Genomic DNA, 72,089 nt, shown 5'->3' on the forward strand with positions numbered 1-72,089 from the left:
TTTATTCAGTAAGGAAGCAGGAGGATGTTCAACTGATAATTGCTGAAGAAGTCTTACAGGCTCATAGAGGGATCAAATTTAGTGATGACCACCAAGCCCTTTTTTTGTGGTCCATAGATAAGAGAGAAAGTACCAAGATGCATGAGTTTCCCACTGCAGAACATACTGGTACATTGACAGTATATAGGGCTGGTGAGGTAAGTAGTAAACAAGTAATGGGAATGGCTTCAAAAATGCTAAAATTGGGTGGTGTTGTATCTGGACAAGAAGAATATAAATTTTCCCAACTCAATGCTAGGTTTGAAGAAGTTTTGAAGGCATATGAGGAAAGGGGTATACGGATACAATGATTGGAAAAAAAAATGTCTCAAATGGAGAGGATACTGGGGAAAAGAAAAATGGGAGAATCCAGTGCACCTACAATTGCATACCCTTCACAACCATTGGTTGGATCTGGATCAACCCCTATTATTGAAATACCTAACACCCCTGAAAGGCCCCAATTCTATACTGTAGAGGAATTTGAAGAAGAAAAAACAAAATTGCATGAGTTACAGATAGAGTTGAGAAATCAATATGAAGAAAAATTAAAGTAGGGTGTAATATATCTGAGGGATAAAATTCAATGGTCAAATTTTTTTGATCAGTTGACAAGAATTGCAGCCCTCATGGATGAGTTGAATAGGGATAAGGATAAACTGACTCTTCTTGCATAGAAATGGAGGGAGAGAAATAATGATATTACAATCATATGTATATCTGTAGTCCAAATGCCTTATCATCAAGTTGAGAAGATTTTTGATTTATTAAATAAGCTAGAGAATTTTGATGATGAAAGAGATTCTTTACAGAGAAGATTAACACTCTATTTTTCCCAATACATTGCTGAAAAATTCACCCTATTTCCTTGTGCTTTAGAATCTGTTGATACAATAAAAGAAAAAGAAAAGTGGAAAAGGGAGATGGATGAGTTATTAAATGAAAGAATAATAAACATCATAAGTGAAACTAGCCACTGGTTCTGGGAAAATACAAATGAAGAGCTAGTAAAAATATAGTTGTTTTATATTGCTATGAGGAAAGAATTTGATGTTTTAGAAGAAAATGCAAATTCTTTAATAATGATACAAAGAGAAGCTCTGAGCTTTGATTGGCCAAATGATGATGCTTTTAATAAATGAAAAAATCAGTTTCTAGAACAAATGTCAGAAGATGATGAGGAGGAAAATGTAGAAGTAAAAGTCACCCCCAAAGTTAATAATGAGGACATGGAAAATCTCCAGGTTGAAGTAAATTTATAGGTAACTGAAGGCGATACATCACTTTCAAAACTCATGGCTACTTACTCTGAGGATGAAGAATAATTGGAGAATCAGATCCTATCTTCTTGTTAAAACAAGTGAGAAGTATAACAGAAAGGGACGCACCCAGGATGGTTTGATGTGTTAGCTTTTCAGTTATTTATTTTTGTCTTTTACTATAGACATTTGTCAGTATCTTTTAAGGGGAAACGTGTCACTCTCTTTAGCCCAAAGCTTGTTGCATCTCACATTATTTAAGTGAGATTCCAAGGCTAAAGAAGGGTCCGAATTCTATTTCTTCTAAGTATTGTGCTTAGTCTAGTTTTTGGTCCAAATTTTGAAAGCAAGTTTGTAATGTATTTTGCTATCAAATTCTCTGAGAATACATGAATATAGAATGACCTGTGTTTCTTTCTGAAGGCCATTTCGAGTCTACTGTAAAGGATATACCATTTTCAAATGAAATGAATACAAATTATGAACTTTCCCCATATCAGTTCTTTCTGAATTTTGTCTCCTTTTAAATACTTAGCTACCTTGATGTTGTATTAGTAAAAGCTTATGCAATTGAATGCAATCAAATCAGGTTGTATATCCATTTATCATTGTTGTTAATTCAATGGATTAAATAAAAGCTTTGATGAATGTGATAAGAGTCCTTAAGTATTGAAAAGGATTTTTGAATGATAAGTTCTGATAAGAATTGCTGATAGAATTTGTTGTAAGGCAACAAATTAGATCTAAGAATTTGCTATAGACTCTAAACCCCAATGGATTAGGCACTGATCAAGTTATTTTAGCTGAAGGTGAAATATCTTACAAATGGTTTTTCAAATGCATCATCAAATCAAATTTTACTTTTATTCCCTATAGATCTTCAAAGTTGGCCAGCACTTGTCTGCATGGAATGTTTTAGCTTCAGTTAGCCATTGTTGTTGAAAACATCTGCAGATCTATAGAAGAATTCTTGGCCATATCTGTTTATGGGATGTGTTTTATCAAGTTAGTAAGAATTATGTATATGTTCAAGGATCTTGAAATGAGAATCAAAATGAAACTAAGAATAATCCTCATACATTTGTTTCAATTTTGAACCATCCCTGGGTACACCCACCCAGGTTTTGTAGAGCCAAAAGAGTAGAAAATCATCTGTGGTTTTGTTGAAGTTGGGTCCAAATATCTTACATATGCAATTGTTAATAAGAATAGGCTAGTCTTTAGATTTTGTATGTACTATCATTTTGGTATTAAGCATTTTGTCGCTTAGTAGTTTTAGCACTTCTTAAAACACCAAAAAAATGGCGACTCTGCTGGGGAGTTTTTCAACACCTCTGTGAAAAGTACTGTAGTTTCTTTGGTCCTGCTGTGTATGTGTGTGTCATGTGATCTATGTTTTTCCCATGGTTATAAGGGAATATTTTAGTGTCAAACCTTAAGAATTTAAAGAAGATAGAGCCCAAGTACCATTGCTACACATTGACATATCTAGCCTATCCAAGTGTCTTATCTAACAAGCAAGAGTTGCAGTCTTACGACATCAGTGATTGGTCTATCTGTGCCATTTATTTTTTTTCCTACTTGTGTATTATTTTCTTTTGGTCAGCTAAAAGTGTCATTATATATTTTTCCAAAATAGGGTGGCGACTCAGTCAAGGTTTTGAAGCTAGTGCTTATTGTAACAAAAGGTGAATATGGCTGACAAAAGAAAAAAAACAAGATCTTACATGAGAGCTAATCTCGATGTATCAATGTATACTTATTTTCCCCAAGGTGGTAGGAAGAACCAAAATAAAAAAAGGATAGATCAAAATCCCACTTGGAAACCCAGAGGTAATGCATCCGTCAATTCCCATTATCAACTAGTAATAGGAAGAGAGTCTTCTTTGCTTACCTCTGAATCCGAAACTACAAGAATCTTAGGAGGCATTTTCAGTACCCCATTACTAGATGAGAGATTTTTTCAAGACAAGGACGTGTCTACTATGGGAATTGCTTCATTAAGACCAGATCTTGTAGCAGATATGAATTATAGGCTAGGATTTAGGAGTTTATCTGATAATCCTTTTAATCCCAGAGTAGCCCCATATGTAGAACCAAACCTTATAGATCTAGATGACCCTACTGATTTCGAGGCAAATTTTGTAGATCCTAAAGAAGTGCACTCTGAGATAGAATTTTTGAAGAAATGGATTGCTGAGGAAGAAGCTAAACGCATTCATCTTGAAAAAGAGAAGGAGCAAGCCACCTTAGATGCCATAATAGAAAGAGATGCTCTGCTAAGAAGGATGGCTGCTTTGAAAGAGCAAAATAAAAAATTAGAAGAGAATACCACAACTCTCCATAAGGATGTTTTTGGAGATGTTGATAATCTGAGAGCTAAAGTGCAAGAACAGGAGAAACACCTAAACCAAAGGCAAGAACCAGTTATTGCTCAAGTTCAAGCCTATAAACCTATTCAAGTTCATCTTGTAGAGCCCACTGCAAAAGCTCCAAATAAAGGGAAATGCAAGGCTATAGGAATCCAAATAAATGAGCCTCAAGCTATACCAAGAAAACCTATACAACCCTCCATGTCGAAGTTAGATCTAGATCTTGAGAAGGCTCGAAAAGAGAGGGAAGATCTTGCAAAAGAGCTTGAGAAGGTTGAGAATGAAGCTCAAGCTGCAGAAACTAGAAGGAAAATCCAATTCATAAAGTCTAATTCTGCATTGGCTTCGTGGCCCAATTTGTCTACCCCACCTACAAATACTGCACCAGTTAGTGCTCCCACAATTTCAACTCAGGGAATACCTCAATTTGCCCCTACCTCATCTTCCAATATTGGCACCCAAGTCCCATTTGTCCCACCACAACAGTCCCAAGCCACTCCACTGAGTCAAGCTAATATAGCTAGTACCTCAAATGTTTCTGGTTTCCAGAAGAAACCTATATACCTAGAAAAGTATAGACAGATATCATTTGCTGGTATTCCTGGTGCCCCCCATCCCATATCTTTTGATTTAAGGGATAAATTGGTTAAGTTTTGTCATGTCCCATTTTCAAATAATTAAAAAATAATAATCTTTGCTAAGGCAGGCAGGCCCAAGAAAGTGAAGTTTCAGAAAAAGGGGGTTAATCTTTGGAAACCGTTGGACTAATAAATGAAAATTATTATTAAAATATGTTTTATTAACCTCTCTTGGATGTGAGTTATATTTATACCCTCTTTTAAGGGGTTTGGAGGAATTTTGGGCAAATGAAAGAACTTGATTTTTGCTCATTCTTTGTTATTCTTCAGAGGCTGCCAAACCTGTGGAGAAGGAGACCCAAGAACGGGAGTTTGCAGGTTTCCAAGGAGACCCAAGAATGGGATTTTGTAGGTTTCTAGGAAGGCTAAGGATGGGAGTTTGAAGCCATTCCATGTGCATGCTCATACAGAGTTTGCCTTTGTGCTGAACAGTGCAGATTTGTGGGTTTTCGGGTGTGTGTTTTGTATGAGTTTGGTGTTTTCAGTTGAGTATTTCATATCAGTTTGGGTTGCTGTTGTATTTTAGAATTTAAGATTTTAAAATAGATCTGAATATATGTATTGGGACGTGATTAAAATTCTGAGATAGATTATTAGTGTTTTTGTGGTGTTTCCGGGCATTTTTGTGTTAATTTCGGGAGCCCGATGAGCATAGTTTTTGTCTTACATTTGAGAACTATTGTGTAAAGGCTATATAGATCTGGAAATATCATTTTGTAGGATTTTATACTACTGAAATTTCTGTAAAAATTTCCACTTCCAGATTTATTAATAATAGGTGAAGCTGTGAAGCTTTTGGCACAATTTCTGGCATACCCGATTTGGGGTTTCTTGAGAAATTTGGTGGATCTTTGTGATATTAGTTGTTTGATCTTGAAAATCTGATTAGAGGTTGGAAATATCATAAAAAACCAGTAAAGGGACATTTTAGTGGTATCAGAGCCATGATCTTTCCATCCTGAGGGTTTGTAGAAGTTTTCATGTCAGTTTTGACAACTACCCAGATCGTGCATGTCAGTTTTGACAACTACCCAGATCTTGCATGTCATAATTTATGGTTGCATGTTGCTTCTAATCACCTATTTGTCAAAATTTATGGTTTCATTCTAATTCTAATCATTTTCATGTTAGTTCTTGGTGAATTTGGTGGTTGTAGAAGTTTGCATGTCAGTTTTGACAACTACCCAAATCTTGCATGTCAATTTTGATAACTACCCAGATCTTGCATGTTAGTTTTGACAACTACCCAGATCTTGCATGTCAGTTTGATAGCTACCCAAATCTTGCATGTCAAAATTTATGGTTGTATTCTACTTCTAATCATTTGCATGTTAGTTCTTGGTGAATTTGGTGGTTGCATGTTGCTTCTAATCAGCTGCATGTCAAAATTTATGGTTGCATGCAACTAAGTGAAAGAGAAAAAAGATATTTGCAGCGAGAAAAGAATAAAGAAATTTTGATCAAACCTTCAGTTGAAAGTAAAAGTACAAAATACAAGGAAGGAAAAGTATGGCTGATCCAGATGAGATGGCAAAGAAATTCTTCCAAGACATCCAAAATACTCAGAAGCAAACAGTGGATAGTTTGGCAGAAACTAGAGAGGCTTTGCGAATATTGACAGAAAATCTACAAGTAGTTGCATCTATTAATGAGAAAGGGAGCACTTTAGAGGAGCCAATAAATATGAAATCCACACCATCTAAATCAACCAAAACTATTTTCTTGCCTGCAGATGAGCCACCAGTACCAAATCCAGCCATTAATCCTGTGGAAGAGGTTACAGGTAACTTGATTACATTAAGAGCTACTTACAATGGCTTAGATGATGACTTTCATAGTTCGATTCCTTTTAGAGAATATGTGGATATGATGAACACTTTAATGCCCAAGAAAGAGTACAGAAGGGAGCATGACATAAGTGGAAGAAAGCTCAAAAATAAAATAAGCAAGTTTATAGCACCTACTTTTGATAGAACAAATAAAATTTCAGCTAGAGCATGGCTACAAAAATTACAGACCTTCTTCACACTTAACCCCATGAAGGAGAGTGATGCTGTTCAAATTGCAAGTCTACACTTGGAAGATGCAACCTATGATTGGTGGTATCATGGAATGAGTACTCAAGGTCATGATCAGGTAACTACATTTGATGATTTTAGTCAAAGAGTGATAGATAGATTTGACCTCAAGGATGATGATTATGAGGATGTTGTTGTGCATGATGGTGAGAGACTTGGTAGAGATGAGCAGACATTGAACATTCATGACTTTTCAGAGAGAGAGTACTAGGCACAGTTAGATGCTTCATCACATGAGGTTGAGGCTAGTAGTACTTCACATGATTTATCCCGCCAGTTGAAGGTGAGTGAAGACAGTATTGTGACTACATTATCTCATCATGACAGGTATGTGAAATTAGTTGGTATTGGTCATATTACTCAAGTGAAGATTTTTCTTGAGTTACCAGCCGATTATAGTTTGTGGATATGGACTCAAGATTGTTATATTGGCATTTGGGATTCAGTTGACTGGAAATCTTTAACACTTTTTGGTAATAGTGATTGTTTGGGTGCTATCATGGATTTGATTAGCAGATTGCACGGTGTTGTCTTTTCTTGTGCCAGGAGCTTATGTGATGTTGGTATTAGTTTTTATACACTGGTGTTGGGCTTTGTTCATATATCCAGTCGACCATACTTGTTGGAATGTGTTGATGATATTTCATATTTGGTAGTGTGTACAGATGAGTCCCAGGATCATATTGGCATTGATGACATCCAGGAGGATGCAGTGGGTAGTTTTTAAGACTTAGTTTCCTTGGGTGTAGAGGAGTTGGACAACAGTTCTAATGTTTTTGATAATCCGTATCTTGATATGAGCTTTAGATTTGATTCACAGGATATGGATGGTAATACTCTAGAGACTAGTAACTTTGAGGATACTCCTTTAGATAGTGCATCAGAGGAGGTTTGTAGGAGACAGTCAAGCCAGTGCCATCATGTGTCTAATCAGTTGAGAGTTAGTGACCGAGACATTGCTGTCACTTGCCAGCATTTCGATGCTACTCGTCAGTTGTTAATAGTTTATGGATGGGGTTCTCCTACTAGTGATGAGCAAGAAGGCAGTTATCTTTCCTTGACAGAGATCCACTCTTTATGGGAGGCTATTCGGATTTTGAGACATAATTATATGCAGTTGGTAGCTGATAGAGATTATCTTATGGAGTGGGGCAGTACAACATATGATGCATTGTTGGACAAGGAAGATAAGGTGAGTGAGCTTACTGAGCAGGTTGAGGTGACTTCTGAGATTCTAGTGAGTACACAGTTGGCTTTCAAGGAGTCACAGTTTCATTTGGCTAAGGTGGCCATGGAGTTATAGTGGCTACAGTCTTTACCTAATTCTATACAGTCACAAGCTATGGTGTTTGGTGATCCGAGGATGTCCATGGCCGAGATTGTCAGAGACAGTGGAGATGGGGATGCATCCATCCTTGATACTAACATTGGCATATTAGGTTTATTCCCACTAGAGTCAAGTTCAGTTGAGTTGGGTGTTGTAGCAGATTGTTGTATGCCTGACATGGTGGTGGCCTCTAGTACTGATGGAACAAAGACTAGAGATGTATCAAAGATCGTGTGTGATGTTGGTGAGTCAACAGTTGGCATGGTTCCTGCTAGTAATACTACTCCCTTGGTGATATCTTCGGAGGTAGTAGTTAGTTCCAACATGGTTAATGATCAATTGCAGTTAGTTTCATTTGGATTATAGTCTGAGCCACTGACTGAGATTGGCGCATTTTATCAGCATTACACTGTGAGGTACGCTCACAATTTACCTTTGATGACTATGTTGATGAGATTATGATACAGAGATGTACTTTGGTTCCTAGTGCTTATCATCAGTTATGGAATAGTTTGATGCCTCGGGATGAGAGTTGTGATGGGCACGACATGGTGATAGGTCCTGTAGTTGATAGCTTGATAATACATGACTTAGAGAAGGAGTTTTGGAGTGATGCTTCAACAAGTGTTGTTATTGATTCTACTCCTTTGGCTATGACATCTCCTGACTTAGCTAGTGATCAGTCACAGTGGGTTGTATCACTTGTTCATGGTGAGCTATTGACTGAGGTTGGTTTTTTTAATCAACATTATATTGCAAGGTATGTACATCAGTTAGCAATTGATCCTTGTGTTGAGGAGTTGATGGCAGAAAAATTTGGTTTGGGTTACATTTCTTGTTGTTTATCTTGTGATGGCTTTTCACCATCAGGGGTGCATGGGAGTTATGGTTATGAGATAGTGGCCAATGATCTACAGAGTTGTGTTGACTGCAAGAGTTGTACAGTGTGTGGATTCTCCATACTTGGTATAGTTTCATTTGAGAGCATTCACCATTGTTGCAGAGTTGGATTGTACATTCCGTATAGGCCAGTAGAATGCATTGATGGTATTTACTGTGTTGGTAGTCCAATTTACTTGGGTTTTGATGTTCTAAGAGTTTGTGTCTCATGGGTTTCTGACTGTGGAAGTTGTGATTTTGGAGTTTGGTTGAGCTATAATTGTCAGTTTGATTATGGATTCCTCTTGGTCATATTGCAGAGGATATTGCAGGAGCCTATGTTAATTGGTAGTAGTATAGTTCATGACTACATTTGGGATCCAGGTGGATTGATTGGTTTATTGTTCAGCCATTGCTTGAGGACAAGCAATGTTTGGAAGGGGAGGACTTGTCATGTCCCCTTTTCAAATAATTAAAAAATAATAATCTTTGCTAAGGCAAGCAGCCCCAAGAAAGTGAAGTTTCAGAAAAAGGGGGTTAATCTTTGGAAACCGTTGGACTAATAAATGAAAATTATTATTAAAATATGTTTCATTAACCTCTCTTGGATGTGAGTTACAGTTATACCCTCTTTTAAGGGGTTTGGAGGCATTTTGGGCAAATGGCAGAACTTGATTTTTGCTCATTCTTTGTTATTCTTCAGAGGCTGCCAAACCTGTGGAGAAGGAGACCCAAGAACGGGAGTTTGTAGGTTTCCAGGGAGACCCAAGAACAGGATTTTGTAGGTTTCTAGGAAGGCTAAGGATGGGATTTTGAAGCCATTCCATGTGCATGCTCATACAGAGTTTGCCTTTGTGCTGAACAGTGCAGATTTGTGGGTTTTCGGGTGTGTATTTTGTATGAGTTTGGTGTTTTCAGTTGAGTATTTCATATCAGTTTGGGTTGCTGTTGTATTTCAGAATTTAAGGTTTTAAAATAGAGCTGAATATATGTATTGGGATGTGATTAAACTTCTGAGATAGATTATTAGTGTTTTTGTGGTGTTTTCGGGCATTTTTGTGTTAATTTCGGGAGCCCGATGAGCATAGCTTTTGTCTTACATTTGAGAACTGTTGTGTAAAGGCTATACAGATCTGGAAATATCATTTTGTAGGCTGTTATGCTGCTTAAATTTTTGTAAAAATTTTCACTTTCAAATTTATTAATAATAGGTGAAGCTGTGAAGCTTTTGGCACAATTTCTGGCATACCCGATTTGGGGTTTCTTGAAAAATTTGGTGGATCTTTGTGATATTAGTTGTTTGATCTTGAAAATATGATTAGAGGTTGAAAATATCATACAAAACCAATAAAGGGACATTTCAATTTTTTTGGAAATAATGTTGTTACTGGTGAAGAGCATTTGAGGATTTTCATCGACATGTTGAATGATTATGAAGTTGAACACGAAGACATGGTAATGAAATTGTTTGTGCATTCACTAACAGAGGATGCAAGGGATTGGTTCAGGAGGTGGCCTGATGATAGTATTACCTCATGGAGTGATCTAAAGAAGTTGTTCAAAGAGCAGTATGAGGACAATACCAATGCAGGATTCATGTTGAATGAGTTCAACAATATCAAGAAGAATCCAAATGAGCCCACATTTTATTTCAATGTGAGATTCCAAAAAGGTATGTACAAACTTTTTCAATTAATGAGGTTAAATGAAGACGTCTGTCTCACAACCTATTTCAATGCTTTTGATAGCAAAATGGCTTATCAATTGAGGGATAAAGATCCTAAAACTTTGAGAGATGCCTATAGAGTTGTAGTAAATATAGAGAATAATAGAAAGGCATCTAGAAAACTAGGTAGGAGGGATGATCCTAAGCTTTTTAATTCTAAAAACAATAATAAAAGGGAGGGTGACAAAACTCCTATAGGAAAAAAGCCTAAAGAACCTACTATAGGCCAGGTTTTAGAAATGCTCAAGAAGATGAATCCCACTAGTTTCAACAAGCCAAATGTTGCTGAAAGACCCCCTGTGAATAAAAACAACTTCAATAGGTTGCCTAGGATGCAGAATTACCCTTATACCACTCAGTGGAAAGATGGTAAACCAGTTCCCAACCAGAACCAAAATGTGAAGGATAAGGGTACTCCAGACCCCCTACAAAGGAATGCTATAAATATGAATGATGATGTACCATGGTGCATTATATGCCAATCACCTCATTCTACTGATTATTGTTCTGTTGCTCAGTCATTTGCCCAAGCACAAGGAGTGCAAGCTGAAGAAGAGACTGAAGAGAAAAGCCATGATGATATAAGCTACAATATGGTGAGCATGTGTGATGATTTGATAGATTTTGATTCAGAAGAGCCTGAAAATGATGTTACTAGCCAGAGAATTTTTTACCAGCTACATCATTAGCAAGTACTTTCAGATGATGAAGGGTATGATACAGATAAGGTATGCAGTACATTTTCTGATGTAGGTCTCACAAGTGTAAGGAAACTTGGCAACAAAGAATATAACCGTTTCCACATAACCCATAATAGATCTAAAAATAAATATGAAATTAAAATCCACATGCAAGAGAATATACAACATACCCACAAAATTGTAACACAAGATATACCTTGGGAAACCCTCATTGAGGGAAAAACCCAGCCTCCAAAAGCATCCATCACCATGTATTATTCAGCAAAAAAATACCATTGCCATACAACCATGGAAGCCTTTATGGCCATAGCCACAACCGAGAAAACTATGTGAACAAGCATGAATCCACACATCCCATGCCATGCTTTCAACTTTCACAAATGCTCCCTTGGCTAACTTGTCAAGCCTTGTCCCGCTCGACTCTTGCCTTTTGTCTTCTCCTTGTCTCTCTCTATACTCTCTACAACAACTACCCTTGTGGCTTCTTATATAGTAGCAAGTCCCACAAAACCACTAAGTGATATTACATAAGCCATGTGCTAAAACCATGTGCTCCCTAACCCACTGACCCCACATTTAATATTGGGCATTTAATTCTTTTCCCCAAATTAAATAATTACATAAAATATTTTCACAATGTTACAATACAACTCATCAAAAATATTCCATGGGAATCTTTACATGTTGCATGTCCATCTAGGTACAACATTACATAATAAAAAAATAAAAAAATCAAATAACAATATTATGCAATGTGTGCAACACCCATTATCTCAACAATCTCCCACTTGTTGTATACATTGCATAGGGTCAATCCGTAGCCACACAAAATGAATAAGGGAACAATCCCTCCCAGCACATCCACCATCATGGATCAAAATACACCAAGTGCTCCATCCTAGTACCCGCAAAAAAATCAAAGTATCCAGCATCTCGAACATGAATGATCTCACCTCCTATTATGCCACTGCCAATGGACATACATAGAAGCCATCCAAAAAGAAAACCACCCAACCTGTCGCATTAGAAGATCATAAAATCCTGTACCAACTAAAATTCCAAGCACAAAAAACCTGATCCAAAGGTAATCACATGTATCCGTAGTTGTCAAAATATCCATAGCTAAAATAGCACCCACAACAAAGTGTCAAACCCATCCAACTATCCATACCTCAAAGGTATAACAAGTGAATCTCATATCACTGACATATCCAATCTGCAACCTACAATCACAAGCCTCAAGAGCAATACCTACCACATATATACCAAGAAGCTCCCACTGCAAAAGATAATGTCAAATCTATAACCAATCCACTCACAACATCTCAAAGAAGTGAATCCATGTAGGATCAAGGACATCCACAATACATAAATGGATATCCTGCAAGAACAACTCTCATAACAAGTTTCCAATAGTCTCCCAAATTCTCCACAACCAACAGAGGAAAGAGAAAGAAATAACCATGCCATCTCTCACATGACATACATGAGCACAAACCAGTGATCACAATCTCTAACCAATCTCAAATCCAATGTAAGAAAAATTGAACATCCAGGAAGATAACCAAGACTAGAGAAACCATGCAAATCATAACCTGTATCATGTCCTTCCACACACACCTCTAGATGTAAACTGTGCAAGTATGATCTCCTCTATAAAACCCCAACAAGAAGCCTCAACAACACCCAAACCATACCATATAGCTCATCATGGATGTAAGCCTCTCGCAAGAAGATCAAACTCATAAACCATTCCTAAACCAAGGAATAACCATTCCTAATCCAAAGAATATGCCCAATATAAAACCATCTCCCAAACTAAACTAGCATAACAACCAATGCTAAATCATCTCTCAAATGAACCCTCTAGAACTAACTCATGTACCATAGCTCAAGATACATATCCATGAAAGACAAGCATAAATATAATGCAATTGAGAGAAACAATGGGCTATACCTCTCAAGTAGCAAACCGTCGAATAGACCAAGAGTGGGGAATGAGAATGCTCATCAAGATACCCAAGTCTCCAACCAAGACTCATCTAAGAACAATCTCCTCTCAAGTCCATATCAGGTGACTGCCCCTCGGACTTCCTGCTGAAACCATCAACCGTCCCAACAAATACTTCTCTAATCCAAGAGAAATCAGCGGCACCACCGTCTCTAAGTATCCATGAGCACCTATAACCAATCAATCCATGCCAACTCCAAATGCAACATAGCAATATCATGAAGTATCTAGCTTATGATCAGTGTACTCAATACCAAGAAACTAAACCAAGATCAATGTCAAAGTTCCAACCATGGCCTCAGGAACATAAACATGACAACATGATCTTACCATCTCAACTAAAGAGATAACATGCTCCATATGAACATACTATAACATGTCACAACTCTGAACGCGTATCAAGAGTATACCATGACATAATAATGAAACCATCCTCACACTAAGGATAACATGCCAAATAAAAGCATAAACCACACCTTTACTAAGAACCCTGTGAGTCCTCAAGATGTAACCATCTCCATACACCATGAAGAAAACCATCTCCACATACCAGGAAGAACCATCTCCACATACCATGAAGATAACCAAGAACTTCATGAGTCCTCAAGATCTAACCATCTTCATACACCATGAAGATAACAAGTGCACCATGCAAATGTCAAAGACGCTTCTGCAGCAACAGGATCTAAGACAAACCTCCAACATCTGCAAACACTCAATAAATATATCAATGCCAACAACTCTCACTCAACCGTGGTACCAAGTCACCAATGGCATCATAAAATCCATCTTCTCCTAACCAAGAAGATATAAACCAAACCAGGAACTAATCCTGCACTGTCACCCCATCACTGTCACAAGCTCTCACTAAACCATGTATCTAAGCTATCCATGACATAATGATGAAAAACCCATCCTCTAACCATGAGAATCAACCAAAGCATCAAACCATCAAAGAACTCAAAGTGAACATCATGAGCTTCTTAAAAGAAACCAAATAACCATGATCCTCAACCAAGAAGATATACCACTATAACTGTATCAGAAAATCCAAGCTAATGAACATCAAGGATGTACCTGTATAACCAATCATGTCATGCCAAAATCTATGACACCATGATCACATCCATGAACCGAGCATCTGGCTCTCAATATGTCCAACCTGTCAGCATAAAATAGTCAACCACAGTCTTCCACCATGACTGTACCTAGTAATGACATCTCATCCCTTCTACATGAAGAAAATAGTAAATCATGTGACTTAGAGCATAGACAACCCAAATCCAAGCCTTCAATCTAAATATGCATCAATAATGAAAGATCAATGGGCAAAGATAACCCATAACCAAGCTATAAATGCAACCTGTAAGTATAGACCGCTTACAACACTGCACAACTTGTAGATCCAACAAGTCATCATGCATATCCAAACAAAACATTGATAACCATATCATCATGAGACCAATCTAAAATATGAACTAAGTATACAATGACATCAAAACTTAAATCTCCAATGCCATAAACTCACAATGTTACCATAGTCAAAATATACCTATAAACTATTTAGATCAATATTTCAACAAATAAATTATGCCAAACCTATACCAAATCTAAACCAATGTGTAGAGCTCTCCAAGAGCTTTCTGTTGACTACTCGAAGTCCAAAATCCAACTCCGTATGCCCAAGTTATGCCCTAATCTGTGCTCAAAATAAATAACATCTAACTTTAGGGCTCTGAAAACCTTAAAAAATTTTAAAATCATAGAACCAAACCTACACCATGTTGTAGTTCTCTGAATTAGCTTTCCAACGCCTATAAGAACTCTAAAATCTGATATTCTGAGAGAAAGTTATGGCCATTTTACTAAAACAGTCTTTTTACCATTTTCAGTACGATTTTTCATTTTTTATTTTTTCAGTAACGAAAATTTCGATGGGATTAAATTTGACGGCCATCATGGACTGAAACCAAAAAACTCTTTCATTTCCTCTGAACATGGCCAAACTAGGGCATATTATATATCAAATTTATGAAAATGTCGACCCAGATCCAATGGTGAGGTCTTTTTTTACTTAGGAGGTCATTTCTACATGCAACCCCCCAAAACCTTCATTTAAAATGAAACATCCAAAAAAATATTTTTGTCCAACAATTTCACATGTCCAAATCTTTTAACATCCCATCATAACAGCAAATCCAAAACCCTCAGATCTGCAATAAATCATTCATATATCTTGCCCTTTCTTTTATCCTCTCATGCATTCCCATGGATTCAATCTAGGGTTACAAACAATAAAACCATAGCTCTGATACCACTTGTAAGGAAACTTGGCAACAAAAAATATAACCATTTCCACATAACCCATAATAGATCTGAAAATAAGAAATTAAAATCCACATGCAAGAGAATAGAAAACATACCCACAAAATTGTGACACAAGATATACCCTAGGAAACCCTCATTGAGGAAAAAACCCAGCCTCCAAAAGCATCCATCACCATGTATTATTCAGAAAAAAAATACCATTGCCATACAACCATGGAAGCCTTCATGGCCATAGCCACAACCGAGAAAACTATGTGAACAAGCATGAATCCACACATCCCATGCCATGCTTTCAACCTTCACAAATGCTCCCTTGGCTAACCTGTCAAGCCTTGTCCCGCTCGACTCTTGCCTTTTGTCTTCTCCTTGTCTCTCTCTATACTCTCTACAACAACTACCCTTATGGCTGCTTATATAGTAGCAAGTCCCACAAAACCACTAAGTGGTATTACATAAGCCATGTGCTAAAACCATGTGCTGCCTAACCCACTGACCCCACATTTAATATTGGGCATTTAATTCTTTTCCCCAAATTAAATAATTACATGAAATATTTTCACAATGTTACAATACAACTCATCAAAAATATTCTATGAGAATCTTTACATGTTGCACGTCCATCTAGGTACAACATTACATAATAAAATAATCAAATAATCAAATAACAATATTATGCAATGTGTGCAACACCCATTATCTCAACAACAAGTTTAAGAATGCCCTCCAAGGAGGAGATTGACAAAATTACGACCAAAATGATTTCACAAGTCCATAGTAATTATAATTTGAGAAATAGAACAATAAATAATGATGCAGGAAGGCCATCTAGTGTCTTCATCAAGGACATTACTCATAAGATGAATGATCAAGATAAGAAAGTCAGTGTAGATGTGCCTAAAATCAAGGAGAACAAGGGTAAGAAATGGGAACCAAAGAAGAAGGTTCAATTTCAGATAAGTGAAGCAACAAAACTAGTTGTGCAACCAAAGAAGTTAGAACTGGATGTTATCAAGCAAAATGTGGTGCCTACTACTCAAAAGACTCTGATTCTAGGTACTATTGTAAAACCTACTGTGGTTGAACCTATTGATATGATATCCATGTTATCTCAAATTACTGTAAAAGTGCCCTTGTCTGAACTTTTTAGAATTGAAGAGCATAAGAATAAGGCTTTGTCATGGTTGGGTGGAATAGCAAACAATAATATTATTATAGATCAAACTATGTCCCAATAGACCCCATTAGTAATAGAGGACAGTGGTATCATAACCCAGATTCCTCAAATGTTTCTAGATGATTCCTCAGTGGCATTCATAGAAGATATTGATCCTTTTTTCCGCAGTCTAATCATAAAGGGGAAGACCTTAAAAAATTGCATGATAGACTCAGGAGCTTCCAACACTATAATGCCTTTCAAGGTAATGGAAGCCTTAGGATTGAAGGTAGATACCAAGCAAGGCAGATGCAGAGGGAAGGATGCTAGAGAAGTCCCAGTCATAGGTACTATAAATGCCCTACCATTCAAATTGGCTGCATATCCTGAAGTAGAATTGACCATGTCTGTCCTTGTGGTAGATATACCTCCACACTATGGAATGTTACTCTCCAAAAAATGGAGTGCTGCCATGGGGGGAAGCCTACAATGTGATATTACTTATGCCACTTTTCATATAGGGGACAAAGCTATCAGGGTAAATAGGGAACCAAGGGTTAACCACATCTTAGGTGAAGAAATTGACAAAGATACCACTTGTTTCCTAGATACTAGGATTAATGCTTTTAGGGCTGAATTAATTATTCAGGAAGTTGAAAATTTACCTACTATCATCGAAAATGAAGTTGAATGTTGCATGAATTCTCCAAAATTATGGAAAATGTTCTTTGATGGGGCTAGTTCTAAAGAGGGTGCAAGGGCAGGTGTAGTCTTTGTGTCCCCTAAGAATAACACTTTTAGGTATTCATTCACCTTGAAGTTTGCGTGCACTAATAATATTGCAGAGTATGAAGCATTGCTGCTAGGGCTCAAAGTTGACATACGTCATAAAATTAAGAAATTATATGTCATAGGGGATTCTGAACTAATTATCTCTCAGATCAAAGGAACCTACTCATCAAAAAATAGGAGATTGAAACAATATAGGAATGCAGTCTAGGATCAGATATAATTCTTTGATGCATTTTGGATCTCATGGAGAGATAGGACCCAAAATAAGATGGATGATCTGTTGGCAAATGTAGCCATCAAGCCAAAAGAAATATCATTTGTAGGAATCTCCCAGATTGAGGTGCAAAATAGGCCTTCCATACCTGACAACATTGAAAATTGGCAAGTTTTTGAAGATGAAAAAGATATTACAAATTTTTTGTTAAATGAAGACAAGTATCACGGTTAGGAGATGGATTGCAGTGGACTGATTGAAACCATAAATGGGAAGGAAACCATTTTTGGTCAAGAAATAATGCAATTAAAAACAAATAAGATGCTGAAGGGGTTAGTAGTCTTGGAAAATATTTTTGATAGCCAAGACAGAGTAAAATCAAGAGTTAACGACCCCAAACCCCAGGAGTTAGAAGAAATAAACTTGGGTATTGATGAAGTTCCTAAAAGGGTTTATATTGGCCAACATCTGCCTGTTGAAATCAAGAAACCATTAATTGACCTACTTAGAAAATACAGACATGTTTTTGCTTGGTCATATGATGACCTTAAGGCTTACAGAGAGGATCTTTTCCAGCATGTCATACCATTGAAGGAAAATGTAAGACCTTTTAGGCAAAAACAGAGACCAATCAATCCTACCCTTGCCCCAAAAATGCAAGATGAACTGACAAAACTGAGAGATGGTGGGATAATCAAACCAATCAGGCATTCCACCTGGGTTTCAAACTTGGTTCCTGTTAGGAAGAAGAATGGAGATATTAGGCTTTGTGTTGATTTTAGAAATTTAAACATTGCATCTCTGAAAGACAATTATGGCTTACCTAATATGGAAGCCATGTTACAACAAGTGACAAGCTCTGAATTGATGTCAATGATGGATGGTTTTTCTAGATATAATCAAGTTCTAGTAAAAGAAAGTGAACAGTTCAAGACAGCCTTCACAACCCCTTGGGGAACATATGTGTATGTGAGGATGCCTTTTGGCTTGATTAATGCAGGAGCTACCTTCCAAAGAGCCATGGATGTAGCATTTCATGAGTATATTGACAAATTTATGGTTGTGTATCAGGATGATCTCACAGCATATTCTAATAAGGCTAAAGATCATTGCAAATATTTGGTAATTTTTTTTATAAAAGCCTTGGAATATGGAGTATCTTTAAACCCAAAGAAATGCACATTCAAGGTCATAGAAGGAAAATTATTAGGACACATAGTGTCTAAGGATGGGGTAAAAATAAATTCTGAAAGGGTAGTAGCTATTGACAAAGTCCCCAAACCAAAAAATGTGAAAGGAATTCAGTCCTTTTTTGGCCAGGTCAATTTTTTGAGGAGATTTGTTACCAATTTTGCTGAAATCGGTAGACCCATCTCAAAGATGCTCAAGAAAGGAGCCGCTATAGATTGGAATGGTGAACCTTCACAAGCATTCCAAGATATAAAAACTACAATAAAGAATGCTCTAGTATTGAGGACCCCAGATTATGCAAAGCCCATGCATATTTTCTCTTTTGCATCATTCCATACTGTAGCTGCAATCTTATTACAGAAAAATCAAGAAGGATATGAGCAACCTATTGCCTTTTTTAGCAAGTCACTACAACCTGCTAAATTGAAGTGAAAATCAAGCATATTCTTTGGTAAAAGCTGTAAAAGCTTTCAGAAGTTACTTGGTAGGTGCTACTGTTATTGCTTTTATACCTAGTGCTGCAGTCAAGGATATATTCTCTCAGCAGGAAGTTTCAGGTAGGAGGTGTAGGTGGATCAATAGAATCCAGGAATTTAACATTGATATACAAATAAAAAAATTAGTAAGAGGTCAAGGTTTGGCCAAACTCATGGCTGAAACTAATCTAGAGGCTAATCAGATAAATCTGGTAAATGACGATCTCAGAATTGACTTATGTGACATGGACCAATGTGATTGGTACACCAATGTCATATATTATTTGCAACATATGGAAGCTCCTCCCCATCTGCCTGACAATGAAAAGAGGAATACTAAATTGCAAGCCATTAGGTATGTAATTGTCTAAAATAACCTATGGTGGAGAAATTTTGAGGGAATTCTGTTAAAGTGTGTTGATAAAGAAAAGGCAAAAGAGGTTTTGAAAAAAATGCATGCTGGAGTATGTGGGGGACACTACATGGTCAAAACTACTACACATAAGACAATGAGAGCTAGATTTTGGTGGCCTTCTCTGTTCAAGGATGCTCAAGTTATGGTTAGGAAATGTGATCCTTGTCAGAGGTTTGTTGGAAAGCTGAAATTCTCAAGAAATACTCCATTGAAGCTAGTTGAGATTCAAGAACCTTTTCAACAATGGGGTCTGGACTTCATAGGAGAGATTTTTCCCAAGTCTAGCACTAGTTATTCTTGGATTCTAGTTGCCGCTGACTAATTTACAAAATGGGTAGAGGCTATCCCAACGAGAAATGTAACAAGTAAAGTGGTAAATAATTTCCTGTTGAATAATATTATTTCTAGATTTGGATGTCCATAGAGAATTGTCACAGATAATACTATGTGCTTTAGATCTGAGGAGTTCATCAAGTTTTGTGATAAATATGGAATGACAAGGTCATCATCTGCTCCATATCATCGACAAGGGAATGGACAAGCTGAGTCCACAAATAAGAGCCTGTTGAAGGTCATTAAAAGAACCTTGGATGATAATAAAAAGGCATGGGATTCCTTATTCCATTTGGCAATATGGGCTGACAGAGTAACTGTAAAGAAAGCAATTGGTGTAGCTCCATTTGATTTAGTGTATGGGATTCAAGCCAGAATGCCTTAGAATAACTTGATGGGACTATACAATTACATCCAGTTATATGATGAAGATACTACAGATGAAATGCAAGAAAGAATGGATGAATTGGTAGGACTGACTGAAACCAGAAGAGAAGCATCTTTAAGGAACCAAAAGTTGCAATTACAAGTCAAGACACTCTATGACAAAAGAATTGTAAGCAAAAAATTTGAAAATGGAGATTTAGTCTTAATGTGGAATGTCAGAATTGAAGATAAAGGAAAACATGGCAAATTTGATCCTATTTGGTTAGGCCCATATCTCATTGAAAATACTTGGGGTGAAGATTCTTATATACTTAAAGATATATTTGACAATATTCTTGAATTGCCAATTCATGGATAATTCTTGAAGAGGTATTTTTCTTGAAAAATACTTATTTTTCTTCCATGAACAGTAGTTTTTTTTTTTCCTGTTGTTTTGTGCTTTTTGTGCTTTCTGTAAATCCTTGTAAATATCCTTGTGCAATCTGGTCCCTTGTTTTTGTGTGTTGCTTTGTGCTCTCTAAAGAAGTTGTCATCTTACCAAATATGTGGTCTGCTCTCCCAGAGATTCTAAATTCTTGCATAGACTCAGGTAGTCTATCATCCCCAAAAAAAGTAACTGTTGGTGTGATTTTTCATAGTATAGGAAAAAAATTTGGTACTTGGGTGAAAAATCAGTTATGTCTTTCTTTTGTGATGCCCTCATTTTCAAATTTTTAAAAGAGGTATTTTCTTCAAATATTCTGGCGGGGTTTTTATCTTAAATATTTTATTTACGTCAAAATGCCTTTTGAAAACCCTTTGTGTACCTTTAATTGTGACATTCTGTTTGAAGGGATGCCAAATTGAAGTGTTTTTCAATCACTGTTGATTTATCATAGATCAAGGGTCGGCGCATCCCTACATTATAGAGTTGTAGGTTTTTTAAATAAAGCGGGGAGGCGCGATGATGACATGTAGCCCCTGATATTTTGTGAGATCTAGTACGTTGCAAAAGCTCCTATATGTCAGATTTGTCAATGCTTTTGCACACGTTTTTTTTTTTTCGTGATATCATTGGTGGATTCATCGGCAGAGCTATGAAGATTACTTACCAAGCCATATCATCGTTGATCCTGTCTTGATCAACGGTTGACGCATCCCTGCATAATAAAGATGCAGGTTATTAAGTAATGTGGGAAGTGTGATGATGACATGTGGCATTTTTCAAAAAAGACCATAAAGCCTTCTTATTTTTAAATCAGGACCATGCGATCTGATAAAATCTACGGATGGATTTCAAATTTGAGTGCAAATTGTAGGCAACGGTTACTGAGAGTAAATGTGATTCAGACCTAGTGCGTGCGGTTTTAATTCATAAAAAGAGCCCACAATTTCACCATTAATGAATCACCAAAGTACAAAAACAAAAGGTCCTTCAAGATTTCAAAGCTAAGGCATGAAATTTCTCGGTTAATATTCCAATAAAATTGCAGAATACATCATATGGTGCAGAAGTGCAATTTCTGGCGGGTAAGTACTCTGTGACTTTCTGAGTAAAGTTTGAAGCATCTGCTGTTGTGAATTTTCCTAAGTTTCATTAGAAATGTCACCCTGAAAAGAGTTTACTGGACAAAAAGATTATCTAAAACGTTCAGTGCATGATGATTTTCTCAAACAATTTCCTTTATCAGTGCATGAAATAACAAAGGGAAGGGAGCTCATTCCAAAAAACCCTAGATTGGTTGTGGCAAAGGGATTTTATGACAAAGCTAATTGGATAAGGGATGCCCAGGTTTCCATGGGAGGTTTGGAGTTGTTTAAAAAATGGTTTTCAGAGCGAAAACTGGACACTCTTATGAGCAATGTATGGGAATTTGACATTGGAAAATTAGTAGTCCCTAGTGTTTTCTTTGATAGTGATTTATTGATGGACCTGGCAAAGAGGTATGATCCTATCACAGGGTGGGTAAAAAATATTTTAGGGGTCAACCTTTTTAGGGTTTTCCCTGAATTGTTCAGTGAGGTTTTCAACCTGAACCCTAACCACGATGTGCATGAAATTATTGATCTGGATGATTTGCAAGCTAGATATGATGCACAACGAGTGTACTTGAGAATAGGGACACTACAGGAGCATGCTACTAGGGTTGGAAACTTGCCTGTGATCATAGCCAGTACTCCAGAACCATTGTTGAGAAGACATTTCAATCTGAGAGCTCAAGCACTATATTTTTCTCTTTGCAAGATCCTGGGGATAGATGAGGGTGATCAAATCCTAGGTTCTGTGGTCCTTATAATTGCTCAAACCCTTCAATTTGGAATGAGTACCATTCTGGATTTTGCCACTTTCCTAGCAAAAGAGATTCACAATGGGCTGGTTGGAATAGCAAAGGGGAAAGTAAACAAACCATTCTATTGGTATTCATTGGTGATGCATGTCTGTTTATACAAAGGATATGCTTTCTTCTCCAAAGGTATGGAGTTAGAAATGACAAAGGATGGAGAAAGAAATCCAATGCAATTATGGAGTGTGGATATGACTTTAGAGGCCACTGATGCTAGTTATGTAAGATTTGACAGGTATTTTGCATCAAAGCTTAGACTGCTTTTAAGAGGAGATAGCCCTAGAATCCCACAAGCATTATTAGAAATAATCAGACCCAAGGATCATGCTAAAGGGTTACTTGTCAGTCACAACTGGGGGGATATAATTCCCTACAATGTTTCAATAGTAATAAGAGTTTATGGTTTCTTAGGAAAACCTCATGTGTTACCTTTTCATGTACCTTTGAAGATAGGGATAGCTGAGCTCTTGTGGCAGATAGGTACTATAGATGAGAGGGAATTGGTCAAGAAGGGCACTTTCTTTCCAATGGTTACTATAGTGCATGATTTTGTTTTTGTTAAAAAGGGATGGAAGCATTTAAATTTATTTTTGAATAAATATAACATGGCAGAATCTCACGCCAGATTCATTGACCCTGAAGGATTCTATGATCTGTTAAGAGAAAGGGTGAGAGCTTCCCATATGGTACATCAGGTTTACTATCCGGAGGATATAATCAGAAATATTTTCACATTGCAGGAGCAAGAATTAAGGAAAGAGAAATGGATAGTTTTCAGTAAAAACCTGGAATTCATTAATGCTTTTGACCCCCAGTACGACCCATTGAAAGATAAGAAATACTGGGGAGATAAAATGCAGGCATTAATGAATAATTTTGCTATAATAATTCAGACTATGAATGAGAAGAAAGATATATTTATTAAGGCACACCCAGACAAGGCAGTAGAAATACAAAGAAGAATGAGTGGTAGAAATGTAGTAACTCCTGGCCAATATACATTGTAGAAAAGGGCAGGTTATGTCATGGTTCAAAGTGTGCAACAGGTACCCACTCATGAGAAGCCAAGGCCAAGAAGTCCATCTGCAGCCAGCTCTCCAAAAAGACAAAAATTGGAGCAGGGGTCTTCTTCTTCTCAAAAAGAACAATACTCCCCAACCCAGTCTCCAATCCAAATAGATGATGAGGTATCTCTAAAGGAACAACTTGGACAAATGGGAGGAGATGGGGATGTGATTGTCACTTCTACAGACCTCAATGTTGGAGAGCCACAAGAACCTCCTACACTTCCTTGGACCTAACCATTCCTGATTACCAAGGTAAGGAAATTGACCCAATTGTTGCCTAGGCTTCTGAAAGATTTATTAATGATGAAAATTTTATAAGATCTAGGGCTTTTGCTCAATTTTTATGGAGATTAAATATAAAGAATTTTGAGAAAGCTTGTGAGAAGATCAAGGCTGACCAACCAAATAAATCTAACCCGGTTATCAAGGAAGAGGTAAAATCAAAGTTTTTGAATGATTTTGCCTAGTTCACTCCTGAAGATGGAAGGAAAATAGTTAGACAATCAGGAGTCCTCCTTCTGCCAGAATGGGATATAGCGAATGCTATTGTTTTTGATTCAGTAAGGAAGCAGAAGGATGTTCAACTAAAAACTGCTGAAGAAGTCTTACAGGCTCATAGAGGGATCAAATTTAATGATGACCACCAAGCCCTTTTTTTTTGGTCCATAGATAAGAGAGAAAGTACCAGGATGCATGAGTTTCCCACTGCAGAACATACTGGTACATTGACAGTATATAGAGCTGGTGAGGTAAGTAGTAAACAAGTAATGGGAATGGCTTCAGAAATGCTAAAATTGGGTGGTGTTGTATCTGGACAAGAAGAAGATAAATTTTCCCAACTCAATGCTAGGTTTGAAGAAGTTTTGAAGGCATATGAGGAAAGGGGTATACGGATACAATGATTGGAAAAAAAAATGTCTCAAATGGAGAGGATACTGGGGAAAAGAAAAATGGGAGAATCCAGTGCACCTACAATTGCATACCCTTCACAGCCATTGGTTGGATCTGGATCAACCCCTATTATTGAAATACTTGACACCCCTGAAAGGCCCCAATTCTATACTGTAGAGGAATTTGAAGAAGAAAAAACAAAATTGCATGAGTTGTAGATAGAATTGAGAAATCAATATGAAGAAAAATTAAATTAGGGTGTAATATATCTGAGGGATAAAATTCAATGGTCAAATTTTTTTGATCAGTTGACAAGAATTGCAGCCCTCATGGATGAGTTGAACAGGGATAAGGATAAACTGACTCTTCTTGCATAGAAATGGAGGGAAAGAAATAATGATTTTACAATCATATGTATATCTACAGTCCAAATGCCTTATCATCAAGTTGAGAAGATTTTTGATTTATTAAATAAGCTAGAGAATTTTGATGATGAAAGAGATTCTTTACAGAGAAGATTAACACTATGTTTTTCCCAATACATTGCTGAAAAATTCACCCTATTTCCGTGTGCTTTAGAATCTATTGATACAATGAAAGAAAAAGAAAAGTGGAAAAGGGAGATGGATGAGTTATTAAATGAAAGAATAATAAACATCATAAGTGAAACTAGCCACTAGTTATGGGCAAAGACAAATGAAGAGCTAGTAAAAATATAGTTGTTTTATACTGCTATGAGGAAAGAATTTGATGTTTTAGAAGAAAATGCAAATTCTTTAATAATGATACAAAGAGAAGCTCTGAGCTTTGATTGGCCAGATGATGATGCTTTTAATAAATGGAAAAATCAGTTTCTAGAACAAATGTCAGAAGATGAGGAGGAGGAAAATGTAGAAGTAAAAGTCACCCCTGAAGTTAATAATGAGGACATGGAAAATCCCCAGGTTGAAGTAAATTTATAGGTAACTGAAGGCGATACACCACTTTCAAACCTCATGGCTACTTACTCTGAGGATGAAGAATAATTGGAGAATCAGATCCTATCTTCTTGTTAAAACAAATGAGAAGTATAACAGAAAGGGACCCACCCAGGATGGTTTGATGTGTTAGCTTTTCAGTTATTTGTTTTTGTCTTTTACTAAAGACATTCATCAGTATCTTTTAAGGGGACACATGTCACTCTCTTTAGCCTGAAGCTTGTTGCATCTCACATTATTTAAGTGAGATTCCAAGGCTAAAGAAGGGTCCGAATTCTATTTCTTCTAAGTATTGTGCTTAGTCTGGTTTTTGGTCCAAATTTTGAAAGCAAGTTTGTAATGTATTTTGCTGTCAAATTCTCTCAGAATACATGAATATAGAATGACCTGTGTTTCTTTCTGAAGGCCTTTTCGAGTCTACTGTAAAGGATATACCATTTTCAAATGAAATGAATACAAATTATGAACTGTCCCCATATCAATTCTTTCTGAATTTTGTCTCCTTTTAAATACTTAGCTACCTTGATGTTGTATGAGTAAAAGCTTGTGCAATTGAATGCAATCAAATTAGGTTGTATATCCATTTATCATTGATGTTAGTTCAATGGATTAAATAAAGGCTTTGATGAATGTGATAAGATTCCTTAAGTATTGAAAAGGTTTTTTGAATGATAAGTTTTGATAAGAATTGCTGATAGAATTTGTTGTAAGGCAACAAATTAGATCTAAGAATTTACTATAGACTCTGAACCCCAATGGATTAGGCACTGATCAAGTTATTTTAGCTGAAGGAGAAATATCTTACAAATGGTTTTTCAAGTGCATCATCAAATCAAATTTTACTTTTATTCCTTGTAGATCTTCAAAGTTGGCCAACACTTGTCTACATGGAATGTTTTAGCTTCAGTTAGCCATTGTTGTTTAAAACATCTGCAGATCTATAGAAGAATTCTTGGCCATATCTGTTTATGGGATGTGTTTTATCAAGTTAGTAAGAATTATGTATATGTTCAAGGATCTTGATATGAGAATCAAAATGAAACTAAGAACAATCCTTATACATTTGTTTCAATTTTGAACCATCCCTGGGTACACCCACCCTGGTTTTGTAGAGCCAAAAGAGTAGAAAACCATCTATGGTTTTGTTGAAGTTGGGTCCAAATATCTTACATATGCAATTTTTAATAAGAATATGCTAGTCTTTAGATTGTGTATGTACTGTCATTTTGGTATTAAGCATTTTGTTGCTTAGTAGTTTTAGCACTTCTTAAAACACCAACACATACCCTTGTTGCAAATCGGGCCTTTAGGGGCTAGTTTGCAAAAAAAAAATCCTTACAATCGAGTTTGGCCTATGGTAGCCAAATTTATAGCTGATTTTCACCAAATTGATGTTTTGAACGCAATGGTGAAGTCAGATCTAGCTCTAGATGCTCCCAATGATACTGATACTCTAAATTCAGGCTAAGGTGCTAAAGCAACAAAATGGTCTCATATGGCTATGTGAAGAGAAATTCTCCGAGAGCTCTAATACCATGTAAGAATTTATCTTAGGGAAAATTCACCCAACAAAAAAAAGAGTATGATTAGAATGACAATATGATATTCAAATCAATATCACATCAATGTACAAGTACACTAGGAGTGCCTATATATAAAGGCCTCTAAGATGCATCTAGAATGCCTAGGAATCAGCAACATGATAAGTCATACAACTAGGCACATGTCCACCAGAAGTGGGTTATCCTCCATTAAGCACAGGAGTAAGTGCGATGATGAGAGGCTAAGCCTACAAAGGTGTAGCATGCAAAATTATGTTGTAGAAACCATGTGCTAAAATAGGAGTGCGAATAACTGTGTTTTCTACATAACAACTTAGTTAATTATGCAAACTCTAGTGTTGTAGACACCATGTGTTGAATTAGAGTTGCTTACTTCTATGTTGTCAACATGACAAGTCATGAAAGTACACCAACTCCTAAGTGTGTCATAATTAAATAATAAGATAATGTATTGACCTAAGTAAACTTAAGTAAGTGTAAATAGTAAATACTTATTTAAATAAACAATTAGTTCTATTACCATGGTGATGACAATTGTAACATTTTCCATTGAATTTAACTTTTCCATTGCTCCAACATTTGTTTGATGTATGACCTATCTTACCACAGTGATTGCAAGTAGGTCTTTGATTCTTTTGAGCTCCTTACTTGGATGATTCACCTTCTTTTGTATATTCAATTCCTACTTTTGTTTTTTGTCTGTATTGGCTTTGCTCATTCAATTGATTCATGTCTACTTGAGATTTCATCATCCTCTCATTGGTTTTCTTTTTAGTGTTTAGATCATTCTACAATCTTTCATTCTTTGATCTTAGATTCATGATTTCTTTATTTGCATTGGTAAGTTGATCAATGAAGTCTTCCTAATGAAGGGATAGATGCTGAATTTTATTATTCTTACCTTCTAACTCTTCTCTTATCTTTTTTTTCTCTCTTCCATGACTTCACACAATCTTACTAACTAAATTTATTGCTCTCTTTTTAGCTTTCTTACTTCTTCTTGAAGTATGCCATTCTTTTCTAATAATTCTTTGATTGCCTCATTTGCTTCATCTGAATTACTTTTTGAATGGATATCTTCAATTCTTTCTTCAATGTAGAGTTTTTCATTCATCTGAATTGCAAGATCTTTTCTTCATTTTAAAGATTGAGAGATTTTCTCCTTTGCTTTCTTGAGTTGCCCAATACCCAATTCCAAATATAGCTTTTCATTGTCAATAGCCTTATCAATTCTCAATACCTCCATTACCTCTTATCTTTTCTCAAGTTATTAAAATTCTTTTATGAGAACCACAAAGCTTTGATACCAATTGTTGGAAATATATATGATAGGATAAGTTACTAAGAGGGCAAGGGTGAATCAGTAACCAATAAAAATTAACCTTTATTTACCAATTAATCCTTCATGTGTATTCTAATCTAATTGCATGCATGAAAAATTGAAACCATTAAAACATTCATAACACATTGACACACAATATGGTGACCTAGCAACCTTCCAAATAGAAAGTAAAATTGGGGTGGAGATGATACCCACAAGCTTTAGTACTGCAATATAAAGTTGGCTTGTTAAGGCTTATAATGATCACTTTTGATGATCTTTCTTATTAGGTGCAATAAGGACTACTAGGTTCACCTTGCAAAAGGATTTACAAACATACAATGAAGTATGCACTTCGTAAAGAGATTTACAAAAGACTATTAAGTCTACCTTGTGAAAAGATTTAACTATTCCACCTATTAGGATGAACTAGTGGCTGATCTTTGATCTGCAACTTGGTTTGTTGAATGAGATTCCTTTGGGTGTAATGATCACCTTGCTATGATAGATAAATCTTTACTTCTTCTTATACTATTGTAGCCTCTTACTTCACACTTATACTCTTTGTATATCACATCTCGTACTCTTTTTCATGCATTTGTATGCGATACAATACATTATGTATATACCAATCCAATTTATAACTTAGCAAAGTCATCTATAATACAAGTTTATACAAAATACACAAATTTGGCCTAATTTCAGGAACTTAGGTTCTAAATACTAGCTCAGTAAGATTCTGATTCTTGACGTCCACTATCAATGGTTAGTATTTTCATGCTTTTAGTAGACATAGAAGCTCGATACATATTGATCACTTCCAAGTAGTCTAAACTTAGTCTACACTAGTGACTCATTGAATACTACAAAACTTATCATATAAACTAAATCACTTGATTCACACTACATAGTTCAATCAATGTTATCACTACAAGCTCGGTATAAACTGAATCCCTTGGTTGACACTATGTGGCTCAATCAATACTAGATTCACATCACTATAACTATGAACTCGATAACCACTATAGAACTTGGTTTACACTAGGAAACATGGTAAACACTAAGAAGCTCAGTTTACACTACTAATCACCAACCTAGTAGAAACTGCTCAGCGCAAACTTAATATTGTTCCTAAAACTTGGTAGCAACTGTAGAACTCGATAGAGTGTGAATTACTTGGTTAACATTGTTAACTATATAATAAGCTTGGTAGATACTTACTATTTGAATAAGTGTGCATCACTAATAAACAAACTTGATTGCAATGTCAATAATAAGAATCTCTTAAGGTTTTATGATCTTTGTCCCTCAATATGTATCCCATCTTGCTATCAAAAGCATTGAAATAGGTAGTGAGGCATACATCTTCATGGAGTCTCATCACTTGGGACAACTTATACATCCCCTTCTAAAATCTAATATTGAAATCAAAAGTGGATTCATTCTGGTTCTTTTTAATATTGTTGAATTTATTTAACACAAGACCAACATTAGTGTTATCTCCATATTGTTCCTTAAATAAATTTTCCAAGTCATTCCATGAATTAATGATATCATTTGGTAGCCTCGTAAACTAGTCCCTTGTATTTTCAGTCAATGAATGCACAAACAAATTCATGACCACATCTTCATGCTCCACTTCATAATCATTGAGCATGTCTAAAAATATCCTTAAGTGTTCTTCACTAGTAACAAAATTATTTCTTGAAAACCTTACAACCTTATCTCTATTATCAAAAGAGATAGGATGTGGGAAACTAGGGATACCTAGAAATGATATCTACATGTATTTCTCCATGTATATGGGTTTTTTCTTAAAACCAACAACATTTGATGTGCTTGTTGTATTTTTTTGGTTTTGGACAAGGCTTTGAGGTTGTTGTATTTGTTGAACAATAGGGATTTGAGTATTGGGGGTAGAAGATGAGGTAGGGACTAACTAAGAGACACTTGGCTTGGAATTATTGGTCCACAAGTGGGAATAAAAGTTTTATTTTGAATGGACATGGTAGGCCATGAAGCTAAAGTAGAATTAGACTTAATGAATGGGATTTTCCTTTAGGACTCCACCGCTTGTGCTTCATTCTCAACTTTCTCAAGCTCCTTTGCTAAATCCTCCCTCTCCTTGATAGAATTTTCTAAATCCAAATCTAACTTTAACATAGGAAGATTTATAGACATTTTTGGGATAGGTTGAGGTTCATTTATTTGAATCCTTACAACCTTTTTCTTTCCTTTATTAATGGGTTTTAAAATTAGATCTATGATCGCTGGTTGAATAGGCTTGTAGGGATGGACTTGACATATAGCAGGTTCTTCTCTTTGATTCTAGATTTTTTCTTGTTCATGAACCTTGGAATTTAGACTATCTATATCCCCAAAGACATCAGAATGGAGAAAATAAGTTCTTTCTTCTAATTTCTTATTTTGTTCTTTCAAAACCACCATCCTTCTAAGGAGGTTATCTCTCTCAATGAGAGCATTCATGGTGGCCTGCTCTTTCTCCTTCTCCAAATGAATGTGCTTGGCATATTCTTTTTCAACCCACTTCTTAAGGACTTCTATTTCTGAATACACTTATTTTGGGTCTATAGAAATTGCTTATGAATCAACTGGATCATCCAAATCTATGAGGTTTGTTTCTATATACAAAATATTCCTAGGATTGAGATAAATATCATTAGCATTCCTTTGTCCTAGTCTATGATTCATTTATTTTATCATGTTAGGTGTACAAGGTACATCCCCTACTGAGGACACATGCTTATCATGGTGTACTATTTATTCTTGCAGTGAAGTATGTAACACCCCACCAAGGGATCGAAAAGAATTAACCTAAAGTTTTTACTAAGCTTACCAAGCATTTTTTATTTTTTTTAAACAAGAAAGATAACATCATACACATCAAACATATAGTTTTGAAAGCATTAACATACATTCAACTCAAAGAATACATAATAGGTTACATTCCTTAAGGATCCCAAGATGTTGAGTCACATTTAATATAATTAATGCTAAGTCTAACAACTACCACATCCACATGCAAGAATAATTTAGATAGCCCAAAGTCCATAATACACATTTATTTTGAATGCTTCTTAGCAAATGAAATTTGAAATTCTCAATCATCCACTATTCATGTCACAGAGTATGAAAGGCTTAAAAGAATATGCATATGTAAAAATAAAGATGCATCATCCTCATTGAATTTATAATAAAGTAAATGAAACTAATAACATACATGATACATCCATCCATCAATAAGGATATAACAATCATCATAAAAGATAACCATCCATCATAAACACAATTAATCTAAGTGCGCGGTTCCTCCCAATCGTAAATAGCATCATTAGACCATCATGGGACCTAGCCATCCCTCTGTGCATAACATCCCAAGTCACCGAAGATATCATCAGTATTATCATAGTAGGAATGTCACTCCTAAAACATACCGCATCATATACAAAAAGAAATCTAACATGCTACAACATATGCATAAGAAATCCAATCATGCAAAATAAAGCATAAGATGATCCTACGATATATATAACATCATCTATCACATGCTAATCATCAATATTAAGAAATGTGTCAATAAATAACATCCATCATAAGATATAACATATATCATAATGTTCCAAGGAAAGAATGAAGGTACATGCCAATAAAGAATGTGCTGGAGGAGATAGGCTCAAGTCAAAATCCACATGTCAAGAGTACATCAACCAAAGATCACCAATCATTATCAATGAAAGTAAATAACCACAATAAATACATTCAACAATAAGTACACCATCAGAGGTACACACAAACTCTACAGAGGAGACTTAGGATACATTTTAGGGAGTTTCATCACATGGTTGCTTGAGTTACCCTGGATTGGTCTCTCAATAGACCCTGAACCCTCAAGCATTGAGTTACTCTGGATTGATTACTCTGAACCCTAGACCCTCAACATGACACATGTGGAACTAGAAAGCCCTCTCATGAATCCAAAGCAATCATCCCATTCCCATCCTTAGTCTATACAAGCACTCAAGGTATGGACAGGTCAAATATCCCTATCTTATCTTTTTAGTGTGTTTCCCCAAAATTATTAATTACTAGATTATCACTTATTACATAACTTGCAATAGGTTACCCTGGTACTGATCACTTTGGGCCCTAGACCCCTACTGCTAGCCACTCCAAAAGTCATGTACCTAAACAACCTCTCTTAAGAACATAAAACACAATTGTGTCCCATACCACAACACACATAATAATCAATCCCAGTTCCTCAATAGGAAACCTGACAATAAGATGGTACTTCCACTCAAGTGCACAGAGTAAACCTCACAAATATAATTTTCAACTTAAATCACATGACATATCATTTCATCCATCCACATAAACACTATAAAAGAAATCTCACAAAATCTTTGGTGTACGCTCATGAAATCACAAATCAAAAAATCATATAAAAGCACCTCAGTCTTAAACAAATGACTGGTAAGCATCAAAAGATAATTCCCAATATCCACCTCAGTTCTCCACGAGTAAACGAAAAGTGTCTCAAAACACTACTGATCAAAGACTCCAAACATGTCATATCAAGGCATCATCATGAACAAATCATTCAAAACATAGACAGTACTTAGAAAATATCATAATCTCATAGTTGGTTAAATTCGCATGGTTGAATATGAGTTTTTAGTTTTCACTTCAATGTCTATTTCAAGTAATTGAAATTTCTAGTCTTTTCCACCAATTATCTCGTTTAGTCTTCAAATAGGAAATGAACTTAAGACAATTTCCTAATATATACCAAGGGTGTGTTACGGATTGGTGAAAATTAAATTCTCATTAATCTCTTGGTAAAATAACTCATGATTTAATAGAGTTGATATATAATTAAGTTAATAATCTAATCCATAAACTGAACACATCACTAATTAAATTCAATCAAATTAATTTTAACTAAATTAATTAATAAAAATTAGCTTAACATTTATATCAATATATCCTTCTAACAAATCATTACTCATTAATAATTGTCCCATAAATTAAATTAAATTATAAATAATCAACATAAATTTAATTTAATTATATACAATAATTAAATTATTATTATTAACGAAGAAGTCAATTCATAAATTAAAATTGATTACATAATCAATAACATTAATATTTTATAAATAACATATATTACACTAATTAACAAATATCAAAGAGGCAAGAGGCAAGAAAAAGGAGAAGGTAAAAGACAAAGTGAGGAAAAGACATGAAGCCAAGTGGCTCCTCCCCCCTGAAGGTTGGCACAAAGCCAACTTCAATGGAGCCTCCAATTGCAACCCTAGATTCTCAAGTAGTGGAGGTGTGGTAAGGAATGAAAATGGAGACAGTATTGCAGCTTTTGCTCTCCTATTGGGTTTCCAAATAAATCATTTTGTGGAAGCCAACACAGCATGCAATGTTGTAAAACTAGCTTTTGAAATAGGGGTCACCAATTTATGGCTTGAAGGGGACTCGAATAACATTATAAAGTGCATCAATGGCAATTCATATCCATCTTGGATGATTGAAAATCTTATTGATGAGACTAGAGAGACCCTTGCCAAATTTAATAAATTCCACGTCACCCATACTTTCTGGGAAGCAAACCTAATTGCCAATAGGTTTGCGACTATAGGGGTCAACACAGACCAAAAAATGACTTGGCTTCCCAGAAGTTGTTTTTCGACAGGCGTTAAAAGTTTGATCAACTTGGATAAAATCCATGGAAGTATGGAGGAAATCAAGTTTTAATTATGAATATGAAAGGGTTAAGAAATAAGGGTACTTTTCATGATAGAAGCATGGGAAATCGTAAATGCAGTAATCCTTTATTGATTAATCGCCATGCTTTGTGGGTTGTTTATCACAATCATTTCAGGGGCAACAGTAGGGTTATTTTTCTCTATTCTTTGCTTACTCTCAGTGGTCCATTTCAGTCACAGAGTGAAGAGCACATGAGTAAAGTGGGTGTGTAGTGTGCGGAAATGGTGGGTGATAGATGTAGAAAGGAGGTTGTGGGGGACTTTGAGAAATGGAGAAGTAGGCTGAAAGTATGGGAAAAGCTTGAAGAGGGTGGGGTTACCAAGTATATCATGAAGCTACATGGTTTCGATCAGGAGGTGACCAAAAGTATGGTGGGGTCCTGGAAGGATGGCAGGGTCAAAGTGAATGGTATCTACTTCCAGATTGTAGAGGAGTTGATTGCAGCTATCATCGAAATCCCTATCGAGGGTTTTAAATTCTTTAGGGATAAGAAGCTCTCTGCTAATGCGGTTAGGGACTTTATGGAGAGTGAGAAGGAATTGAAGGAGTTGAAAAAGATTGACACCTACTATGTCCTCGACTCCATGAAGAAGTGGTGGAGGTATGTTCTGAAAGCTATTATTGAGTACATTACATTAGACCCTAGGTTTGATAGAGCTCGAACCCACCGCTTTGTCATTTTGAATCATTTCCAGAAGAAAGCCAAAATTTCCTTCCCTTATTATTTGTTAACATCAATGAGCAAGGTGATGGACAGCTTCAAAAAGAAGCCCATCACAAACCCAGTTCTGCACAAGGGTCTACTGCTGCTTATCCACGAGCACTTCAAAGCTTAGATAGAAGCATCACCCCCCTCAGATAGAGAATGTGGAGTCTGGAAGTTCCAGCTACTCCTCTGACTCAGATGAAATTCAGAGCCTCAGCTATGAGAAAGGTGGGATCTCTTCTTCGAGGAAAGCAGTTACTTACCATGCTAAAAAATCCCCCTCCCCCATAACCCCAAGTAGAAAAGGCCCTAGGGATCTTAGGTAGAAGCCTGCTGAGAAGGCTGAGGAAGGAGATAGTGATGATGAGGAGGAATGAGAGTCTAAGGAGGTGGTTAAGGAGATGCAGGAGGAAATTAAAAAGGAAAGTGGAAGGAAGAAATGCAAGAGGGAGAGTTTGGAGGAAGTGTGCTCTCAATTTGAGGAGGCATCTGTGCTGCCCCTTTCTCCTATCCATCTCCATCCTAAGGAGAAGAAAGAGGAGAAAGCTAGGTATGTAGAAGGGGAAGTGTAGACCAATGACAAGAGGAAAGTGTGGATCAACTTCAATGTCAAGACTTCCAAGATGGGCATCTTCAAGGAGGCCATGAATCCCCAAATCCTCATGGATAATCAAGAAGAGTAGTGGCTAGAAGAACTAATTGATCCGGTGATTGTGGCTATTTCAGACAGAACCAGTGAGACCAGGATGAACCTCTTAAATAATGCTCACAATAGTATGATTGATAATTTTAGATCAATCAAATGGCTTTTCCACAAGCTTGAGGAGGTTAAAGATCAAGTGAAACATATTGAGGCAACAAGGAAAGGGATGGATGCCAACAAGAGGATAGATTCAGCTAACAGGCTCAATCTAGTAGAAAAAAGGATACACAACCTCGAAAACTACAATTACAACCTTGCGAATTAGATGTTCTCCTTGTTAAGCTTCATTAACAACAACATCATCTCTCTCATGGGCTAGATCAAAGAAAAATAAATGCATGAAGATGAGGATGGAAAAGATAGGGATGAGGCCAGAACAAATGATGACTTTGCAAAGGACAACTCCATTCTTGATCAGGACCAAGGGAATCAAAGGGTGCAATAGATGGAAATGGAGGAGAATCAACTGGCCTTTGAGGCTACTCAGGTTATGCATGATCTGGAGTGAAAGAATGAGGAATAACTCTCGCTTGTTCTTTTGTTTATCGTTGTGTTTTGGCTTTTTGTTCTGGCTTTAGGCTATGGCTTTGCTTGTTTTTTTTCCTGGTCTTTTCTTAGAACTCTTTCCTTTGGCTGGGCTTAATGCTTATTATCAACCTATGAACTTAAACTTTTTTGGCTAGGCTTTCACGCTTATTATCAGCCTTTTTTTGTTTTAACTAATGGTTTTTAGGTTCCTTGTAAAACTTGTTTATCTAATCAAAAACAAATATCAAAGAATTAATATCAAAACTTTATAACATTAAAACTTAATACTATAACCAATCAAGTGAAGAATGGCTAATATCAAAAATTGTATATTACTTCCAATGCACCTTGGTTATTCCAAAACAACTTCAAGAAGATGATGATTAAGCAATTTGAATAGATGAGGCATCCAATAGATTCTGTAGTACATAGTCTTGTGTCTAATTAAAAGTCCCAAGGTGATCAAGGAAATTCAAAATAACAAAACATGTCATGTCCCCTTTTCAAATAATTAAAAATAATGATCTTTGCTAAGGCAGGCAGGCCCAAAAAGGTGAAGTTTTGAAAAAAGGGGATAATATTTGAAAGCTAATGGACTAATAAATGAAAATTATTATTAAAATATGTTTTATTAACCCCTCTTGGACGTGAGTTAGGGTTATGCCCTCTTTTAAGGGGTTTGGAGGCATTTTGGGCTCATTCCAGAACTTGATTTTTGCTCATTTCTTTGTTATTCTTTAGAGGCTGCCAAACCTGTGGAGAAGGAGACCCAAGAATGGGAGTTTGAAGGTTTCCAAGAAGGCTAAGGATGAGAGTTTGAAGCCATTCCATGTGCATGCTCATACAGAGTTTTCCTTTGTGCTGAACAGTACGGATATGTGAGTTTTCGGGTGTGTTTTTTTTGTATGAGTTTGGTGTTTTCAGTTGAGTATTTCATATCAGTTTGGGTTGCTACTGTATTTTAGACTTTAAGATGTTAAAATAGAACTGAATATATGTATTGGGACATGATTAAACTTCTGAGATAGATTATTAGTGTTTTTGTGGTGTTTTCGGGCATTTTTGTGTTAATTTCGGGAGCCCGATGAGCATAGTTTTTGTCCTACATTTGTGAACTGTTGTGTAAAGGCTATACAGATCTAGAAATGTCATTTTGTAGGATGTTATGCTGCTGAAATTTATGTAAAAATTTCTATTTTCATATTTTTTAATAATTTGTGAAGTTGTGAAGTTTTTTGGCACTATTTCAGACATACCCGATTTGGGTTTTATTGAGAAATTGGTGGATCTTTGAAAGATTGGTTGTTTGATCTTAAAGATCTGATTAGAGGCTTGAAATATCATATTAAATCAGAGAAAGGGACATTTTAGTGGTATCAGAGCTATGATCTTGCCAACCTGAGGGTTTGTAGAAGTTTGCATGTCAGTTTTGATAACTACCCAAATCTTGCATGTCATAATTTATGGTTGCATGTTGCTTCCAATCAGCTAGATGTCAAAATTTAGGGTTGCATGCTACTTATAATCATTTGCATGATTAGTTCTTGGTGAATTTGGTGGTTTCATGTTGCTTCTAATCAGCTGCATGTCAAAATTTATGGTTGCATGCAACTAAGTGAAAGAGAAAAGAGATATTTATAGCAAGAAAAGAATAAAAAAAAATTGATCAAACCTCTAGTTGAAAGTAAAAGTATAAAATCCAAGGAAGGAAAAAGTATGGCTAATCTAGATGAGATGGCAAAGAAATTCTTCCAAGACATCCAAAATACTTAGAAGCAAATAGTGGATAGTTTGGTAGAAACTAGAGAGGCTTTACGAATATTAACAGAAAAATTGCAAAGAGTTGCATCTATTAATGAGAAAGGGAGCACTTTAGAGGAGTCAAGAAATCTGAAACTCACACCCTCTCAATCAACAAAAACTATTTTTTTGAATGTAGATGAGCCACCAGTGCCAAATCCAACCCTTAATCCCATGGAAGAGGTTACATGTAACTTGATTGCATTAAGAGCTACTTACAATGGTTTAGATGATGACTTTCATAGTTTAGTTCCTTTTAGAGAATATGTGGATATGATGAACACTTTGATGCCCAAGAAAGAGTACAGAAGGGAGCATGACATAAGGGGAAGAGAGCTCAAAAATAAAATAAGCAAGTTTATAGCACCTACTTTTGATGGAACAAATAAAATTTCAGCTAGAGCATGGCTACAAAAATTACAGACCTTCTCCACACTTAACCCCATGAAGGAGAGTGATGCTGTTCAATTTACAAGTCTACACTTGGAATATGCAGCCTATGATTGGTGGTATTATGGAATGACTACTCAAGGTCACGATCAAGTAACTACATTTGATGATTTCAGTCAAAGAGTGATAGATAGATTTGACCTCAAGGATGATGATTATGAGGATGTTGTTGTGCATGATGGTGAGATACCTGGTAGAGATGAGCAAACATTGAGCATTCACGACTTTTCTAAGAGAGAGTACCAGGCACAGTTAGATGCTTCGTCACATGAGGTTGAGGCTAGTAGTACTTCACATGATTTATCCCGCCAGCTGAAGGTGAGTGAAGACAATATTGTGACTACATTATCTCATCATGACAGGTATGTGGAGTTAGTTGGTATTGGTCGTATTACTCAGGTGAGGAGTTTGCTTGAGTTACTAGCTGATTTTAGTTTACGGATATGGACTCGAGATTGTTATATTGGCATTTGGGATTCAGTTGACTGGAAATCTTTAACACTTTTTGGTAGCAGTGATTGTTTGGGTGCTATCATGGATTTGATTAGCAAATTGCACAATGTTGTCTTTTCGTGTGCCAGCAGCGTGTCCAATGTTGGTATTAGTTTTTATACACCGGTTTTGGGCTTTGTTCATATATCCAATCGACCATTTTTTTTGGAATGTGTTGATGATCTTTCATATTTGGTAGTGTGTACAGATGAGTCCCAAGATCATATTGGCATTGATGACATCCAGGAGGATGTAGTGGGAAGTTTTGAAGACTTAGTTTCCTTGGTGGTTTCTTTTGGTACAAAGGAGTTGGATAGGAGTGCTACAATTTTTTATACTCTGTATGTTGATATGAGCTTTGGAGTTGATTCGCAGGATATGGATGGTAATACTCTAGAGACCAGTAACTTTGAGGATACTCCTTTAGACAGTGCGTCAGAGGAGGTTTGTAGGATACAGTCTAGCTAGTGCCATCATGTATCTAGTCAGTTGAGAGTTAGTGAACGAGACATTGCTATTGCTTGCCAGCATTTTGATGTTGCTCGTTAGTTGCTAGCAGTTTATGGATGGGGTTCTCCTACTAGTGATAAGCAGGGAGGCAGTTATCTTTCCTTGACAGAGTTCCACTCTTTATGGGAGGCTATCCGAATTTTGAGATAGGATTATATGCAGTTGGTAGTGAATAGAGATTATCTTATGGAGTGGGCCAGTACAGCATACAATGCATTGTTGGCTAAGGAAGATGAGGTGAGTGAGCTTACTCAGTAGCTTGAGGTGACTTTTGAGATTCTTGAGAGTACACAGTTGGCTTTCAAAGAGTCACAGTTTTATTTGGATAAGGTGACCATGGAGTTAGAGAAACTACAATCTTTACCAGATTTTGTACAGTCACAAGCTGTGGTGTCTGGTGATCCAAGGATGTCCATGGTCGAGATTGTCAAAGATAGTGGAGATGGGGATGCATCCATCCTTGATACTAACATTGGCATATCGGGTTCATCCCTACTAGAGTCAAGTTCAGTTGAGTTGGGTGCTGCAGTAGATTGTTGTGGTATGCCTAACATGGTGGTGACCTCTAGTACTAATGGCACGAAGACTATAGATGTTATATCAAAGACCATGCGTGATGTTGGTGAGCCAATAGTTGGCATGGTTCCTGCTAGTAATACTACTCCCTTGGTGATGTCTTCAGAGGTAGTAGTTAGTTCCAACTTGGTAGGTGATCGATTCCAGTTAGTTACATCTAGATTGCAGTTTGAGCCACTGACTAAGATTGGTGCATTCTATCGGCATTACATTGTGAGGTATGCTCATCAATTTACCTTTGATGACCATGTTGATGAGATGAGGATACAGAGATGTACTTTGGTTCCTAGTGCTTATCATCAGTTATGGGATAGTTTGATGCCTTGGGATGAGAGATGTAATGGGCACGACATGGCAATAGGTTCTGCAATTGACAGCTTGATAATACATGACTTAGAATAGGATTTTTGGAGTGATGCTTCAGCGGGTGTTGTTATTGATTCTCCTCCTTTGGCTATGACATCTCCTGACTTAGCTGGTGATCAGTCACAGTGGGTTGTATCACTTATTCATGGTGAGCTGTTGACTGAGGTTGGTTTTTTTTATCAACATTATATTACAGGGTATGTACATCAGTTAGCATTTGATCCTTGTGTTGAGGATTTGATGGCAGGAAAATTTGGGTTGGGTTCCATTTCTTGTTGTTTATCTTGTGATGGCTTTTCACCATTAGGGGTGCATGGGAGTTATGGTTACGAGGTAGTGGTCGGTGATTTGTAGAGTTGTGTTGACTGCAAGAGTTGTATAGTGTGTGGATTCTCCATACTTGGTATAGTTTCATTTGGGAGCGTTCACCATTGTTGCAAAGTTGGATTGTACATTCCATATAGGCCAGTGGGATGCGTTGATGGTATTTACTATGTTGGCAATTTGATTTGTCCACTTTACTTGGGTTTTGATGTTCTAAGAGTTTGTGTCTCATGGGTTTTTGATTGTGGAAGTTGTGATTTTGGAGTTTGGTTGAGCTATAATTGTCAGTTGGATTATGGATTCCTCTTGGTTATATTGCGGAGGATATTGCAAGAGCCTATGTTAATTGACAATAGTATAGTTCATGACTACATTTGGGATCCAGGTGGATTGATTGGTTTATTGTTTAGCCATTTCTTGAGGACAAGAAATATTTGGAAGGGGAGGACTTGTCATGTCCCCTTTTCAAATAATTAAAAATAATGATCTTTGCTAAGGCAGGCAGGCCCAAAAAGGTGAAGTTTCAAAAAAAGGGGATAATATTTGGAAGCTAATGGACTAATAAATGAAAATTATTATTAAAATATGTTTTATTAACCCCTCTTGGACGTGAGATAGGGTTATGCCCTCTTTTAAGGGGTTTGGAGGCATTTTGGGCTCATTCCAGAACTTGATTTTTGCTCATTTCTTTGTTATTCTTCAGAGGCTGCCAAACCTGTGGAGAAGGAGACCCAAGAATGGGAGTTTTTAGGTTTCTAGGAAGGCTAAGGATGAGATTTTGAAGCCATTCCATATGCATGCTCATACAGAGTTTGTCTTTGTGCTGAACAGTGCAGATTTGTGGATTTTCGGGTGTGTTTTTTTGTATGAGTTTGGTGTTTTCAATTGAGTATTTCATATCAGTTTGGGTTGCTGCTGTATTTCAGACTTTAAGATGTTCAAATAGAGTTGAATATAGGTATTGGGACATGATTAAACTTTTGAGATAGATTATTAGTGTTTTTGTGGTGTTTTCGAGCATTTTTGTGTTAATTTCAGGAGCGCGATGAGCATAGTTTTTGTCCTACATTTGTGAACTGTTGTGAAAAGGCTATAAAGATCTGGAAATGTCATTTTTTAGGCCGTTATGTTGCTGAAATTTCTGTAAAAATTTCCATTTTCAGATTTATTAATAATTTGTGAAGTTGTGAAGTTTTTTGGCACTATTTCAGACATACCCGATTTGGGTTTTATTGAGAAATTGGTGGATCTTTGAAAGATTGGTTGTTTGATCTTAAAGAGCTGATTAGAGTCTTGAAATATCATATAAAATCAGAGAAAGGGTTATTTCAAAACATCACCATCCATAAGCCTACATGAAACTGGGAAAGGCTGAGATATTGAGGATAATAAATTAATAGTCCAAACTAATATCATTGCATCATATCAACAACAATTCCATCTTCATTGTAGTAAGAGTGAAGTAAGGAGAAATACTTGCTATCAGGTGTTAGCAAGGAATCAACCATGGTAGACAATAATATGGATATTGTAACAGAGTAATGCTACTAGCTAAATTGTAAATCTTTACCAATGGAACAACATACATAATTATGAGTATCAATTACACTAGCAGCTATAAAGTTAATAAATGTTAACAAGTACATATACAGTGATGGCTATACTCATTTACCAATGATAGCCCAAAATTAGTGATAGACGTCCCAAAAATAGTTGATGCATAAGTTATATAATTCCACTCTTCATCTGCAGCCTTTTTAATTGTCTTTGGTGGAGACCTGCGGCTAGCATTACTAGTATGGTAGCGTAACATCACCTCTCACTAAAATCTAAGGAAGAATCTCTTTAACACCCAATGCATATTACCAATCTGTTACCTAGTACCACTTTTGGATGCGTTATGTTGCAATACTAAGAAGCTTCCAAGCATTTTGATAGATATATTAATGTGTTACAAGAATCTAAACTTTCAAGATGATTGCATTAAATTAAGTGTCAACAAACTAAGCTTCAATAGACTTGTTTCCTATGACAACTGTTTATAAAGCAATCCCCATGGCAAATGAAATGAGAAATTCCTTGATAAAATCGATCTTTACAAAACTTAAAAGGAGGGCATTTGTCAATGTTTTAGCAATTTTAAAGAAATCGTTGAAGGCTTATTTAAGTCGTCGACCTTCAAGAGTCGTGCAGCCTATTTTCACTGCAAGTACACTACAGTCAGGCCACTGACAGCAACAACCAGTGGGGATCAAATTCATATTTTATATATGTTTTAAACCTATATGATTTAACACCATGTCTTATCATATGGTTTACTTGAAAAAAAAAACTTAATACAATCAAACCATATTACATGCGATTGAATGATCATTGCGGCACTCGTTACTAGGCAGTCTGTAGGTCACAGGTACCTAGGCACTCTGTAGGCTCGTGCAGGTATGCTTCTAGGTGGAAGGGGTATGAGTGGTTAAAACATGCCCCTCCCCATTAAACATATTGGCTTATTTTTAACATATATTAACATTTCAAAAATGATTCCTGTGTAGCCAATTTCTTCCAGCCCTAAGAATTACTGTGGTTTGGGAGAGGGACAGTGTACATGTGTATCACTCATTGTTGATGTTTTTAAGGCTTACTGTGTGCATGTCAATAACCTAAAATACCATTTCAATAGATTTTCCCTAAGTATTCAGTCAACCTTTTCAAATGATGAAAACTCAAAGTCCTTAAAAATGCATCCAACAGAAAAATGATACATTCATGTGAGAAGTTCTAAATGGATCAATCAAGCAAAAGTACACATTTTCCAAAGAACATGAGCATAAGAAGATAGATTTGTGAAGGAAGGAAGTATTGAATTTCATACCCGAGTGGCTTTCAATAAAATTTTGAGATCAATCCTATGAACGAGCTTGTGCACCGACTAATTGTGTCCCTTGAGCATCGAGATATTCTAGATCTACCCTCCACAGATCCCCTCCTAAAGCGACAGAATATGTCATCCCTATAAACCAAGTCTTTTCTCCTTCCCTTAAGCGACTAGGAGTGCCTGGATATAAAGACCTCTCAAGGAGCACCTAGAATCCTCTAGAAGCAACTAGGAGATAAGTGTTGACAACTAAGCATGAGCCTTATCATACCTTCTAGAGATAAATGAATAAGAATGATAAGGTTGTAGACACCATCTACTTAATTAGTACACTAACTCCTGTGTCGTAGACAACTCGTGCATCAAGGAGATACGCATACTTCTAGATGAATAATTATTAAAATAATTCACATTACTTTATTTAATATTCACTTGACCCTTTTTAATTAATTTATTATTATTATTTTAAATCTCATGCACTTATAATGCAATTCATGACATTTTTTTTGTAAATTAATTTATTTTCCACTTTAAAATTTATTTTTGAAACTTAATTAATAAAATATTTATTAACTTAAATAATAATATTATTTAACATTTATTAAATTAAATAAACATTATCACATTCCAACTTTGAACTTATAATTTTCATCTCCAAATTTAATTAATTTTCCAATTAATTAAATAAAATAAAATAATAAAATATCATATTAATTTTCCATTTAATTAAGTCATTAATTAAATCTTTTAATTAGACCTAATTAATAGAAAATACACCAAGGATGCACAAAGTAAAAATATGAAAATCCATCATAGTGAAATGCAAACCAGGGTAGGCACTACAAGGTACTAAACATTCCTCCTAAGATTCTAGTAGTTTTGGATTCAAAGTTTAAAGAAGAAGACTCTCTCTTTACCACATGTTTGTATTGAGAGTTCACTGACACACTACCTCTGGGTTTCCAAGTAGGATTTGGATCTACTTTCTTTTTGTTTTGATTTCTCCTACCTACTTGAGGTAAGTTAGTATATAGTGGTACTTTTGGATTGGCTCTTGTAAAGGCTCGTGTATTATTTCTCTTGTCAGCCATTTTTTGTTAGTTGAAAATAAGACTAGCTTCAAAACCTTGACCAAGTTGCCACCCTATTCTAGGGAAAAATATAATACAATATAGTGTTGGACTTAGAGAAGAATGTTAGGGGAATGGATAAAAGAGTTCTGATAGAAAAAGGGCCAATTAGAACAACTTTTAGGACTGCAACTCTTTTCTTGGTAGATAAAACACTTTGCAAGGAAGGTATGCATTAGTGTGCTCCTATAATATTAAGAATTTTGTAAATTCTCAAGGTTTGTCACTACAAAAGGAAAATACAACACAAGAAACATATAATAGAAACATAAAATAGATGTATTAATGATAACTCTAGAGACCGTAGTACCTTTTACTCAACAACATGTAGTGGACAACTCCCTAGTAGAGTTGCCATTTTGTTGGTGTTCCAAAACTACCAAACAACAAAGTACCTAATTCTAGGATTCTGAGGATAATTCTTGGTCTATGGATTAGCTACTTCCTATATTCAACTAAGAAATGTTTAGATTTGGATCCAACTTTAACAAAATCATAGGGATTCTCTACTCTTTAAGCTCTACATAGCTTTGGCGGGTGCATTGTAGGGATAAAAGGCTTGATACTTGAAATTATCTTCACACTTCACTCACTCATTGATCTTTTTCTTCACACTTATCCCTTATAGTAGATATTGGTTACAGTTCTTCTTGGTTTCATAGATAATTCTTGGTTACAGAAGCTAACTATAACACACAAAGATTAATTGCAAACAAGTGTTGACTGACAATTAAATTCTTCATACATGAAAGTAAAAATTGATTTGATTTTAAAGTTTTTCTTTATGTAACTCTGTCATTTCTTCAACATGTAATTGAATAAATGAGCAGTGCCCTATCCATTGGCATTCAGAGTCTACCCAACAATTTTGACATAATTAATTACCTTACAATCAATTATATCAGCAATTAACCCTAAGCCCCATTCTTATGAATATCCTTCTTACATAGCTAGAAATCCTATCAATTTAATGAAGCATCTACTTAATTCCTTGAATTAAAAGCAACATCAGTTTGATATACAACCTATTCTAGTTGTATTAAATTGCATAAACCTTGCTCATACAATCTCAACATAACCAGTACATGGCAATGGAGAGAGAATTCAGAGAAAAAAAATATGGTAGAACATTCTCTTTGTATTAATTCTTCTTGAAAATTATACAACAGTAATTTAAACTCAGAAATCATTCAAGGTATGAAAACTTCTCACTCAATATGTTCTTGTATTCTTAGATATGCAAGTGAATACATCACATAATTATACCTAAAGATTGACTGGACCGAATGCAAGACTAGCATAATACTAAAATCATATAAAATTCTCACCCTTTCTCTAGCCTTGGGATCTCATTTATATAGTATGAGATGCAACAAGCTTTAGGGTTAGAGAAAATGGGCAGTTGTCCTTAAGAAAAAAAGATTTTACAAACAAAAGGTTGCTATCAAATAAAGAAAAAACTTGGTACTTTCTTGCACCTTATAACAAAATATCTTTATCATTTATCAGTTTGTGGAGGGAACACTTCTATTGTTGCTTCTTGTTGATGAGGGGCTTTGTTTGATGATTGTTCCATTTATAGTTCTTGTCCTTCCAACTGTGGGACAATTTAATTTGCACATGAAGTCTAATGTTCTGATACTTGCAAATTGATTACAATTCATTTCTCTCCCTCCATGTCATCTTGGATTGTCATGTCCATAGTTACAATTAGTTATTCTTTTGTTGAATCATTAGTTTGAACAACTATCTATTTTTCTGTAGTTAGTTGCTTTTCTTTCTTTTCTTCTGGTACATTGATTATCTATAATTAATCTAGGTCTACATCATCTTCATCTGTTTCATTGGGTATCAACTAATTTTCTTAAGAAACATCTGGCATCCACTTGTTGAAAAGTGTATCATCTGGCTAATTGAAATACAATATCTCTTTTTTTCCCTTTAGGATATCTTCTCCCAATTCCTCAATTTCATCAAAATCCTTTTTGAAAGAATGAAATAAAATCTGAACCTTCACAACTTCCTCAGTTTTCTGGCCAAAAAATTTCACCAAGATATTTTCAAAAATAATTTATAATTCTCCTCTGTAGCATAATTCTCTTATTATCAAAGTCAAAAAGGTCATTTGTCATATTAAATGTTTTTTCTACTTGTCCACAATAAATGTTAATAAATGAAAACATAAGATAGTAATGTTACTATCCTTACTATTCCATTTGTTTACAATTGGCTTCAAAGTCGCCTCATTACTTTTCATCTCATTCCACACATCCATTAACTTTGATAATTGCTCATAAAAAGGCCAATCTATCCTATTTACCAAATACATAATCATGTCTCTTATTTTATTTTTATAGAAAACACCCAACTCCACATGCATTGACCATAATCTAGTATTTTCTTCTTCAAGTTCTTCAACTATATATATTTGGGGTTCTTAAGCAGTACTTGGGATTTCTATAATTAAAAGTGTGTTGAAAGGTCCTATTGGAGGATGAGGAGGATAGGTAATCCTGGGTTTGCTAGATTGTCCTTTATAATCTTATCATTTTAATTTCAAGCTCAATCCTCTTCTGCACTTCCTTGTTATAAGCATCCAAGACCTGTTCGTACTTTTCTTGCAACTCTAGTTTTTGTATTTTCTCTTTCCTAGTAGTGGCTAATGTGATTTTAGCTATTTCAAAATTTATTTTGTTACCTCATCGTTTGGAGTATCCTCTACTCTCTTAACAATCAAATTTCCCACCCATTCATAATCACTACTTTGAGAGTAGATAGCTCTAGATCCTCTTTTTAGAGACCATATGACCAAGGTAGCATGATCACTAAATTTAGCACTACTAATTACCTTTTTTTTTTCTCAGCAATACTCAATTTCATGGTGACAATATTAAATATCATTGCATTTGCAATATCCCAATTTGCCAGAAGTAGAACTCTAGATGATCTAATCATTCTTCTTCCTTCTTTTGGAGTAAAAATTTTGAATTCTTGCATCATTTAATCTTTTATTTCATCTTGTATAATGCATCCTCCTCTTGTTGTTCACCCTTCCTTTTATTACATCTTTCTTCAAAATTATGCATAGTTTTCCTCCAACAAAATTGGTAGACAACCCTTGATTTTAGAAAATGATCATCTAATAGAAATTCATGGCTGGTTTGTTCTACCATAGGGTCTAATTCTCTTCCTTTAAAATCTACCATAGCCAATTAGAGGCTAGGCATAGGAGGTTTCTAAGGATTTCCTTCCTATAATTCTATAGTAGTAATAAACACTCAACCTTGGGACCCAATTTTCTCAATTTTCTCTCTAGTGAGCTATTCTTCTCCTATATGCAGAGGAGACTGAGAAGGAGTGTAATCTACATCTTGTGACACATACCCCTCTTGTATCTTCTATCTCTTAGGCATTTTCTTTTCAGGCCTTTCTTCCAATTGCAATCCTCTTGTCACAATAGTGCTAGTTAATCCAACCATCTCTTTTCCATTGGTAGTTATTTGTTCCCTAGTCCTAATTATGCTACAACCCATTTTCTTCTGAATAATCAGTTGTCCTGAACCTACTAGAGGAGTGAAATTTAAATTTTTCATTACCTCCCTTTCTCCATCGAGATGAGCAATGATGAGAAGGGATTTTTTTCATTCATTGTATCCATGATCTTTGCAAAGGTTATATTCAACTTATTTACTTTTTTAGCTAATGTTTTGGCATCCTTGAAAGAACTATAGTCTTTTTCAAAATGGTTAAGGAATTCCAACATCCTAGAATAAATTCTCCATTTTTATTTCTTAATTTCTTGTTTTTTGAGGGAGAATTTATTTCTTATTATATCCTTGGGGAAATAGAAATCATGTTTGCAAGCATTGGTCTTAGCCCTCTTTCTAAAAATCTCAAAAAAATCCTTCACTATCATTGAATCTAGGATGGGATACTACCATCTTATATGGGCTTAACACTTTATATAAGAATAACCATCTACCCTTTGTAATTATAAATTAGTGGGCCACAATTTAGGATGGGAAAATAGAGCCCCTTAAATTACTAATCAATTCTACTACTTTCAAACCACCTATTTTTCATCAAATTTTAGCCAACCCTACCTTAAGGGGTACTTGATAGGGTAGAAAATGTGGGGTTCCCTACAATCCATACACTCTAAAAATTGTAGATACTAGATATGGTATAATATCTTCCCATTTATGGGAAAATTTTAAATTATTTGGGCTATCCATGGGCCTAATGAAATCAAACAGTGCCTTGGGTATTCTAGGGTTATCCTTTAACAATAGATTTCTTGATCTAGATGCAAAATACCTATCAAATCTTATGAAACTACCCTCCTCTATGTTGGTGTTTTAAACTACCAAGAAACAAAATACTTGATACCAAGATGGTGAAGAACAGTCTAAGGGCTAGCTAATTCCTATGTTCAACTAAGATGTCCTCAGATCTGGACCCAACTTCAACAAAACCACAAGGATTTTCTACTCTTTAGGTTCTGTAAAACCAAGGCAGGTGTACCTAAGGGATAAAAGGATTCAAAACTAGATATTGTCTTCACACTTTATTCATTTATTGATATTCTGTTTACAACACTTATCCCCTATAGCAGATATTTGGTCATAATTCTTCTCATATTTACAGATAATTATGAGTAACAATAGTTAACCACAACACAAAGATTAAATGCAACCAAGTACTAACCAACTATTTTATTCTTCATACATTAAAGTAAAAATGGTTTGACTTTTGAGATTTTGCTTGATGTTTATCCATGATTTCTTCATATGCAAATTGAAATAATTGATTAGTGCCTCATTCATTGGGATTTAGAGTCTACCCAACTATTTTGACCTAATTGATTTCATTACAATTAATATTATTAGTAGTTTACCCTAAAACTCATTCTTATTCACATCCTTTGTACTACCTAGAAATCCTATCATTTCACTAAAGCATTTACTCAATTCATTGAATTAAAAGCAATAGTAAACTGATATACAACCTCTCCTAGTTGTATTAAATTGAATAAGATTTTCCTATACAACCTCAAGATAACCAGTCAATAATAATGGAGACAAGATTCAGAGAAAACAAATATGGTGGTAGTTCATCTTTTTATTAATTTTCTTTAAATATTGTATAACATTGGAATAAAACTTAGAACAACTCAGGACAAGACAACATGACCCTTGAATATTAATGTATTCTTAGATTTATAGAGAAAGATACATCACAAAATTTGCATCAAGAAAACTAGATCGAATGTAAACCTAGCAAAAACTAAAAATTGCGTAATAGTTTGAACCCTTTCTCTAGCCTTGGGATCTCATTTATATAGCAAGAGATGCAACAAGCTTTAGGCTTAGAGAACAATGATAGATGTCCTTAAGATAGAAATATATTTACAAAAGGTTAGTGTCACAAAAGACCAAATTTGGTGCAACAAAATGATTCGCATCATGAATATTCCTTTTGTGGGACCACTTTTTTTGTGGCTTCTTTTTTGCTAAGGATTTTGTAATTGGCCTTGATGTAATTGTCATTCCTTAGAGAGTGTGTGTCATGCCTAGTATTTGGGTCACAAAAAATAGACCAACAATTTTTTTTTGTAATTATAACTAATTTTAATACACACCATCATCGAATGGAGGTAAATGTAGCTAGGTGCAATTAAGATATGCGTAAAAGAGCTTGTTCCTTTTTCAAGATTTATGCACACACTAAGATTTTGATTACATTTCAAATGGTGTAGAGTTAGTTATTGAAACCTACTACACTAGTTCAACCCCATAAGTGATTATGCTATAGGAACTCTAAACATGGGTTGATTTAGTTTGATTGATCCAATTGTAAGTTTGTGGTTACAATACCTTCTATTAGTCAAGAGACATTTAGTGTTCTCCAAGTTATTCAGTTTAATTCAGATTGGTTGGGTATACCTCAATAAGGTTTAGTTTGCATGTTTCACCTTTAGACTTGAGGATAGGGACACCATCTCAGCATTCCCTCATTCGGGTCTAAACCTAAATAACAACTTAGTTAACCCTACTTAACTATGCTATATATCATTGGATTTTGATCATAATCATGGATTTCATTAGGCCCTATTCGATATCTAATACTTATTTCCTTTTAGTAGGCCACTCATCTAGATACTTAATTTTGCACTTAAAAGTAAACCAATCAATAATAATAATACTTGATTTCAATTATTAATATAACCTATTAGAACTAAATAAGACATTAACTACTATTGATTATGTACACAACTTTAACCCATAACATTGTCTAACATTATCATAAGCATGTACTAGCTGAAAGGCCCCACTTATAAATACATGATGTTACATTAAGCCCTTGCCACTTAATCCTTAAATAATATAATCTTTAAGAATAATATCCTACCACCAATCATATAAATAGAAACACAAATTGACTAACTATTAATACCCTACTCTATTTGCTAAATAATTTTACCTAAAACCTCACTAGTTTTAGTTTGTTTGTTTTCTGGCCTTTCTGTGGGCCTTTGTTTTGGGCTGGGCCTTCGGGCTTATTTTCAGCTATTGGACATTTGTTTTGGCTGGGCTTCTTTGGCTTATTATCAGCTTTGTTTTTGTGAAACTTATGGGTTTTAGGACCCCTTAAAACCTGTTTATCTTATCAAAAACAAATACCTTAATATAACATAAAGAAACACACATAAAACTAAATCTAATTCTCAAGTGGCGTACCTACCACTAATAAATACTAAATTTATCTATAAAGAGATTCTCATTCATGCACATTCCAATTTTTATAAATCACTTAAGCATAGCCTTATATACATTTCATGACTATATATTAAATTTACTATTTATATATATCCATATAAGTGTTGAAATTTACAAGTGGGAAGAATACTTCTGAGAGAGGGGGGGGGGTGTGAATCAAAAGTACCAAACTTTAAGCTATAAAACCTTTTTAACTAAAATCAATACATGCATCTAACACTTCTAATTAACATGAAAGTAAAGGCATGCATGAAAATAAACAACACAATATTTGATCACCCAGAAACCCTCCAAAATGAGAAGTTAAAACTGAGGTGGGGATGACACACACAACTTATCACTGCAGCAATATGTAACTTGTCAAGGTTACAAAGTTTGACCATCATCAGTGGTCTGCCCTGTTAAAGGCTCAACACCCTATTAAATGTGACCTATCTAAAGGATTTATAGACATTCACTTGGAATGTCACCTTGTTAAAGGATTTACAATATGGTTGTTAAACCAACCTATCTTCATAGGATTTTCATTCTTCTAATACAATGGCTAGAAAGTATAGTAGAATGTGATGACCTAATAACTTACAATCCTCAATTGCTAATTTTAGATCCTTGTTCTATCTATTCTTGATCTAACGCTTATTGATCTGATATGATCATGTTTGAAGTACTAATACTCTATTCTAATAACTAATTCAGCAATATTGTCCTTCTTCTTCTAAGTCTTTACATCCCTTTCACTTCCTTCAAACTTTGTTAGTATTCTCTCCTTACATGCATTCTCTGCTCACATACCCTCTCATACTCTCTCTTACTCTCTTACTCTCTTATGAATTATGGGGTCTTGACCTCCTTAAAAAGGTTTCATGACTTAGGGTTAGGTATGAATCTACGATTGAGATTCATCCATCTTTTCTACTCAAATCTCTCAATTTTTCTGATTGGTTGCATGTTGATTTCATAGGGAATTCAAAAGATTCAATCTTATCTTTTAATCCTTTGAGATTCATCTTGTGTTGGCTCAAAAATGGTTTACATTTGAGTTTGTGAGGGCACAAAATCTTATGCTAATTCTGTGTTACTTGACACTTACTGATTACTGATGCTCGACACATATAAGAATTCTATCTTGCTTGATACTTATAGTTACTCAGCAATTGAAACTTTCTTAGCACTATCTATCTGCTTGGCATCTATTGTGACTCGGTAGTTGAAACTTCTATCTCAGCACATACTATAACTCAGCATCTGCATTATTCTCAGATTCAACTATGAAAATTTCTTAAGTGTGTTGACACTCAATTGTCAAAACCAATCTAAGACCAACAATCTCCCCCTTTGACATGAGTGTCAAAAACACTTAACCATACATAATGAATCTAATCTCTTTGAGTATAATATACATCTATTTTGCATATATATATATATATATATATATAACTTCAAAAATTATTAAAAATTTTGTGAAGATGCCTCAAATTTGTAACTCTTGTATCCACAACTTTTCATGCTGGAATTGTCTCATACTAATTTTGATACTCTTTATCTATGTATGTTCTATCTACCCTACTTTGGCTTTACTCCCCCTTTCACACATCTTCCCTTGTAGTTATAATTTCCTTTTGGCTTACTTCCTCAAAATTTATCTCCTTATCTCCCCCTTTTTTGATACTTATGTCAAATGGTTCCATACATTAACTGAATACTTAGCCAAAAAGGATTTATTTACCTCCATGACTATCCTCAGAGTAGCATCCCAATTGTCTAGTGCATTTTTTAGTGATTTAAGCTAGATGGTTGTCTCTACTACAAGGTGAACTAGGCCTTCCAATGTAGAAAGTTTGGGGTCTTTCTTTATAACATTTTCAGCATAGGCTATTTTTTTCTACAAAATTTCCATGTGTGGGGTGATGACAGATTGAATCTGTATTAACTTGGCCTTGGTATTCACCTCATCTATTGTTAGTATAGCTAGTTCCTTTTGAGTGTGAAGCATAGTTTAAAAATGCTTCTCACTCTTAGCTAGATTCTTAGGTAGTTGCATGCTTGATGTTTTAAGGTTTCTCTCCAAGCTCATTATTTGTTGGATAGTTTCTTGTGTGAAAATTGATAGGTCACACAATTTTGTGTACAATGACAATATATATTCTCAAGTACTGCCTTTACCTTTTCAATCTTCTTTGCTAGCTCCACTTGAGATAGTGCTATTTCGCTTGATATTCTTTCATTCACCTTTGTTTGAAACCTCTTTTCAAACCATTCTAATAGTTTTGAATTTGCATCAAGGTTTACATTATGTACCTAGTCCACCTCAGTACCTGCAAACTTTCATCTATAACACTATTGCATTACAACATGCAATACTCATTTTATGAACATCTTAAGACCCAACAAAATGCCCACAAAGGAGTTGGGCATTTTTCATGGCTCAACCAACAAGAAACATGCACAATGCCACATGTACATCCAATACTAAGAAAAGGGCATCCATCCCTTGAATAGGCAATGACAGCTTGTCATAGAATCTGCCAAAAATAGCGGTCACAAGAGAAGTGTAAGGGAATCTGTCATACCAACCTATTTTTGGCATATTCTTTTACACACACCAACCACTCATTCTTGGGAGCCCAAATAGGCCTCATGTCATAAGATGCTCTTACACCTGTCATAGCTTATTCCTTAAATAGCTCTTACGCGTCATAGGAATCCATCATAACCATTTCAGCCATGATCTCCTTCACACACTTCAAGATGCCGACACATGTAAGTGATCAACATGCCAACTAGACATGTACACTCACATTTACATATTATTTGCAAAAATACATTTTACAAAACAAATAATAATAAGAATAGGAATTATACAAGGTTGAGACACCTTATTCCTAACATGTAGAAGGTGCGTGATTCATTTGTAGAAGTGCCACATTTTCCAATCCTTAGACACATGTCATATCCTATGGGTGGCTCAATCATTGGGTGGCATAATGGAGGTGGTCCTTCCACATTGACTTTGTGTATATTTATTATTTTATTTATTTATTTTATTTATTTATTTTAATTAGTTTCCTTCTCACTTAAGTGGGTCAATTTTCTTGGGGAAAGGAAATATAAGGGATTATCTTAGTTTATTTTGTATTTGGATGAAATGATTGAACCCTCCTCTAGGAATGTGAATTACTAAGTACATTTCACTTGGATTATTATCTTTGAGTACTAGCTATGTCTTAGTCTCCTATGAATTTATTTATTATTTTTGAGTCTAATCTCTTAATCGAGCATATTATTTTATTAATATTCTATATAGTGGATTTGAAGGTATATTCTTTCTTCATATTTTATTGGTTTGTAATAAAAAGTGGATTTTTGCTACTCATACAAAATCCAAAGGGTTGGATGTCCACTTACAAGCTTGTTTCCTTATGCATTTTCTTTGGTGTTCTATTTCTACTTAGTTATTTAGTTATATTCAAAGGTTATGACATTAGTCTTGCTTTGGCATTAGTTTGGTATTGTTCCAACATTCTAATCTATTTGTTCAGATCAAAAATCCATCAAATTCACTCTAAGAATAGGTTTAATACATGTGATGTATTTGGAAACAATATAAGTATGAACTAATAGATTGAATTGAAATTATTTGAAAATCTACAAATTCCAAACTTCTACCCTACAATGAAAATTTAAGTGATATTTCTCATTGAACTAATCACATTATGCAAATTTCTTTTCATAAACAACTTATTTAGAATAAAGTCTCCTCATATTATTTCATAGCTTGAAAATGAACACAATTCACATATACTTGATGCTTTCCAACGATCATTATATGTAATGGATTCTCTATTTGAAATTACTTCTCTCTACATTCTAACTATAGCACCAATGATATTCAAATCCTCTTTCATTACTTGTAAATGCACATCATTAACAATGATACAATTACATCTTTACAAATTCCTATATAGCCAAAATGCAATCATACATCACCACAAGTAAAAAAGATGGATATTTCCCCATTACAAGTGCAATACACAAATGAAAAGTTTCATTTCCATGTTGCTTCCACCCATGAACAATCCAATCTTTTTTCTATGGATCCAAAAGCACAAACTTGCAAAACATTTATACAAGAACCATGGAGGCTCACCTCCCATCCTAGGCTTCTAAGAAGCTACCCACCGAGCTAGGGAAACAAGACTCAAATGGGTTACACTCAAGAAGTTGATAGTGCATATGACATAATATAATAATACATATACAATCCCCCAAGGTTTAATACAATGATTTACCATCAGAATCATGAAACAATGGGTGAAGATGGGATCTTCAAAGAGGAGAATGCCATATCCAAATACACATACATTTTCAATTTCATAATGCCACTTCAAGGCTATCAAAATACATCCTCCTCATCACATTAATACACTTATACCTCCCATAATAAAAAACAAGGCATATGGCTTCAATGAAGCCTGTACTCCATCAACAAAAAACCCTCTCTAAGAGGAAAAGCTCTCAACTTCAATTTTGAGCCCAACTAGCCCCTTCCCCCAAGGCATCTCTTCCCTCCCAAAGGTGAGTGAAGCCTTCACACCCATTAACATTCATGCACACAAAAATAAGGAAAAATATACAAGATAAATCTATCACAAACACATGACATGAATTTTAACATAATATGAACAAGAACAACATCATTGAAAAGTGCAATGAGAATTATGGCATGGGCACCAACCCTAGTCCAAGCTAAAGTCAAAATGAAAGTTGTTGTAAAGCTCCCTTCTCCTTATTCTTTCCTCCTTTCAAACCCTAATTGTCTCTAATCTTAGAGGGTGGGTGAACACTCCACTAGTTTGTCCAAGTCCATTAAAAATACTCTCCCACTATCTTTTTTTGGAAAAAAACATCAAACCACTATCTCTTACATCTTTTTCCCTACCAAATTTGTTACTTTTAACTAAGAGGAAAGATGGGGGTGAACTGATGGGACAACTCAATTTTCGAAATTGGTAGAATAATGCATTTGTTAAGGGATCCCCTAGGCTAGCTAAGCAATAAAATGGTCAAATTGAGGCCCCTAACATGTTATACTAACATATGGGTAGCTTATTTTCACAAAAATGGCACTTTGGGATCACATATTGACCCTCTAAAATCCTCTAGTTTGAATTTGAGTTTCCCTTAATGGTGACCCATCCTATCCTTTATCCAAGTGGATTTACTTAATCTTTTGAAAGGCAATTAATTTAAGGTTAAGTATAATCATGACCAAAACCCTAGGTGACATGTCATCAACACATAACAATTACAAGTGTCAAGTGACACATTTAAAACACATTACACATCACCTTGACATGTCCCTAATGTTTTTATTAGATTAAGTTTACCACACACTTGCAAGATTAAATTTACAAAATAAACACATCATGATGAGGCTTTTGAATAAGATTTGCCTTGGTTAAACTATGTCCACATAATTTTGGACCTTGTTTCCCCAATTAATTTCCATGGTTCAATTGCTTGCACACTAAACTTGAACATTAGTAGTCCAATGAAAAATCATATAAAATGCATGTATTTAGGTGCATGACAATTTCATATTAAATAATTCACTTTAACATCATAATGAATTTTTATTTTCTAATCATTTTCATATAATGTGTTTAAAACATTAAAATATCAGAATCTATATATCAACATTAATATCTGATCAAATGACCCAACTAACATTCTAAACTTATCATAATCCATTTCTTATAATGATGAAATGTTGAATCTATACTGTTAAATCATCCAACATGAACATTATTTTTTAATACAATCTTAGGTCAAAATCACCAAAATGTAAACATCACAACAAGTATCATTTGATTCAATTAAATATATTTTGCTTACTATTAGTACCCCATTATCATTATGAGATAATACATTATAAGGTGTATTAATCATGTTAGGTAATTAGGATGTTTGCATAGTCACATAGTTTCAAAATCAATCATAGAATAAAACCATTACATTACATCATATCGAGCTCTACTATTTAGACCCTTATCCAATTTGACAATAATTTTCATCTATGACTATTAGTAATATCATAAGGGTGGGTGTTGATTCATCTTTCTATAATAACAATATAATTCAATTATTGTAATAGGACATAGAATATCATGGACCCATCGACATAGTTTCTAAGTTATGACATCTTGAGTCTTTATCCCATAGGGTCTCATGTTATCAACCCAATGTAATTTTGAATAGGGTACTTAGCACAACAATTATATATATCAGTCTCAATAAGATCTTAGGTTCATTATTGACAAGGAAAATGCCAATCATGACATACCTAGATCCCAAAACCTTCTTACCATTATTCTATCATAAGGTGTATGGTAATAATATATAATTTAGATTCTATACACAATAGACAAAAACATGACATATCATCTCCTTATTCTTCCTAGCTCTAATAATATTTGTGTTATTAAGATTTATAATAGGGTACTAGGGAAGGGGCCTTATAGTGTGACCATTGGAATTACTTGTGATGGACCAAGTTCTAATATTTGAAAGGTGAGTTTAACTTTTGGTTCTCCATCTAGGTCATTGTGTACTGATAAACTAACAATTACACTTGATTCTTCTACTGTCAAGTCATCAGTTTGAACTTTTGTACTTGTTACTGTAGTTGATTTTTTATCATTCTCTTATTTTTCTTTAACTAATGCATCAATTATTTGTAGCTCATCTTGGTCCACCTCATAATCATTAGTTTCACTAGGTAATAACTATTTGAAATGTACAAAATATGCCATCCACTTGTCAAAAAGTGTGTCATGGGGCCAATTAAAATTCAATATTTCATGTTGCTTCTTTAAAACATATTCTCCTAATTTATTTATTTCAACAAATTTCTCCTTAAGAGAATCAAAGAATATTTGAACTTTTAACAACTTCTTTAGTTATTTTTTCCCACAATGCATGCCCCTTTTAATTTATGACCCTATTAATTCTAAGGCATAACAAATCAACCAATTATTTGACCCATTCTTCCTTGTCTTTTAATTTATCTATTTTCTTGAGTGCATGGGGGGAAATCTCAAAGTTTTCACAAGGATACTTTGAGAAGTAGTTTATGATTCTCTTCTACATTGTAATCCTCTTATCATCAAAATCAGAGAGATCATTAGTCATGTCAAAGGTTTTTTCTATTTGCTTACACGATAGACAAATGACTAAAAAACATAAAAGAGTGATATCCTTGTCCCCGCTAATCCATTTATTCACAATTGGCTTTAAAGAAACCTCACTACTTTTTATCTCATTCCATATGTTCATTATCCTTACCAATTGTACATAAAATGTAGGCCAGCCAATATTATCTACTAAATACATTATTGTTTTTCTTATTTTTTCATCATATTAGATATTCAATCCGACATATAATGGCCAAAGTTTTCTCTTCCTCTTCAAAATCCTTAGTTGTATAAAGTTGAGGTCTTTGTGGAGTATCTGGTAGCTCTATGAGGGTAGTTGGCTTGAAAGGTTCAATTAGAGGATGAGGAGGATAAGTAATCTTGGGTTGGCTGGATTCTCCCACTATTCTTTTTCCCAATTGCTTGTCCATTTGAGCCATTTGAGCCTCCAATTAATGTATCTTATTTCCTCTTTCCTCATATTTCTTTAGAATCTCTTCAAATATAGCATTGAGCTCCAAGAATTTATTTTTGTCTTTTGTAGCAACAACAACTCCAAAATCCACCATTTCTTTGCTCATTAGAGACACCTTTTCACTATCTACCTCCTCTGCCCTATAGACCATGAGGTTGGATGTATGTCTAGCATCTAAGGCTTCTTGTACCCTAGTTTTATCCCTTTTCTAAATAGATCATATCACCAATGCTTGATGATCATTACTGTATTTCAATCCCTTATGGGCTTGCAAGACCTCTTCTTCAATTTTTAACTATCTTTCACTTTATTCACAGCGTAAAAAACCATGGTGTTTGCAATATCCCATCTGGGTAATATCAAAATTCTTGAGTCCTTCAACAATTGACTTCCCCCTTTAGGGGTTATCTATGCAAACTCCTCCATGAAACCATATTTAACTTCTTCTTCAATTTGAGAGTCCTTTCTACCAGGTTGCTCTGCTTTGATCATTTTACACTTGGCCTCAAAGTTATCAATATTTCTTCTCCATAAGAATTGAGCAAACACTCTTGACTTGACAAAACTCTCATCATTAATAAATTTCTAAGTGGTATGTGCTATTATAGCATCTATTTCCTTACTTCTATAATCTTTGATAGTGAGAGCTAGTGTTGGCATAGGAGGTTCCTCAGGCACTCCCTCTTCTATATCTATTGTTGTAACTACAATATCCCTCTCCCCTCCCATTTTTCTCAACTTCTTTTTCAAGGATACTTCATCATCTATCTAGAGTGTGGTCTAGGTAGGGAATTATTATTCAACCCTAGAAGATGATCCTTGCTCCAATTTTTGTTTCTGAGGTGCATGTGTAGTAAGTGGGCTTTTAGAGTGTGGTCTTTTGTATTCAGCAATAGGTTGTACACTCCTAGCCACTATATAGCTGACTTTATTTTGCAATGTGTATTAGCCTAGGTTCAAAATATCTTACTTGCCAATATTTTCTCAACCTCAATGGCCTTATCATGGTATGCTTGTGTCAGAATTTCCTTCTTCTCATTCAAAGTTTGCATAAGCCTAGTAAAGTTATCCAACAACATATATATTTTCATAGCATAGTATTTTCTATTTTTGTAAGGGGATCATAGTCTGGCTCAAAATAATTTATAAAATCCGAAAACTTTCTATATACTTTCCATTTCTCCTCCTAAGTTCCTACTCTTATAATGAGAACTTATTTCTAACTATATCCTTTGGCTTTAGTTCTTTCTCTGAATAAGTCATAAAATCCCTCAGGGTCTATAAAGTGAGCATGGGATTGAGCCATTTGATATTTATCTAAAAATTTCTCCAAATGCCTCCATTCCTTTTTGACAAAAAAAAATTGTGCATAATAGTAATTTGGGGAAAGAAAGTAACTTTAAATTTTCCCAAAAAATCTCTTTTCTTCCACTGATCATATCTGCCATAGGAGCTCAAAAATTCCTATTTTCAAAGGTACATTATAGGGTATCACATGTGGTTTTCCAAGAAAACTATAAACTCTAAATATAATAGACACTGCATATGGGATGATGTCTCCCCAATTATGACTTATGATCAACCCTTTGGCATGATATTTTGGTGTAATTAGTTCTATTAAAGGTTGAGGTATCCTAAGGCTATCCCCTACTAAAAACATTCTAAGCCTCAAGGAAAAATACCTATCAAAGCTAACAAAGCTTGCATTAGTTACTTTCCATGTTGTGTTCGCACTCCATAATTGGACAGGGATTTTTTCTCCCTCTCTTTCCAATTCCAACTTGACTTTTTTAGACAAAAATGTAACTCCCTTATACAAACATATGTGCATTAGCATGGATTACCAATAGAAGGGCTTATTAACTTTAGCCTTTGCAATACCCATTAACCCAGTATGAATTTCTTCTACCAATGGAGTAGAAAAGTCAAAAATAGAACTCATACCATACTAAAAGGTTTGAGAAATGATGAAGATAATGGAGCTTGGGATGTGGTCTTTCTCATCCATGCCAAATATCTTACAGAGAGAGAAATACAATGCCTATTCTCTAGGGTTGAAATATTTTTTCAATAATGGCTCTGGAGTGTTTGGTGTAACTAGGGGTAATGATCATATTCTGAAAAAATGCTCTTGTAATGGTCCTCCCCTTAAACATATCCTCTGTGTATCATATCTAGCCTAGAGGTCTTCCATATCTATCTTCTCATTGACTACATAGTTATGGTTTAATTTGAAAACCTCTCTGGTCAATTCTGGTGAAACCCTAAAAACATTATCACCAGCATGATTCTTCACAATCCTGGTTATTGGATCATATTTATTTGACATTATTGGAAGAAAATCATCATCAAAGAAAACTCTCGGGATAATTAATTTTCCAATGTCAAACTCCCATGCATTATTCAAGGGAGTATGAAGTCTTCTCTCTACAAACCATTTTTGCAAAATCTCTAAACCTCCAACAGATACTTCGATGTCTCTCAACTAGTTTACTTTGTCATAAAAATTCTTGCTGACCAATAACCTAGGGTTCTTTGGAATAAATTATTTTCCCCTAGCAAGCTTATTCATGGATTGTGGCATTTTTTCTAAGAAATCATCATGTACAACCCTTTTTAAGTAATCTATTTTCCCCAAGAAATCCCTTTGTGAAGGCATGTTTAATAATTATCTTACTATGAATATATTTTCTTAATTTTCCAAAAACCCAAGATACTCACCCAATTTTCTTTTTTTTCTTCATTGAAAATCACTTAGCAGCAAATTGAAACCCTCAAAAAAATTGCACCCTCAACTCTAAAAATATTTTCTTTGTGAGAATCACACAACTTTAGTGTTTAATAATGGAAAATCAAAATTTTTATTGCAAAATTAACCTCACACAAAATAGCAATGATCAAAATTAATGCCCCAATAGTGACATTTCATGTCACACCATGGAATTTAAAATTCAACCGTTGATCTTCACAAATCAAACAACTTATCTTTAAACTTAAATGATTGTGTTACTTTTTTGTGAAACTAGCCACATATCAACAAGGTGCTTCCCCGCATTTTCTAAAATTCATGCAAGTTCAAATTGCAAGAATGTGCCAATCATCAATCTTCATGAGATCAACAATCATGAAAAACCTTTGGAATTGCTATGTATACTTTTAATATTTTTGGCCTACTTATACAGTCACCCTCCAACTCATTAAACACATAGATTGCTTAGCAAATCAACATATGACATTTGGCATGTGTCCCATCTCAACATCACCAAGAACTTTTGGAATGATAGGCCCCACCTATCCATGTGTTGTTGAGACACTTCCCCACTTTATTTAAACATCAAAAATCTTTATTGGTGTAATTAAATATTCACTAATTACACTTAGTTAAGCTTACTTAGGATAATGCATTGCATAGTAGTTTGTGACTAAGATAGTTAGGAGTTTGTGTAGTGCCTCTCATGTTTGCAGTCCGTACCTTGTCTATTTTGATTCGAGAGATACTTGATACTCTTATTTTGTACCATATGATGACCTAAGGGTCGGATGTTATACTTTAATTCAGTACCATAGATGCTATATTGCTATGTTGTTTAGTTTATCATATTTGCATGTTGATGCTACTTTGATATTACAGTAGATCTATGATGATATCTAGTTATATGATGTATTGGACATGTTGTTGATTATATTATGAGATGAATTCTATGCTATGGTTATTTACTTCATTTATGTTCTTTACATTTCTGCGAATGTGAGTGATGTAAATGGATTAAATAGGTATTTTAATACACATTGCTTTGGCTATGATATTATATGCAATTACACTTGATCATGTGTTTTAGTGTGCAGGAATTATATCCCTGGCAGTGGCATATGGAGCAAGTGATTTAGCTATTCATATTTACCAATGTCATCCCTATATGGTTGACGTATCCTTATTTTAATTGTTTTAATTAAAACCTTTAGGTGATTAGTAAATTCGAACTCATATGCATTTTGTAACTAGACTAGTAAGTGTGTCTGTGCATTTAAAAGTTTTCTTTTGTCATGAAAGTGTTTAGTGATTTTCTGTGATTTTGGTTTTTCGGGTTTTAAATCTTTTCAGATTTAATTTTTGGCAGCATTTGCCTTAGGTGAATTTCCATTATGGATAATAACCTATTTTCATTTGGGTCGATTTGGAGTTTAGCTACTCCAGCTAGCTATTTTCTAGAATTGACTATTCACTCAAAAAGTGAATAAGTATTGAAAAAGTGAATTCATTATTCACTTCTTTTGAAAATTGAATTTGGAGAGAAAATTTGAAAATCCTCTTCTAAAGGATTATTGTTTTGTTCGTTGTGAGAGCTGTGAGCATGGGATCTTCACAAGGTTGGTCTCATTGGATTCAGCTCAAGGAGTTTTTGCTTTGCTGTCAGTTTCAGCAATTTCGATGAAGTATTTATTTTATTCTACGGGTTTCAATTTTGGCCCCTTTTACTATCAGGTAGGGCCTTCCCATTTTAATGTTTTTTCTTTGTTTCTACTTCTGTTTCTTGTAGCAATATGTTAGGAGGTTGTGAACTAGTGTTCCCCTCCATTTCTATTTTCTAGTTCTGCCTAGTTGGTCGGTTATGAATGTTTTTCCTATTTTTGAAATGAGGGTTTTGGTTTTTGGGCTGTTATGCTGGCCATTTTTGCATACGGTGTCCAATTTCTTTCATTTTTGGATTTTTGGGGTTTTTGAGCCCAAAGGCCAAATGGGTTTTAATTTTGGAATTTTTTCAAAATTTGGGGTTTTTACCTCGTTTTGCATGCCGCCCTATTTTCTCAAGTTTTCTCGGCACATTGTGGTTCATGGACCTGGATCATCCATTTGGATACAAGTTAGAACACTTTTACATATTTTGTTGCATTGGAATGCATGTAGTATCTGTCATCCCAATTTTGGTTCAGTTGATTGACTTTTGTTTGCATTCTCATCCTGTCCTTGTGTATGATCTCCGTGATGGTGGTGTGCCACACACATGTACATCTGTCGGGTGACCTGTGGGGCTCGATCTTCCATGGTACTTCTAGAAGTTGTGATCATTTTGGGGTTGGGTTGGCAGTTTGCATGCCTATGGACACTCATCGCTGGATGAGCATGGGTAGGGTAGGGTAGCATATGGAGGGGGCTTCTATCTCGTAGCCTAGTGACCATAGTCCCACAAGGTTGGCAGAGGAAGTTTTAAGTAAGTGATAATTAAATAAAACATTGGGTGGTAATAAAATTTAAGATAATAAAAAGTATATGTGGGGCCCTCTATTGAGGAGTTGAAATGCATGATCCGAGCTTGGGCTTGTTGATGCCAAGCAACTCTCCATGATGTCAATCCCTACATAGTAGCCCATTAAGGTGTCTAACCATGACCTGTAGTTTATGCATTGTCTATGTCTTGGATTCAGTCATCATACTACTTGGCGTGTGTGTTATCCATGGTTGTTGTTTTGTGTGTGTGTGGTTGGATCATTATCTCCATCAGCACGGTAGGTGTGGACCTATGGGTGCCACATGGTTAGGAGGTGTAACTACCTTCACCAATGCTAGGTATCAGTGTACAGAGATAGTCTATTGTTTAGGAGTGATTTTTGCTGGATGTGTCACTTGGTACTTCGATTTGCGAAGTATGCTTTCTAGTGATTTATGCTTTCATTGGGATGTTGTTTTCCATGTTTACATGATGTTGGTTTTACACATTCCTTACTATGATGTTTAGCATATGGTAGATGATGTTATCTAATTATAGGGTTATCTTATGCTTTCTACTATCATGTTAGATTTCATTTACTTTTATTGTAGCATGTTTAGTAGTGATGTCCCTATCACGATAGCATTGATAATCTGATCAGTGGCTTGAGATGTTATGCACGAGGGATGGCTACGGCCCAAGATGGTCTTATGATGCCATTGATGGTTGGGAGGAACCATGTACTTACTTGGTTATTATGTTCATTGCGATGTTATTTCAGTTGTTGTGATGTTTCCTTTCTGCACTGTTCCTTTGTTAGATGGTTACATTCCCATTTTTTGTATTTCAGTTACTCAGTTCTAGTTCAAGTGTTCTAGCCTTGAAATGTGGATTTGGTACTCCTTGGTGTGGAGGTTCTTTGGTCTATTTTTCCCTTTTTTGAGTCCCTAAAAGTATCTTTTTTTTCTATGGGTGACATTTGTTCAGCAATGTGCGACATTTAAAAAGTATCACATGCCCATACAAAATTGTATCGCACGATACTGTAAAGTATCGCATGCCTTCTTGAGAAATGTTTTACAACACTGGAAGAGTATCGCACGCCCTTTTGAGAAGTGTCATGCGAAACTTTCTAGTATCGCACGCCTCTTGGAGAAATGTCGTATGACACTGTTAAACTATCATGTGCCTTAAAGAAAAGTATCACCCAGTCCTTGAAAGTGTCACACTCCTTCTTGAGAAATGTCACGCGACCCTTTTCTATGTTGCATTAAAGTATTGCACAATTTTCATAAAAACCTGTGCGGGCCGGCAGCAGGCACTTTTTGAGTTGATCCAAACTTTTTGAGAGTTGATTTGGATACCCTTTTGGACGTTCTTCAACCCTATGTTGTTGCATTTTGATTTCAAATGGTTTCTCTTGAAATCCAATTTTTGGGTTTTTGTTATAGTTCTTCAAAGTTTAAAATATATCATTTAAGTATAAGTTGACGTATATTTAATTTATATTTTAATATATGTGATGATTAATTTGAGATGGGTTTCAGACCTCTACGGGCTAAGATTAAGATTCTAGGAAATTTTAGGGCTTCAGAATTCAAACTGAGCCAATTTTCAGGAGTCTATTTTGATCTTTTAGCTTGGTCGATCTCTTATGTTTTCTTGTTTGTGTTTTGGTTAGTGGTGACATTTGGAGATCCATTGGGTGTTAGGATGGTCATTAAGTCTTCCATTGCGATATGTATGATCCATGTATGTTGTTGTCATGTGCACTTACACTTGTTTAAAAAAAAAATTATTCTAGCTTGTTTGCATCCTTGTTTCCAAGGATCTCCAGGTGGGGCATTACAGTTTTCACCATAATTAAACGCATGGTGTAGGAGAATTCCACTCTAGGTGGTCATAGTTGTTATCTCATTCCACCTTTAGTGTACTTATCACATTATCATCCTCATCATTGCACATACTTTATTGCATAATGGAGGATGATCCACCTTTGGTGGACATGTGATTCTACCTTGTGTGGGTGATAGATTATCTTGTCCTTATCATTGTCTCTTATCACCTCTCCTATATAAGGAGGCCTATTATGTACATTTTAAAATCAATCCATTGGATGTCAATCAAGTCCATTAGCAATAATAGCATTCTTGTATCTTTATACAATTGTCTTGCCATTCTTTTGTGGAAGTTATCTTGGTCTTTCATCTAATCCTAGGGGTGCTGTAGAGTCACTAAAACTCTAACATGGTATCAAATCTCTCATGGTGTGAAGACTTCTTCTCAAGAAGTGCAATCTTGGCTTGACACTTCATCTACATTGGAGCTTCTTCATTATGGGGCAGATATCATGTCTCCTTATTTCCTTCCTATGGGGTAATATTATTTGTATATACATGATGTATACAATTTTTTGGGGGGTCTTGAGTACTCTATCCATCCATGCATCTTGGTTTCATCTCTCTTTTTGGAGGAGGGTTTTTCCCATGAGGTTTTCTCTATTTCTCCACTTTATGAGAGGTTGCATTTCATGTATTTCATTGCATGTTGTACATAGGTACCTAAAATGGCCTAGTAGTCAGGACCCATCTTGCATTGTGAGTTTAAGTGCATTCCCCTAAGTTTCACTTAAGGGGGGGTGTTGGTGTAGTTAGATATTTACTAATTACATTTATTTAAGCTTACCTAGGATAATGCATTGCATAGTAGTTTGTGATTAAGACACTTAGGAGTTTGCGCCATAGTTAAACACATTGTGTAGGAGAATTCCACTCTAGGTGGTCATAGTTGTTATCTCATTCCACCTTTAGTGTACTTATCACATTATCATCCTCATCATTGCACATACTTTATTGCATAATGGAGGATGATCCACCTTTAGTGGACATGTGATTCCACCTTGTGTGGGTGATAGCTTATTTTCTCCTTATCATTGTCTCTTATCACCTCTCCTATATAAGGAGGCCTATTATGTACATTTTAAAATCAATCCATTGAATGTCAATCAAGTCCATTAGCAATAATAGCACTCTTGCATCTTCATGCAATTGTCTTGTCATTTTCTTGTGGAAGTTATCTTGGTCTTTCATCTAATCCTGGGGGTGTTGCAGAGTCACCTAAAACTCTAACAATCTTCATAAAGTGGGAAATCACACTTCTATGATCTCAAAATGATCGACGATTCCATAGGATATACCTTGTTTGAAGCCTAGTCAATAGCATCAACCAATGAAAACGAGTTAATATGCCATGTTCTCTGACATTTTCCAACTATTCCAACACCTTTTCAACTTGGCAGCCCATAATAAAAATGACCTCATCAAATAAATGCATCATGTAGGCACTTCCCCACATTTGCTAAAGTTGACACATCTTCAAATTGTGTGAAAGTGCTTACTATCAATCCTTAGATGATCTACGGTACAATGTTATATTGTTTAAAATATTGCTAGTCACCCATTCTAACCAATGAAATGGCTCAATCTTTTTAGTGTGTCCTAACAACCATCTAACAACCCTAAATTATTCTGATAGGTCCAACCTTTTTGTGGGGCACTAAGGAACTAACATCATCAGGGGTACATGTCACCAAGGTGCTTCTCTACATTTCATAAAACTCAAACACTTTAATATTGCAAGAAAGTGCTCTTTGTTGATCTTTCTTTGACCAATGGTTGTATAAGTAGATTATACCACAGTTAAAAACAATTTCAAAGAGCACTTAGTGAGTCAACATGAGGTTAAAACTAGAGTTTAAAACAAAGGATAGTAACAAAAATATTTTTGAGAAAGTTTTTTTAAAATAAATACAGAGAAAATAAAAGGAATTTCTAAAGCAAAAAGCTTCCCATGTAATTTTAAAAAATAAACCAATACTTTCCTACTTTTGAAAACAAGGGCATAGATAATAAGGTTTTTATCTAGGGCTTTTAACACACCCTACTTCTAAAACCATGAATCCATTGGGTGTTCATTGTGAAATGCAAAAAAAAATATTAAAGGTGAGAAACCAAGCCAACAATGCCTTGGGTATTCTAGGGTTATCCTTTAACAATAGATTTCTCAATTTATATGCAAAATACCTATCAAATATTATGAAAATAGCCTCCTCTACATCCCATGTCATGTATGCATTCCATAATTGAATTGGTAGAGATTCCCCATCATGCTCTCTTGTCAATACCATTTCCTTCTCAAAATATGAAACTCCTTTAAAAAAAAACATGTGCATCAATAAAGAGTAAAACCCAAAAGTTTTCCCAGTTTTTCCTATTGGAATCCCTATCAAACCAATATTAATTTCTTCATCTAGAAAAGATGAAAAATCAAAAATAATATCAACTCTAAAGGAAGAAATTGCACTATCATATGCATGAACTTTAGCGGCATAAATTCTTGTTCATCTTCACCGAAAGCCCTACAAAAAGTCATGTTTATATCTATGGCTCTAGAATTGAAAAATTGATCCTTAAAAGGTTCTTTGTTTGAAGTTGTAACAAAGGTCAGGTTCCCAATTGTGTCCAAATGAGCTCTTAATGCCCCCTACCTAATTTGATCCTTATAGGATAGAAATTCCTTCTCCAAACCCTTAAATTCAATAACCTCATGATAATCTATAGTAGGATCAATTCCAAAAACTCCTTGGATCTCTTCTACAATGATCTTTATCAAACATTCCCCATTAGTTCCTCTTACCATTTAGGCTATTGGATCATAACTTTAGGATATAGTAGTGAGTAAGTCTAAATCCATAAAAACTCTAGGGGCTACCAATTTACCTAGCTCAAAATTCTAGACATTACCATTAGGAGAAAATATTTTTCTCTTAGAAAGCCATTTCTTGAATAATTTTAACGTAGCTTTAGATGTCACCACATCTTGAGTCCAATTTCTCCTATCATATAAACCATCTATGACTCTTAACCTAGGGTTCACAGGGACCAACTTCTTTATTTGTGTTGAATTATTGGTAGATTCCCTCAATTATTCCAAAAAATCATCATGAATATTTCTAATGGCATAATCAATTTTCAAAAAGAACCCCTTCTTTGGAGGCATTATGAATGGTAATTAGATAAAAAATAGAATTCTACTCGCAGGTGGAAGAACTACTTACTTGGATACTTTACTTCTTGCTTGACTACTGTAGTAGATCATTTGGTAGAAATATTCACGATTCAACTTGCCAAATTTATCAATTTTATGCAGGTACCACACTCCAAAGTTTTAACAATTCCTTTACAAAGTAAAACTTTCAATTTCCTCTTTTACAAATTTTGTATTAGTTCACATAAGAAGCTTTTAATTCTCATAATGAGTTGCAAAAAATAGGGTGGCGTTCTATTTGAAATTTGAAAAGTAGTTGTCAATTAAAAAAAATCCAATGATATGGAAATAAAATGCAAGTTGATTCAACTTCAAACCCTTTGACTTGGCAGTCAAACCAATTAAACCTTGACACATAGGTTCTCAAAACCCTATTGGCATTTCCTGTGTTATTACTACATGTCACAAGACATGTATCAATCTATCATTATGTTGCTATGGTTAAAATTTGAGTAGTTTTTAATAGTGACATAATGATATCCCTTGATCCTTTATGCATCTAATGATCAAGGATAGTACTATAATCTTTATTAAAAAGAGTTGCCCATACCACATGTCAACTCCTCACTATGGCATTGTGATTAGAAATTGTGTAACTCTTGCTAGAGGCATAATGATAACCACTCAATGAATCTTCAATCTAACAACGAACAATGAGAACCATGTTACATACTATGCTGGACCCACTATGACACATGTTGCATTCTCACTATCTCACCATGAGTATCTATTGCATAATTTTTACTAGTGACATAGTGAAATCCATTGATCCTTTAAAGATATGATGGTTATAATTAAAACACAAAATTCCTTTATGTTTTTCCCATGGAAAATAAGAAATTAACAGTTGGAGAAAGTATGTACAGTACTTCCTTGATCAATCACCACAAACTAACACAATTCACTTATTGATTTCAATTCTATGTTTCATCTTGACCACTTGATCCTCCTTGATTAGAACATTCTTTGTAGCTTGATTAACTAGGATACTCTGTTATCCTTCTAATTTTCTTCCTTTATTCACCTTCTTCCTCAGCTTGAACTTATACTTATATGAATTACCTTATCAAGTCGGCTTGAACATACTTAAAAAAATTTAATAAGCAACCTTTAAGTTAGCTAGGACAAACAAATTAATCCTATAGATTCAATATGTTGATAAAGAAATATCCTTCATTAGTCGACCCAACTCAGTTAACTCTAACTTAGAAAAGACTTTTCTTTGTTAACTAAGTGAACTCAGTTAACATTGCATCATGAACTAAATTCCCTTTGGTAATTGAGTGAGCTTAGTTAACACTAGTTCCATGCAAACTTTGCTTTGGTGCCTAAGTGAGCTCGGTAGACACTTACTCCATGCCAACTTTTCTTTAGTGCCCAAGTGAACTTGGTAGACATTGACTCTGTTGGTTTCTTAAAACTACTGAACAACAAAATGTTCAATACCATAATGATAACTCTCATATAACCTAAGGATTAGCCAATTCTTATTATCAATTATATAAGTAAACCATTTGGACCCAACTTCAACAAAACCAAAGGATGGCTTCCTACTCTTTTGGCTCTGCTAAACCAAGGGGGGTATGCCTAGGGATGATTCTAATGCAAATTGTTGTGTAGAGATTTTTTTAGTTTCATTCTGATTCTCATCTATCACCTACTAAGACATGAGTAGTTTGCTTCACTTCTTTTAATGTTCTCAAACTTGTATGCATCCCTTATCAACAGATTTGGTCGTCATTCTCCTTGAATTTACAAATATTCTTGATAATAGAAGCTATCTAAGACTCAAAGAATAGATATAAACAAGTATTGACCAGCATTTATAACTTTGAACAAAATTGAATGAAAATTGATTTTGATTTTATAATTATTTTGATATGCAGTAGCAGAATTTATCCTTGTTCACTTCTAAATTATATGATCAGTGCCTTATCCATTTGGGCAAGAAATTAACTATTGGTGGTAGATCTAATTCAATTAACTTTTAAATGAATTAATCAATTGTAATCACCCATTTCCATTCTTATGAAGTATCCTTTCTATAAACTCATAAGCCCTACTAATTCATTGAAGCATTTCTATAATTCCTTGAATTAAAAGCAATAGTGATATCAGCATACAACCCATCCAGATTGCATTCAGCCAAGTTAAACCTTATTTAGAATGACTTCAAAGTAGACAAACTCATAAAAAAGAGACAAAAATTGATGACACAAATATAGTGTAAATACCCCTTTGTATTATTCTTTCAGATGACTAATACAATGACCAATAGAATTCAAAAGACAACCCATAACAACTTGTTGGTTCTATCATTTCAATATATCTTCAGAAAGTACAACTAGAAAATAAACTCAGAATAGCTACACACTTATTGGACCGACTGTATTCTCTCAAAGACTTAAAATTGTACAAAATTCAGACCATCACATTGCCTTGAAAACTCATTTATATAGGCATGAGTTGCAACAAGCAAAGGGTAGATGTCATTGACAGGTGTCATTCAAAAGCTTTACATACACCCATCACAACAAGACAAAACTACGAATAACAAAAAAATTGGCACACCGAACATTCCTTTGTGGGCCCACTTCTGTTATTTCCTT

This window comes from Cupressus sempervirens, chromosome 3, assembly GCF_028749045.1.
Source record: "Cupressus sempervirens isolate cs-2001-9-10 chromosome 3, ASM2874904v1, whole genome shotgun sequence".
In the NCBI taxonomy this organism is placed as follows: Eukaryota; Viridiplantae; Streptophyta; class Pinopsida; order Cupressales; family Cupressaceae; genus Cupressus; species Cupressus sempervirens.